This window comes from Rana temporaria, chromosome 8 (genome assembly GCF_905171775.1).
Source record: "Rana temporaria chromosome 8, aRanTem1.1, whole genome shotgun sequence".
NCBI classification, from domain to species: Eukaryota; Metazoa; Chordata; class Amphibia; order Anura; family Ranidae; genus Rana; species Rana temporaria.
In genome coordinates, this window is record NC_053496.1 from 89,439,237 (window position 1) to 89,500,184 (window position 60,948).

The 60,948-nt window shown below is 47.0% G+C and overlaps 1 protein-coding gene across 1 annotated transcript; it reads right to left on the reverse strand.

The window, feature by feature from the left end:
* Positions 1 to 31,349: 31,349 nt before the first annotated feature.
* On the reverse strand, positions 31,350 to 54,809 carry DDX21 (DExD-box helicase 21). Its single transcript, XM_040362192.1, has 17 exons — positions 54,665 to 54,809; positions 52,051 to 52,182; positions 51,768 to 51,968; positions 50,338 to 50,511; positions 50,159 to 50,234; positions 48,915 to 49,093; positions 47,677 to 47,794; positions 46,210 to 46,395; positions 44,097 to 44,242; positions 42,908 to 43,057; positions 40,424 to 40,585; positions 40,107 to 40,226; positions 39,914 to 39,987; positions 38,011 to 38,170; positions 35,673 to 35,807; positions 34,781 to 34,825; positions 31,350 to 31,719 (listed from the first exon to the last, which is right to left on the reverse strand). Exons 1-17 carry the CDS (start codon positions 54,716 to 54,718, stop codon positions 31,522 to 31,524), a joined length of 2,310 nt encoding a protein of 769 aa, XP_040218126.1. The 5' UTR covers positions 54,719 to 54,809; the 3' UTR covers positions 31,350 to 31,521.
* Positions 54,810 to 60,948: the final 6,139 nt, after the last annotated feature.

Below are 60,948 nucleotides of genomic sequence, written 5' to 3' on the forward strand. Positions count from 1 at the left end.
ATCCTTAAAGTCGCACGTCTCTGCAAAACCCAATAAGAAGGTGTATGAAAGCCTCAGCCCGAGCTCCAACCAGGCCACGCCTCAACGCATGTCACTCCACCAGGGCTGGACTGGGACAAAAATGTGGCCCTGGACTTCATCCAGACTGGCCCACTTTGACAGGTCTCTCCCAATGGCGGCCGGACAACTCCCGCCCATCCCCCCACCCCCCGGCCACCCAAGCCCCCTCTCCCCCTTTACTAGCCACTAGCCGTTCTACTTTATTAGAGTAGAACGGCTGGTACTGGTACTCTAATAGGCAGTACCAGTGGGAAAGTTAGACATTATTTCACCCGGGGCAAAGAATCAGTTCGGTGCTCCCCCTTATGGGACAAGATTAGGCAGAAGTGAGAAACTCCCAGGCCATAGCTGTTGAGCCAGCTGACTGTCCCTTCCCCCATGCTCCTCTGTCGTCCCCCCATGCTCCTGTGGTCCTCCCCCTTCTTCTCTGTTCCCCCCCAGGTGAGCACTGCGGGAAGGGAGAGACAGAGGAGCGGAGGGGGGTGGCAGTCCCCTATCACTGAAGCCGGCCCACTGAGCCATCGGCCCACCGGGAAACTCCCTGTAGTCCCAATGGCCAGTCCATCCCTGCACTCCACCCACAAAGCCTAGTCAAGACACCTATGACTAAGCTCTGCGGGCGGAGTGAAACACATTGGGGGTGTGGCTTGTTTGGACCCCAGGCTGAAGCTTTCATACACCTTCTTATGGGGTTTTGCCGCGATGTCCAACTACCAGGACTTTTCCCTGTTCCATTAGATGTCTAGAGCTGGCACAAGCTCTGTCCTTGTCTGCACCCCAAGCAGTTGCTGCATAAGAAGACCTGGTGGAGCCGTGAGCTGCACCTAAATTTAGTTTGTGTCCCGGTAAGATCCCTCTGCCATTGTTTTTGGCTTTCTTCCAGTCTGCCTTGAGGTTTTGGGTGTTCCCGGCTCTCAGTCTTCCTGTTGCACTCATCATAGTTCAAGATAAATTAAAATTTCAACAGAACTCCAGCAGAATTGCAGACCAGGAAACACAAGTACAGAGATGTCACTACCAAAGTCCTTTATAGGAACAGGAAACTGTTATGTAGCTTAACTCATCAGTTTTGTACTGTGACCTCTGTAATAAGAGCCAGTCATGGGCTTTAGAAATGGAACATATCATCTTACAAAAGGTAACTTTAGGTTTGCTATTACCCCTTCTACCTTATAGAGAATAACAGTAAGGATCCTATGGGTCTGATTCACTTCATCTTCACTGATTGGATCCTCAGGCAGAAGTAGCCAATTAGTGCTTTTTTTCATACATGAGCAACTCCCTACCATAGTGAAGAAGGAGAAGTGCCAGAGGAGCTGTCACCAGTTGGACCCAGAGACAGTGTTACCACTAGGCAAACTAGGCAGCCGCCTAGGGTGCCCGGCCACTTGTGTTCCTACTCTCTCTTCTCTGCAGCAAGCAACTAAGTCTCAGCATCAGCAGGCAGCTGCCAGTCCATTTGCACATAGTGTCAGAGGCGCAGAGGTCTGTGTCTGTGCGCTGACTCCAAAATGAATAGAAGCAAGCAAACATTCATTGATGGGCCCTGGTAGGCTGCATTTGATGGGCCCTGGTAGGCTGCATTGATGGGCCCTTCATTAAAAAGGTGGGGTATACATGGGCAGGGCAAAGGGGGTGGTGCCAAGGGGGGTGGCAAAATGAGGTTTCGCCTAGGGTGTCACAAATCCTTGCACCAGCCCTGGTTAGATCCTGTCCCTGAACGACACTTATATGGTATTTTTTTTATTATTTATGGAGAGCAGTAAGGACGACAGTGAAATGAAGCATTGTTATGGGTTAACATAGCTCATAACATATTTGCGTAATGCACATCCGTACTGATAACAAACACCACAGAAGCACCTCACATGCAACTTTTCTATTGCTTTCCACTTGCACATGTTGATTTTATATAGAAAAAAATGACAATCAAAAACCTCAACCAATGTCATTTCCTACACAAGAGGACAAAGCTCTAAATGTGGTTAGACTGCTATCTTTTCTCTGAAGGAAGTTGAATGAAGTTCAACAAAAAAGGTACCTTGAAAAGCCTCTTCAACTATTTAGGTATACGTGGTGCACCAGTTGGCACAACATGGGTAAAATTAATGCTGGATTAGGTGTTCCTGACCTGGGAACAGGCACGGACTGGCCATTGGGACTACCAGGAGTTTCCCGGTGGGCCGATGGCTCAGTGGGCCGGTCAGGTGCAGTCCTCGAGCCACTCCTCTTTGACGGTGAGTAATCGCAATTTCACTCCTGTCAAGAGAAGCAGCAGCCGTCACTTGCTGGAATGAGTATTAGCCTTTCTGCTCCCTCCCGCCCTATAGGGGGAGATAGACAGCCGGCAGACTTTCCTTCCTCTCTCCCCTTATCACTTGTCACTTATCACATGACTTGAGAGAGGAACAATGCTGCCTTTCTGGAGAGCTGTGAATGAGTACATGTGGGAGGGGGAGGAGAGGGGAGCACTCTGATTCAAGGAGGGGGGGTACACACTGATGGGGGACACCCTGGTGCAATGGGGGACACTTTGATGCAAGGGGGAAACTCTGATGAGGGACACTCTAATGCAATGTGCAAGGGGGCTCTCTGATGCAATGGGGGACACGCTGATGTAAGGGGGGACACTCTAATGCAAAGGGGGCTCTCTGGTACAAGGGGGACACTCTGATGCAAGGGGGGACACTCTGATGCAAGGGGGACTCTGATGGGGGACACTCTGATGCAAGAAAAACTATGATGGGGGACACTCTGATGGGGGATACTCTGATACAAGGGGGGCTCTGATGCAAGGGGGACTCTCTGATGCAAGGGGGGCTCTGATGGGGGGACAGGGATGTAAGGGGGACTCTGATGCAAGGGGGACACTTAAAATTAAAGAGGGCCGGTCTGGATGAAGTCTAGGGCCAAATTTCTGTCCCTTTCCAGCCCTGGACCTATACACATTTTTCCCTTTTCCAACTATATATACTCTGATTAAACCAAGAGTCCTTTGGTAAAATCAATTGGCCAGAAGTGAAGATCTAGTGATCCTCTCGCCCGTTTGCTGGCACACTGTTGACCAAGAGATTCCAAGCCTGCCCACCACGGCAAGGTAGACTCTTCTAGGGCAGGACCTACACTAACTACACTAAGCTACCCTACTGGATGCTAGTCATCCTTTTTCTAATGTTGGGTGTATGTTTGTAGTAGGCCTCATCCTATAATCTGTGTGTGCGATCTACTCTCTCCTAATTTGGTTGTCTGTCTGTGTGCATCTATCTAAAGCATGGAGCGGTCAGTTTATGTACATCTGGACGTTGTCTGTTAGTGTAGGTCAGTGCATGCCAGTCATTGTATGTTGACCAGTGTGTTAGTAAATAAATATTAGTCCTGTTTCTACCTGGGCATGTAGCCCAACTTATCTGCAAGGCACCCCATTTTCTCTGGACCCTCTTGGTGGTAGATGAGTGCATATAGGTGGGGCCAGGGGGTAGTACCATTACGCTGGGCGTGGGGGAGTGTGGACAGATGAAACTTGGGGGGAAGTTCCACTGGCCACACTCACCCTATACTCAAGGTGGTAGCGTCTCCTCTTGGTGGTAGATGAGTGCATATAGGTGAGGGCAGGTGGTATTACCAGTATGCTAGGCGTGGGGGAGTGAGGGCAGATGAAACTTGGGGGGAAGTTCCACTGGCCACACTCACCTCATACCCAGGGTGGTAGCGTCCCCTCTTGGTGGTAGATGAGTGCATATAGGTGGGGCCAGGGGGTAGTACCATTACGCTGGGAGTGGGGGAGTGTGGACAGATGAAACTTGGGGGGAAGTTCCACTGGCCAGACTCACCCTATACTCAGGGTGGTAGCGTCCCCTCTTGGTGGCAGATGTGTGCATATAGGTGGGGCCAGGGGGTAGTACCATTACGCTGGGCGTGGGGGAGTGTGGACAGATGAAACTTGGGGGGAAGTTCCACTGGCCACACTCACCCTATACACAAGGTGGTAGCGTCTCCTCTTGGAGGTAGATAAGTGCATATAGGTGAGGGCAGGTGGTATTACCAGTATGCTGGGCGTGGGGGAGTGAGGGCAGATGAAACTTGGGGGGAAGTTCCACTGGCCACACTCACCCCATACCCAGGGTGGTAGCGTCCCCTCTTGGTGGCAGATGAGTGCATATAGGTGGGGCCAGGGGGTAGTACCATTACGCTGGGCGTGGGGGAGTATGGACAGATGAAACTTGGGGGGAAGTTCCACTGGCCACACTCACCCCATACCCAGGGTGGTAGCGTCCCCTCTTGGTGGTAGATGAGTGCATATAGGTGGGGCCAGGGGGTAGTACCATTACGCTGGGAGTGGGGGAGTGTGGACAGATGAAACTTGGGGGGAAGTTCCACTGGCCACACTCACCCTATACTCAGGGTGGTAGCGTCCCCTCTTGGTGGCAGATGGGTGCATATAGGTGGGGCCAGGGGGTAGTACCATTATGCTGGGCGTGGGGGAGTGTGGACAGATGAAACTTGGGGGGAAGTTCCACTGGCCACACTCACCCTATACTCAAGGTGGTAGCGTCTCCTCTTGGTGGTAGATAAGCGCATATAGGTGAGGGCAGGTGGTATTACCAGTATGCTGGGCGTGGGGGAGTGAGGGCAGATGAAACTTGGGGGGAAGTTCCACTGGCCACACTCACCCCATACCCAGGGTGGTAGCGTCCCCTCTTGGTGGCAGATGAGTGCATATAGGTGGGGCCAGGGGGTAGTACCATTACGCTGGGCGTGGGGGAGTGTGGACAGATGAAACTTGGGGGGAAGTTCCACTGGCCACACTCACCCTATACTCAAGGTGGTAGCGTCTCCTCTTGGTGGTAGATGAGTGCATATAGGTTGGGCCAGGGGGTAGTAATATTACGCTGGGCGTGGGGGAGTGTGGACAGATGAAACTTGGGGGGAAGTTCCACTGGCCACACTCACCCTATACTCAAGGTGGTAGCGTCTCCTCTTGGTGGTAGATGAGTGCATATAGGTGAGGGCAGGTGGTATTACCAGTATGCTGGGCGTGGGGGAGTGAGGGCAGATGAAACTTGGGGGGAAGTTCCACTGGCCACACTCACCCCATACCCAGGGTGGTAGCGTCCCCTCTTGGTGGTAGATGAGTGCATATAGGTGGGGCCAGGGGGTAGTACCATTACGCTGGGCGTGGGGGAGTGTGGACAGATGAAACTTGGGGGGAAGTTCCACTGGCCACACTCACCCCATACCCAGGGTGGTAGCGTCCCCTCTTGGTGGTAGATGAGTGCATATAGGTGGGGCCAGGGGGTAGTACCATTACGCTGGGCGTGGGGGACTGTGGACAGATGAAACTTGGGGGGAAGTTCCACTGGCCACACTCACCCCATACCCAGGGTGGTAGCGTCCCCTCTTGGTGGCAGATGAGTGCATATAGGTGGGGCCAGGGGGTAGTACCATTACGCTGGGCGTGGGGGAGTGTGGACAAATGAAACTTGGGGGGAAGTTCCACTGGCCACACTCACCCTATACTCAAGGTGGTAGCGTCTCCTCTTGGTGGTAGATGAGTGCATATAGGTGAGGCCAGGGGGTAGTACCATTACGCTGGGCGTGGGGTAGTGTGGACAGATGAAACTTGGGGGGAAGTTCCACTGGCCACACTCACCCTATACTCAAGGTGGTAGCGTCTCCTCTTGGTGGTAGATGAGTGCATATAGGTTGGGCCAGGGGGTAGTAATATTACGCTGGGCGTGGGGGAGTGTGGACAGATGAAACTTGGGGGGAAGTTCCACTGGCCACACTCACCCCATACCCAGGGTGGTAGCGTCCCCTCTTGGTGGTAGATGAGTGCATATAGGTGGGGCCAGGGGGTAGTACCATTACGCTGGGCGTGGGGGACTGTGGACAGATGAAACTTGGGGGGAAGTTCCACTGGCCACACTCACCCCATACCCAGGGTGGTAGCGTCCCCTCTTGGTGGCAGATGAGTGCATATAGGTGGGGCCAGGGGGTAGTAATATTACGCTGGGCGTGGGGGAGTGTGGACAGATGAAACTTGGGGGGAAGTTCCACTGGCCACACTCACCCTATACTCAAGGTGGTAGCGTCTCCTCTTGGTGGTAGATGAGTGCATATAGGTGAGGGCAGGTGGTATTACCAGTATGCTGGGCGTGGGGGAGTGAGGGCAGATGAAACTTGGGGGGAAGTTCCACTGGCCACACTCACCCCATACCCAGGGTGGTAGCGTCCCCTCTTGGTGGTAGATGAGTGCATATAGGTGGGGCCAGGGGGTAGTACCGTTACGCTGGGCGTGGGGGACTGTGGACAGATGAAACTTGGGGGGAAGTTCCACTGGCCACACTCACCCCATACCCAGGGTGGTAGCGTCCCCTCTTGGTGGCAGATGAGTGCATATAGGTGGGGCCAGGGGGTAGTACCATTACGCTGGGCGTGGGGGAGTGTGGACAGATGAAACTTGGGGGGAAGTTCCACTGGCCACACTCACCCTATACTCAAGGTGGTAGTGTCTCCTCTTGGTGGTAGATGAGTGCATATAGGTGAGGCCAGGGGGTAGTACCATTACGCTGGGCGTGGGGTAGTGTGGACAGATGAAACTTGGGGGGAAGTTCCACTGGCCACACTCACCCTATACTCAAGGTGGTAGCGTCTCCTCTTGGTGGTAGATGAGTGCATATAGGTTGGGCCAGGGGGTAGTAATATTACGTTGGGCGTGGGGGAGTGTGGACAGATGAAACTTGGGGGGAAGTTCCACTGGCCACACTCACCCTATACTCAAGGTGGTAGCGTCTCCTCTTGGTGGTAGATGAGTGCATATAGGTTGGGCCAGGGGGTAGTAATATTACGCTGGGCGTGGGGGAGTGTGGACAGATGAAACTTGGGGGGAAGTTCCACTGGCCACACTCACCCTATACTCAAGGTGGTAGCGTCTCCTCTTGGTGGTAGATGAGTGCATATAGGTGAGGGCAGGTGGTATTACCAGTATGCTGGGCGTGGGGGAGTGAGGGCAGATGAAACTTGGGGGGAAGTTCCACTGGCCACACTCACCCCATACCCAGGGTGGTAGCGTCCCCTCTTGGTGGTAGATGAGTGCATATAGGTGGGGCCAGGGGGTAGTACCATTACGCTGGGCGTGGGGGAGTGTGGACAGATGAAACTTGGGGGGAAGTTCCACTGGCCACACTCACCCCATACCCAGGGTGGTAGCGTCCCCTCTTGGTGGTAGATGAGTGCATATAGGTGGGGCCAGGGGGTAGTACCATTACGCTGGGCGTGGGGGACTGTGGACAGATGAAACTTGGGGGGAAGTTCCACTGGCCACACTCACCCCATACCCAGGGTGGTAGCGTCCCCTCTTGGTGGCAGATGAGTGCATATAGGTGGGGCCAGGGGGTAGTACCATTACGCTGGGCGTGGGGGAGTGTGGACAGATGAAACTTGGGGGGAAGTTCCACTGGCCACACTCACCCTATACTCAAGGTGGTAGCGTCTCCTCTTGGTGGTAGATGAGTGCATATAGGTGAGGCCAGGGGGTAGTACCATTACGCTGGGCGTGGGGTAGTGTGGACAGATGAAACTTGGGGGGAAGTTCCACTGGCCACACTCACCCTATACTCAAGGTGGTAGCGTCTCCTCTTGGTGGTAGATGAGTGCATATAGTTTGGGCCAGGGGGTAGTAATATTACGCTGGGCGTGGGGGAGTGTGGACAGATGAAACTTGGGGGGAAGTTCCACTGGCCACACTCACCCTATACTCAAGGTGGTAGCGTCTCCTCTTGGTGGTAGATGAGTGCATATAGGTTGGGCCAGGGGGTAGTAATATTACGCTGGGCGTGGGGGAGTGTGGACAGATGAAACTTGGGGGGAAGTTCCACTGGCCACACTCACCCTATACTCAAGGTGGTAGCGTCTCCTCTTGGTGGTAGATGAGTGCATATAGGTGAGGGCAGGTGGTATTACCAGTATGCTGGGCGTGGGGGAGTGAGGGCAGATGAAACTTGGGGGGAAGTTCCACTGGCCACACTCACCCCATACCCAGGGTGGTAGCGTCCCCTCTTGGTGGTAGATGAGTGCATATAGGTGGGGCCAGGGGGTAGTACCGTTACGCTGGGCGTGGGGGACTGTGGACAGATGAAACTTGGGGGGAAGTTCCACTGGCCACACTCACCCCATACCCAGGGTGGTAGCGTCCCCTCTTGGTGGCAGATGAGTGCATATAGGTGGGGCCAGGGGGTAGTACCATTACGCTGGGCGTGGGGGAGTGTGGACAGATGAAACTTGGGGGGAAGTTCCACTGGCCACACTCACCCTATACTCAAGGTGGTAGTGTCTCCTCTTGGTGGTAGATGAGTGCATATAGGTGAGGCCAGGGGGTAGTACCATTACGCTGGGCGTGGGGTAGTGTGGACAGATGAAACTTGGGGGGAAGTTCCACTGGCCACACTCACCCTATACTCAAGGTGGTAGCGTCTCCTCTTGGTGGTAGATGAGTGCATATAGGTTGGGCCAGGGGGTAGTAATATTACGCTGGGCGTGGGGGAGTGTGGACAGATGAAACTTGGGGGGAAGTTCCACTGGCCACACTCACCCTATACTCAAGGGGGTAGCGTCTCCTCTTGGTGGTAGATGAGTGCATATAGGTTGGGCCAGGGGGTAGTAATATTACGCTGGGCGTGGGGGAGTGTGGACAGATGAAACTTGGGGGGAAGTTCCACTGGCCACACTCACCCTATACTCAAGGTGGTAGCGTCTCCTCTTGGTGGTAGATGAGTGCATATAGGTTGGGCCAGGGGGTAGTAATATTACGCTGGGCGTGGGGGAGTGTGGACAGATGAAACTTGGGGGGAAGTTCCACTGGCCACACTCACCCTATACTCAAGGTGGTAGCGTCTCCTCTTGGTGGTAGATGAGTACATATAGGTTGGGCCAGGGGGCAGTAATATTACGCTGGGCGTGGGGGAGTGTGGACAGATGAAACTTGGGGGGAAGTTCCACTGGCCACACTCACCCTATACTCAAGGTGGTAGCGTCTCCTCTTGGTGGTAGATGAGTGCATATAGGTGAGGGCAGGTGGTATTATTAGTATGCTGGGCGTGGGGGAGTGAGGGCAGATGAAACTTGGGGGGAAGTTCCACTGGCCACACTCACCCCATACCCAGGGTGGTAGCGTCCCCTCTTGGTGGTAGATGAGTGCATATAGGTGGGGCCAGGGGGTAGTACCATTACGCTGGGCGTGGGGGACTGTGGACAGATGAAACTTGGGGGGAAGTTCCACTGGCCACACTCACCCCATACCCAGGGTGGTAGTGTCCCCTCTTGGTGGTAGATGAGTGCATATAGGTGGGGCCAGGGGGTAGTACCATTACGCTGGGCGTGGGGGACTGTGGACAGATGAAACTTGGGGGGAAGTTCCACTGGCCACACTCACCCCATACCCAGGGTGGTAGCGTCTCCTCTTGGTGGTAGATGAGTGCATATAGGTGAGGCCAGGGGGGTAGTACCATTACGCTGGGCGTGGGGGAGTGTGGACAGATGAAACTTGGGGGGAAGTTCCACTGGCCACACTCACCCTATACTCAAGGTGGTAGCGTCTCCTCTTGGTGGTAGATGAGTGCATATAGGTTGGGCCAGGGGGTAGTAATATTACGCTGGGCGTGGGGGAGTGTGGACAGATGAAACTTGGGGGGAAGTTCCACTGGCCACACTCACCCTATACTCAAGGTGGTAGCGTCTCCTCTTGGTGGTAGATGAGTGCATATAGGTTGGGCCAGGGGGTAGTAATATTACGCTGGGCGTGGGGGAGTGTGGACAGATGAAACTTGGGGGGAAGTTCCACTGGCCACACTCACCCTATACTCAAGGTGGTAGCGTCTCCTCTTGGTGGTAGATGAGTGCATATAGGTGAGGTTAGGTGGTATTACCAGTATGCTGGGCGTGGGGGAGTGAGGGCAGATGAAACTTGGGGGGAAGTTCCACTGGCCACACTCACCCCATACCCAGGGTGGTAGCGTCCCCTCTTGGTGGTAGATGAGTGCATATAGGTGGGGCCAGGGGGTAGTACCATTACGCTGGGCGTGGGGGACTGTGGACAGATGAAACTTGGGGGGAAGTTCCACTGGCCACTCCCTTCTGGAGCCGGAACGGCCCACTCTTCTGGAACCTGGACGGCCCACCCTTCTGGAACCTGGACGGCCCACCCTTCTGGAACCTGGACGGCCCACTCTTCTGGAGCCTGGACGGCCCACTCTCCTGGAGCCGGAACGGCCCACCCTTCTGGAGCCGGAATGGCCCACTCTTCTGGAGCCGGAACGGCCCACTCTTCTGGAACCTGGACGGCCCACTCTTCTGGAGCCTGGACGGCCCACTCTTCTGGAGCCGGAACGGCCCACTCTTCTGGAACCTGAACGGCCCACCCTTCTGGAACCTGAACGGCCCACCCTTCTGGAGCCGGAACGGCCCACCCTTCTGGAGCCGGAACGGCTCACCCTTCTGGAGCCGGAAAAACCCACCCTTCTGGAGCCTGAACGGCCCACTCTTCTGGAGCCGGAACCGCCCACCCTTCTGGAACCTGAAAGGCCCACCCTTCTGGAGCCGGAACGGCCCACCCTTCAGGAACCTGGACGGCCCACTCTCCTGGAGCCGGAACGGCCCACCCTTCTGGAACCTGAACGTCCCACCCTTCTGGAGCCTGAACGGCCCACCCTTCTGGAGCCTGAACGGCCCACCCTTCTGGAGCCGGAACGGCTCACCCTTCTGGAACCTGAACGGCCCACCCTTCTGGAGCCTGTACGGCCCACCCTTCTGGAGCCGGAACGGCCCACTCTTCTGGAACCTGGACGGCCCACCCTTCTGGAACCTGGACGGCCCACCCTTCTGGAACCTGGACGGCCCACTCTTCTGGAGCCTGGACGGCCCACTCTCCTGGAGCCGGAACGGCCCACCCTTCTGGAGCCGGAACGGCCCACTCTTCTGGAGCCGGAACGGCCCACTCTTCTGGAACCTGGACGGCCCACTCTTCTGGAGCCTGGACGGCCCACTCTTCTGGAGGCGGAACGGTCCACTCTTCTGGAACCTGAACGGCCCACCCTTCTGGAACCTGAACGGCCCACCCTTCTGGAGCCGGAACGGCCCACCCTTCTGGAGCCGGAACGGCCCACCCTTCTGGAACCTGAACGGCCCACCCTTCTGGAACCTGAACGGCCCACCCTTCTGGAGCCGGAACGGCCCACCCTTCTGGAGCCGGAACGGCCCACCCTTCAGGAACCTGGACGGCCCACCCTTCTGGAACCTGGACGGCCCACTCTTCTGGAACCTGGACGGCCCACTCTTCTGGAGCCTGGACGGCCCACTCTCCTGGAGCCGGAACGGCCCACCCTTCTGGAGCCGGAACGGCCCACTCTTCTGGAGCCTGAACGGCCCACTCTTCTGGAACCTGAACGGCCCACTCTTCTGGAGCCTGAACGGCCCACCCTTCTGGAGCCGGAACGGCCCACCCTTCTGGAGCCGGAACGACCCACCCTTCTGGAGCCTGAACGGCCCACCCTTCTGGAGCCGGAACGGCCCACCCTTCTGGAGCCTGAACGGCCCACCCTTCTGGAGCCGGAACGGCCCACCCTTCTGGAGCCGGAACGGCCCACCCTTCTGGAACCTGAACGGCCCACCCTTCTGGAACCTGAACGGCCCACCCTTCTGGAGCCGGAACGGCCCACCCTTCGGAAGCCGGAACGGCCCACCCTTCTGGAACCTGAACGGCCCACCCTTCTGGAACCTGAACGGCCCACCCTTCTGGAGCCGGAACGGCCCACTCTTCTGAAACCTGGACGGCCCACTCTTCTGGAGCCTGGACGGCCCACCCTTCTGGAGCCTGGACGGCCCACTCTTCTGGAGCCTGAACGGCCCACCCTTCTGGAGCCGGAACGGCCCACCCTTCCGGAGCCGGAACGACCCACTCTTCTGGAGCCGGAACGGCCCACCCTTCTGGAGCCGGAACGGCCCACCCTTCTGGAACCTGGACGGCCCACTCTTCTGGGACCTGGACGGCCCACTCTTCTGGAGCCTGGACGGCCCACTCTCCTGGAGCCGGAACGGCCCACTCTTCTGGAGCCTGAACGGCCCACTCTTCTGGAACCTGGACGGCCCACTCTTCTGGAGCCTGGACGGCCCACTCTCCTGGAGCCGGAACGGCCCACTCTTCTGGAGCCTGAACGGCCCACTCTTCTGGAACCTGGACGGCCCACTCTTCTGGAGCCTGAACGGCCCACCCTTCTGGAGCCTGAACGGCCCACTCTTCTGGAACCTGGACGGCCCACTCTTCTGGAACCTGGACGGCCCACTCTTCTGGAGCCTGGACGGCCCACCCTTCTGGAGCCGGAACGGCCCACCCTTCCGGAGCCGGAACGACCCACTCTTCTGGAGCCGGAACGGCCCACCCTTCTGGAGCCGGAACGGCCCACCCTTCTGGAACCTGGACGGCCCACTCTTCTGGAACCTGGACGGCCCACTCTTCTGGAGCCTGGACGGCCCACTCTCCTGGAGCCGGAACGGCCCACCCTTCTGGAGCCTGAACGGCCCACTCTTCTGGAACCTGGACGGCCCACTCTTCTGGAGCCTGAACGGCCCACCCTTCTGGAGCCTGAACGGCCCACTCTTCTGGAACCTGGACGGCCCACTCTTCTGGAGCCTGAACGGCCCACCCTTCTGGAGCCGGAACGGCCCACCCTTCTGGAGCCGGAACGGCCCACCCTTCTGGAACCGGAACGGCCCACCCTTCTGAAACCTGAACGGCCCACCCTTCTGGAACCTGAACGGCCCACCCTTCTGGAACCTGAACGGCCCACCCTTCTGGAGCCGGAACGGCCCACTCTTCTGAAACCTGGACGGCCCACTCTTCTGGAGCCTGGACGGCCCACCCTTCTGGAGCCTGGACGGCCCACCCTTCTGGAGCCGGAACGGCCCACCCTTCTGGAGCCCGAACGGCCCACTCTTCTGGAGCCAGAACGGCCCACTCTTCTGGAGCCTGGACGGCCCACTCTTCTGGAACCTGGACGGCCCACTCTTCTGGAGCCTGAACGGCCCACCCATCTGGAGCCGTAACGGCCCACCCTTCTGGAGCCGTAACGACCCACCCTTCTGGAGCCTGAACGGCCCACCCTTCTGGAACCTGAACGGCCCACCCTTCTGGAGCCTGAACTGCCCACTCTTCTGGAGCCGGAACGGCCCACCCTTCTGGAGCCGGAACGGCCCACCCTTCTGGAACCTGGACGGCCCACTCTTCTGGAACCTGGACGGCCCACTCTTCTGGAGCCTGGACGGCCCACTCTCCTGGGGCCGGAACGGCCCACCCTTCTGGAGCCTGAACGGCCCACTCTTCTGGAACCTGGACGGCCCACTCTTCTGGAGCCTGAACGGCCCACCCTTCTGGAGCCGGAACGGCCCACCCTTCTGGAGCCGGAACGGCCCACCCTTCTGGAGCCTGAACGGCCCACCCTTCTGGAGCCTGAACGGCCCACCCTTCTGGAGCCGGAACGGCCCACTCTTCTGGAGCCGGAACGGCCCACCCTTCTGGAGCCGGAACGGCCCACCCTTCTGGAACCTGGACGGCCCACTCTTCTGGAACCTGGACGGCCCACTCTTCTGGAGCCTGGACGGCCCACCCTTCTGGAGCTGGAACGGCCCACCCTTCTGGAGCCTGAACGGCCCACCCTTCTGCAGCCTGAACGGCCCTTCCTTCTGGAGCCGGAACGGCCCACCCTTCTGGAGCCTGAACGGCCCACCCTTCTGGAGCCGGAACGGCCCACCCTTCTGGAACCTGAACGGCCCACCCTTCTGGAGCCTGAACGGCCCACTCTTCTGGAGCCGGAACGGCCCACCCTTCTGGAGCCGGAACGGCCCACCCTTCTGGAGCCGGAACGGCCCACCCTTCTGGAACCGGAACGGCCCACTCTTCTGGAACCTGAACGGCCCACCCTTCTGGAACCTGAACGGCCCACTCTTCTGGAACCTGAACGGGAGTGTCGCACCCTGCTGGAGCCGGAACGGGAGTGTCGCACTCTGCTGGAGCCTGAACGGGAGCGTCGCACTCTGCTGGAGCCTGAACGGCCCACTCTTCTGGAGCCAGAACGGCCCACCCTTCTGGAACCTGAAAGGCCCACCCTTCTGGAACCTGAAAGGCCCACTCTCCTGGAGCCTGAACGGCCCACTCTTCTGGAGCTAGAACGGCCCACTCTCCTGGAGCCAGAACGGCCCACTTTGCTGGAGCCTGAACGGCCCACCCTGCTGGAGCCTGAAAGGCCCACCCTGCTGGAGCCTGAACGGCCCACCCTGCTGGAGCCTGAACGGCCCACCCTTCTGGAGCCTGAACGGCCCACCCTTCTGGAGCCTGAACGGCCCACCCTGCTGGAGCCTGAACGGGAGTGTCGCACCCTGCTGGAGCCTGAACGGGAGTGTCGCACTCTGCTGGAGCCTGAATGGGAGTGTCGCACTCTGCTGGAGCCTGAACGGGAGTGTCGCACTCTGCTGGAGCCTGAAAGGGAGTGTCGCACTCTGCTGGAACCTGGGCGACGCACTCTTCTGGAGTCTGAACGTGGGCGACGCACTCTTCTGGAGTCTGAACGTGGGCGACGCACTCTTCTGGAGTCTGAACGTGGGCGACGCACTCTTCTGGAGCCTGAACGTGAGCGTCGCACTCTTCTGGAGCCTGAACGGGAGTGTCGCACTCTGCTGGAGCCTGAACGGGAGTGTCGCACTCTGCTGGAGCCTGAACGGGAGTGTCGCACTCTGCTGGAGCCTGAACGGGAGCGTCGCACTCTGCTGGAGCCTGAACGGCCCACTCTTCTGGAGCCAGAACGGCCCACCCTTCTGGAACCTGAAAGGCCCACCCTTCTGGAACCTGAAAGGCCCACTCTCCTGGAGCCTGAACGGCCCACTCTTCTGGAGCTAGAACGGCCCACTCTCCTGGAGCCAGAACGGCCCACTTTGCTGGAGCCTGAACGGCCCACCCTGCTGGAGCCTGAAAGGCCCACCCTGCTGGAGCCTGAACGGCCCACCCTGCTGGAGCCTGAACGGCCCACCCTTCTGGAGCCTGAACGGCCCACCCTTCTGGAGCCTGAACGGCCCACCCGGCTGGAGCCTGAACGGGAGTGTCGCACCCTGCTGGAGCCTGAACGGGAGTGTCGCACTCTGCTGGAACCTGGGCGACGCACTCTTCTGGAGTCTGAACGTGGGCGACACACTCTTCTGGAGTCTGAACGTGGGCGACACACTCTTCTGGAGTCTGAGCGTGGGCGACACACTCTTCGGGAGTCTGAGCGTGGGCGACACACTCTTCTGGAGTCTGAGCGTGGGCGACACACTCTTCTGGAGTCTGAGCGTGGGCGACACACTCTTCTGGAGTCTGAGCGTGGGCGACACACTCTTCTGCAGTTTGAACGTCCCTTTCAATACTGCTCACTGTGGCAGGCCTGCCGTGTGAGCTGGGTCTGCAGTAAATCTCGCCTTCATCTGCAATAAAGAAAGAGAAATTGGATTTAGCATCTATACCTACTATTTATATATTTTTCTTTATACAACATCAAATTAAGAAGAAAAAAAGTCAAAACTTCACTGCCAGGGACAAATAGTAAACCCGACATGATAGTGACACATGAAAAACTGTTGTTGGCCTTTGTATAAAAATGCTGGTTGCCTGGCTGACCCACTAAATTCCATGATTGGAAGCCAACAACAAGTATTTTTAGCAGTATAATAAAACAGCATCTACCAAACATACGTAATTGCTGTGGGCACATTGTGTGGGCGGGTAAGCAATTACACAGTGCTGGGGTGGGGTGTCAGATCATTCTATCAACTGAATATCTATCACACATATACTACCCAGTATTAATATCACAGCTTATGGACTTTCTTTGTTTTTGCATATTTATTGTTTGCACATTGCTATTCACTGGGTGTGTAATATATATGTGTATTGTTTATGTTATTATATGTGTATTGCTTATGTTATTGCATTACCTAGCGCCACTATTTACTTTTAACCTATGTTTGGTAGATGCTGTTCCCAGGTAAGTGTCTTTATATTAAAAGTTAGCAGCTATAGCATTTGTAGCTGCTGACTTAAAAAAAATTGAGGGGGAGACTGGAGCGCCTCTTCAAAGTGCACCTTGCAAAACCTTGGGATCAGTGGACATGCTTCCTACAAGTGTGTTTTTTTGTTTTTCTTTAGCCATGACAACTTCAGCTCCCTTATACGGGTTCAATTAAAGTGCTTGTAAAGGCAGAGGGATTTTATCTTGCTGCATTTCTAAAAAAAAAAAACTTCTATATGCAGCTCCCCCTAAAAACATACCTAAACCTGATCCCGATCCAGCAATGTGCACAAGAGCCAAGGCTCTCTTGCTCCTCACTGGCTCAGTAAAAAAAATACGCTTAAAAACACCAACGCTGTAAAAAAAACGCTATTGCAAAAACGTTGAAAAACGTAACTGCAAAGCTACTGGTGTTTTTATAACGTTATTATAACGTCCAGTATGCATGAGGCAGCTTGGTTTTTTTCATTCTCAGCATTGCACAGAGCAGTTAAAAAATAAAAGAACAAGCATTACCATCACTGTAATGTATGGCATTGGTTTAATTATGGGGCCCCTTACACAGCTTCAGGCACAGGCCCCCTGGAGCTGCCGCTTCACATTGAGAAGCGGGGGGGCTGCCGCGAATTGAGAAGCGGGGGGCGTGAATTGAAAAGGGGGGTAGCCATGCCATCCAGGGCCCTGGGGACCTTTGGGCCCTTTAATAAAAAGAAAAAATATATAAAAAAAAAATGTATAAAACAAAAGGGGGGGGTTGCCACCCGGGGCCCTGGGGACCTTTTGTGCGCTTTAATAAAAAGAAAAAAAATTATGTAAAACATTTTTTATAATAAAAAAAAAGGGGGACCTTTGGGCCATTTAATAAAAACCAAAAAAATAATATATATATATATATAAAAAAGGGGGGTTGCCATCCGGGCCCCTGGGGACCTCCGGGCCCCTTACAGGTGTACTGCCTGTACCCCCCTGATGGCGGCCCTGGATCTGCGTCTTGTAGAATGACTCCTATTGTAAATGGAAATACATTCTCTGCCTACAATGGCTTGCTACATGTGCAGCTTAAAAACAGTTTCTTTAGAAATGTTTTTTAAATGTTGGCAACTATGTATATGTCTTATGTGGGTAACAAGGGGTTAAACATGTATGTGGGGTTCTTTTCTTTTTATATTGTAAATCCTCTGCCATCTTGCTGGGTGGCACTGAGGTCATCAGTCCAGCCTGTAATAAGTGGCATGCAAGATTTGTTAAAAAAAAAGTCAGTTAGAAGGCGACAGTTGGAAATAAAAAGGGGGGGGGGGGGTGGGGGGACTTGGCTCAGGGTAAACAGATCTAAAAATAGCTACTTGCTTCTCTTGATTTAAAAAATCCTCATAATGGTGTTTACCAGCAATGTCTATGGCCATTCCTATACAAGTGTACATATGGGGGGGGGGTCATCAATGGGGGAAAAACGAATCCAATGAAAGTGTTTTGTATTTATCAATATCCAAAAAACTTACCAGCGCCGCGTGGCCGTGCCCTCCGCATTTTGGTGGGCTTCTTGCTTGTAGAATATACAAGCTGTTGTTGGTTGATAGCTCCTTCCATAGCGGGGCTTCCTGTGGTTGGTTTCTCAATGTTATTATTTTGAGAAACAATCTGTTTGCTTTCAAATAGTTTCATTATGAAGATATAATAAAACACGCTTTAAAGTCTGAGAAATCGCAATAAAACTGAATCGAATAAATCCGAATCCAATCAAACAGCAAGAGAACACTGGACAGAGAGAAGAACACGTCTTCACTGTACAGCAAACAACTCAGCTACTGATTCCTCACCTCCGCTCAGCCTTATATTGGTTCCGCATGCTATGACATCACAAAGAACTTTTTTTCACTCTTTCATTGGCAGTTATTTTTTTGCTGAGTCATCATGAGATTTAAAAACAACAAATCATGATGACTCAGCAAAAAAAATAACTGACGTTTTTTCTTAAAGGAGCCTCGTCCTTTTTTTGTGAGCTTTGTGAATTCAGCCTGTAGGCTCAGTATACAGATGTAATAGGGATATGCCTCCTGTAATAACATGATTTTCTTGAAGTGACGGTTATTGTCAACGAGATTTAACCCTTTCACTACCAAACTATATTCTTCATTGCTTTTAACCCTTTAACCACTTCCCTCCCGCCGGCCGTCATATGACATTCCTTGATTTTAGTGGGGGATATCTGAATGATGGGTGCAGCTACAGGCACCATTCAGATGTCATCTTTTTCCGCCGGCGATTCCCTTCACCATAAAAATGATCATATCGGCTTTTTAGCCGCTTGATCGTTCTTACGGGTGGCGAGAGGGGATGTCCCCCCTCCTCCCGCTGCCCTCTGATGCTTCTACCGACTCACCCCTGCCATCGATGAGTTGGAGAACGGATCCACCGGCTCCAGATGTTTACCATAGTAATTTCTGGCGCACCAGATGGTTGCCGGAGTCTCTATAATCGCACAGAGGCCGGGCAAAATGGTTTGACGTCACGCCTGGCCTCTGCATTCAAACAAATGGCGCAGTTTTTTAAATTATTTTTATTTTAGGCTTCCCAGCCTAGAGGTGAGATGTGGGGTCTTATTGACCTCATATCTCACTGTAAAGAGGACCTGTCATGCCAAATTCCTATTACAAGGGATGTTTAATTTCCCTGTGATAGGAAAAAAAGTGATACATGTTTTTTTTTTTAAAGTGTCAAACTAAAATAATAAAAGTAAAATTAACAATAAAAATATTTTTTTTTAGGCGCCACTGTCCCTGTGTGCTTGCAGAAGCAAACGCATATGTAAGTCCCGCCCACATATGAAAACGGTGTTCAAATCACACATGTGAGGTATGGCCGCGAACGTTAGAGCGAGAGCAATAATTCTAGCACTAGACCTCCTCTGTAATCTGTAACTCAAAACATGTAACCAGTAAAAAAAAAATTGAAGCATTGCCTATGGAGATTTTTGTGACATGGTAAGTAATGTTTGGGGGTAAAAAAATTATGGGAAATGTCAGAATTGGCCTGGGTGGCAAGTGGTTAACTATCAAACCAATGAACCCCCTCCCCCCTACACACACAAAGGTTTTTTTCCCATTTCTCACCCATATGTTCAATTATACATAAAGGAAAACGTTCTTATTGTTAGGCTGCTTTCACATTGCAGCGTCGAGCTGCGGTGACGGTATAGCCGCGCTATTCGTAGCGCGGCTATACCATCGTGTTTACCGCGATATTCAGGCGCTAGCGGTGAGGTTTTAACCCCCGCTAGCGGCCGAAAAAGGGTTAATACCGCCCACGTTACGGGCGGTATTACCGCGCTTTCCCATTGATTTCAATGGGAAGGCGCGGTATAGGAGCGGTGAACACACCGCTCCTATACCGCGGTGAACACACCGCTCCTATACCGCGGTAAAGATGCGGCTTGCAGGACTTTTGGAGCGCTCCTGCTAGCGCAGCGCTTCAGTGTGAAAGCCTTCGGGCTTTCACATTGAACACTACAGGGCATGATTTTTCATGCGGTATAGCAGCGCTATTTTTAGCGCTGTACCGCATGAAAAACGCCCCAATGTGAAAGGGGCCTTAGTGTTGGATGGAGTGGAGAGCGATTAGAACCCCTGTCGGGTTTTTATTGCTGTCTACTCCTCCTTTAGGGCGAGTTGCTTTCTGTTTTTCATGTTTACCATTTCCACCAAAAGTGAAAGAAAATTCCAGATTTTTGGTTGTCACCGGAAGAGGAAATAGAGGGAAAATCTTCCAATGGGGACACTAGTTCTGGTGACACCCAGGTATTATGTCACTTTTACTTTGAGGGATTTCTCTCACTTCCTTTTTGGCTATGGGAAAAGAAGTGAAGGGAAATCCCCCCCAATGGAGACACAGATGGCAAAGAAAACCTGACAGAGGTTATAGCCCTCCCTTACTCTATTGTAAATGAAAAAAGCTAGTGTGCGGAGGAGGGAATCAGTCTAAAAGAGGGTGCAGCATATTACACATGGGGCTATGGGGGACGGATGTCGTTTCTGCAGACCCGAGCAACTGCCACTGCCAGAGGGGGGGGGGGGGGGGGCGTGTGCTCATATAGTAATTTTGAGGTTAATTTTAGCCCCTTCACTGTTGGACATTTATTTTTTTTTCATTTTTGCACATTGCTGATTTCTGCTCTCCAAGCACGCCATAGTTTGTGAAAAGATGAAGTCACACCTCTGACATTCACCTGGATGGCAAACACCCATTTATTTATTTTTTTTTTGCCCAACAAGCATAGAGCAGCTGCCCTATGCGCAACAAGCGTGGAAAAGTAGCTCATGGCGTGTTCCAGTTTGTTTTATTTACCGTGCATTTTGCCACATTTGTTGTATTGGCATCTCACGTTTGGGGTGACATTTACAATAAATGGCACTACAAGTGCAAGGAACGTGAAGGTCTCTCCTTTCCCTCTCTCTCTATCCATCTTCTTTTATATTAAATCCTCTCTGTATACCCCTCTCCTTCTGTATCTATCTCTCTCTGTATCTGTCTCTCTCTGTATCTGTCTCTCTCTGTGTGTGTCTCTCTCTCTCTCTGTGTCTCTGTGTGTGTGTGTGTGTGTGTGTCTCTCTCTCTCTGTGTATCTCTCTCTCTCTGTGTCTCTCTCTCTCTCTATGTGTGTGTGTGTATCTCTCTCTCTCTGTGTCTCTCTCGATGTGTGTCTCTCTGTGTCTCTCTGTGTCTCTCTGTGTGTGTGTGTCTCTCTCTCTATGTATCTGTGTCTCTCTCTGTCTCTGTGTGTATCTCTCTCTCTCTGTGTTTGTGTGTCTCTCTCTCTCTCTGTCTGTCTCTGTCTCTCTCTCTCTCTGTGTGTCTATCTCTCTATGTCTCTGTGTCTCTCTCTCTATGTCTCTGTGTCTCTCTCGCTGTCTCTGTGTGTGTGTGTGTGTGTGTCTCTCTCTCTCTGTCTCTGTGTGTGTCTCTCTCTCTCTGTCTCTCTTTCTGTCTCTCTCTGTGTCTCTGTATCTCCTCCCACCTCTGTCTCCTCCCCCTCTCTGTCTTCTCCCCCCCTCTCTGTCTCCCTCCCCCTCTCTGTCTCCCCCCCTCTCTGTCTTCTCCCCCCTCTCTGTCTCCTCCTCCCCCTCTCTCTCTGCGTTGTAATGCCTGTTAATGAGCATCTCATCAGACGATCAATATAAACAGCTGAAAGTAAAACTGCTTACTATCACTATTGTGCTAACAGCATCACTAAATCTCTGTGACCTCTCCTTCTAAATTTTGAATCAGTTCCTTTTTGTTGCCCAAGAAAATATAACATCTAAAAACTACCCTTGGAAAGTGTACACTACTGGTTAGGGATGCACCAATACTGGGTATTTTAACAATCTTGTACTCGTTAACCACTTTAGCCCTGGAAGGATTTCCCCCCTAATGACCAGGCCATTTTTTGCGATACTGCACTGCGTTGCTCTAACTGACAATTGCGCGGTCGTGCGATGTGTTACCCAAACAAAATTTATGTCCTTTTTTTCCCCCACAAATAGAGATTTCTTTTTGTGGTATTTAATCACCTCTGCAGTTTTTATTTTTTGCACTATAAACAAAAAAAATTTAAATTTAGGAAAAAACACAAAATGTTGAACTTTTTGCTATAAAACAATATCCCCAAAACATTTCTTCATCAGTTTAGGCCGATGTATTTTTCTACATATTTTTGGTAAAAAAAAATAATTGCAATAAGCGTATATTGATTTCTGCGCAAAAGTTATAGCGTCTACAAAATAGGGGATAGTTTTATGGCATTTTTATTAATAATTTTTTTTTTTACTAGTAATGGCGGCGATCAGCGTTTTTTTTTTTTTTATTGTGACTGCGACATTATGGCGGACACATCGGACACTTTTGACACTATTTTGGGACTATTGTAATTTATACAGCTATCAGTGCTATAAAAATGCACTGATTACTGTGTAAATGACACTGGCAGGGAAGGGGTTAAGTGTGTCCTGGGGAGTGATTCTAACTGTGTGGGGGATGGGCTACCAGTGACACAACACTGATCACTGCTCCCGATCACAGGGAGCAGTAGATCACTGTCCTGTTACTAGGCAGAACAGTAAAACGGGGCTCTCTGGTACAAGGGGGGACACTGATGCAAGGGGGGACACTCTAATGTAAGGGGGGCGCTCTGATGCAAGGGGGAACACTCTGATGTAAGGGGCGACACTCTAATGCAAAAGTGGCTCTCTGATGCAAGGGGGGACACTCTGATGCAAGGGGGGACACTCTGATGCAAGGGGGGACTCTCTGATGCAACGGGGACACTCTGATGCAAGGGGGGCACTCTGATGCAAGGGGGAACACTCTGATGTAAGGGGGGACACTCAAATGCAAAGGGGGCTCTCTGATGCAAGGGGGGACACTCTGATGCAAGGGGGGACACTCTGATGCAAGGGGGGACTCTCTGATGCAACGGGGACTCTCTGATGCAAGGGGGGCACAATTATGCAAGGGGGAACACTCTGATGTAAGGGGGACACTCAAATGCAAAGGGGGCTCTCTGGTGCAAGGGGGGACACTCTGAATCAAGGGGGGGACACTCTGAATCAAGGGGGGACACTCTCATGTAAGGGGGACTCTCTGATGCAAGGGGGGACACTGAAGGGGAACACTAATGCAAGGGGGGACACTCTGATGCAAGAAAAACTCTGATGGGGGACACTCTGATGCAAGGGAGATTCTGATGGAGTATACTCTGATACAAGGGGGGCTCTGATGGGGGGACACTGATGTAAGGGGGACACTTAAAATTAAAGTGGGCCGGTCTGGATGAAGTCCAGGGCCAAATTTCTGTCCCAGTCCAGCCCTGCCTGGGAAACACATTTTGGTATACTAATGCTGGCCAGTAGTGTATTTAGGTTGTGTGCTACCCTAGGCATGACTAAACTTGTGCACCCCCTAATTTAAATATGACCCACCCCTTCCTGTCAAGGCCACACCCTGAAATTTTTGAGTGGGGACACTGGTTCTTAGGGCCTTGTGGCGCAATGGATTCCCTTAATTTGCATAGATTTCCTCTCACTTCCCGTTTGGCTATGGGGCATTAAGTGAAGGAAAATCTCTGCAATGGGACAGGGATGGTAAAAAATAAACTAACAGGGGCTATAACCCTCCCTTACTCTATCCAAAATGATAAAAAAAAAGTGTTGCCTATAGTTCTACTTTAACCTCTTGGGACCCGCGCTATAGTCAAAGGACGGCTACAGCGCGGATCCCAAAATCCAAGTAGACGTCAATTGACGTCCGCCCCTTTGCGCGTTCCCCGCGCGCGCTCCAGAGCGCGCAGCGGGGAACTGCTGTGCTGGCCGTGTCCCTTGGACACAGCCAATCACAGATCGCCGTGAATGGCCAATCAGAGTGGCCGTTTGCGAAGCGATCTGTGCGGCCAATGAGAGATGATCTCATATGTAAACATATGAGATCATCTCTCATTGCCGTTTTACACAGAGACAGCGGTGCTGTCTCTGGAGAGACCGATCTGTGTCCCTTGTACATAGAGACATAGATCGGTCACCCCCCCCCCCCCCCCCGAGTCACCCCCCTTCCCCCACAGTTAGAACACTAATTAGGGTACACATTTAACCCCTTCCTCACCCCCTAGTGTTAACCCCTTCAATGCCAGTCACATTTATACTGTAATTAGTGCATATTTATAGCACTGATCGCAGTATAAATGTGAATGGAGCCAAAAATGTGTCAAAAGTGTCCGATGTACCGTCACAGTACCAATAAAAATAACGTCGCAGTCCCAATAAAAATCGCAGATCGCCGCCATTTCTAGTAAAAAAAAATAAAAATAATAATACTTCTGTCCCCTATTTTGTAGGCGCTATAACTTTTGCGCAAACCAGTCGCTTATTGCGATTTTTTTTTTTTTTTTACCAAAAAATATGTAGAAGAATACGTATTGGCCTAAACTGAGAAAAAAAAATTGTTTTTGTTTTTTTAAATTGGGATATTTATTATAGCAACAAGTAAAAAATATTGTATTTTTTTCAAAATTGTCGCTCTTTTTTGTTTATAGCGCCAGAAATAAAAACCGCACAGGCGATCAAATACCACCAAAAGAAAGCTCTACTTGTGGGGAAAAAAGGACGTCAATTTTGTTTGGGAGCCACGTCGCACGACCGCGCAATTGTTAGTTAAAGCGACGCAGTGCCGAAAGCTGAAATTTCACCTGGGCAGGAGGGGGGTATATGTGCCCAGTAAGCAAGTGGTTAAGCACACATTTTTAATAATTTTATGGAGAGGACTAAGAAGATATAACCATGCCAATGGTGCAGCAGAATACATATAGCACAGTGAGGAAGGTTTGTGGTCCAGGATGATAGGACAGTCAAAATTAGAAGCAGCTTGCGTTACACTTACAGTGTAGTGCAAGCCGGCGGGGACTCTTTCCGTGCTGCCCTATGCCTATACGAAAAATCGGCCGAATCCATTTTCGAAAAAGGAACATTCGGCCGTGAGCGCAAACGATGGTGCCATCATGTAATGACCGATAAATCATTCAGAGGACATAAATAACTAAAAATTGGTTCATTTTTTTGTGCAGACAGGAAACACATTAAACGCTTGCCGAACAGCGCATGACTATATACGTCGACATAATGGCACAGGCAGGCAAATGTGCCTACCAGTACGTCAAGCCTTGTGCCTCGTGTGTGCGCCCGAGGGTACTGGGAACTCATTGTTCCCTGACAGCCCGCAATTGTGGTCAGCAACAGCAGAACAGGGGGATGCCTTTGTAAATAAGACATTCCCCTGTTCTGCCTAATGACACGTCAGTGATCTACTCTTCCCTGTGATCGGGAACAGTGATCAGTAACGTGTCACTGGTAGCTCCTCCCCCTAACAGTTAGAATCACTCCCTAGGACACACTTAACCCTTTCAGCGCCACCTAGTGGTTAACCCCTTCACTGCCAGTGTCATTTTCACAGTAATCATTGCATTTTTATAGCACTGATTGCTGTAAAAATGACAATAGTCCCAAAAATGTGTCAAAAGTGTCCGATGCGTCCGCAGTCACGATAAAAATCGCAGATCGCCGCCATTACTAGTAAACAAAAATTTATAATAAAAATGCCATTAAACTATCCCCTATTTTGTAGACGCTATAACCTTTGCGCAAACCAATCAATATACGGTTATTGCGATTTTTTTTTTACCAAAAATATATAGAAGAATACATATCGGCCTAAACTGAGAAAAAAATTTGCTTTTTTTTAAAAAAAAATGGGGATATTTATTATAGCAACTTTTGCCAACTTTTTTTCCAAAGTTGACACTATTATAGCGCAAAAAATAAAAACCGCAGGGTGATCAAATACCACCAAAAGAAAGGTCTATTTGTCGGGAAAAAAAAGGCGTCAATTTTGTTTGGGAGTCATGTCGCATGACCGCACAATTGTCAGTTAAAGCGACGCACTGCCGAATCGCAAAAAGTGCTCTGGTCTTTGGCCAGCCAAATGGTCTGGGGCTTAAGTGGTTAACATTTCAATTTATCATTCGTTCGGCAGAAAATTTCCAAACTTGTCCTTCGTTTTTTCGGCTCAAAAACGTCCCAATGGTTATCGATTTTGTGCCCATAAACTGTCCGAAAAACGAACGAACTGTGTAAATGACCGAATTTCGGCTGATTTTTCGTATAGTGTATGGCCAACATTAGTCTTCATGTTGAATAAGGATATTTTAAATGCTGCGAAATGTTGCTGACTTGGACAAGCCACTTTAACATTTTAGTATACTTTGTCTACGGTTAGTACAACGAGGGTAATAAAAATGCTAGGTCAGGTGCCAGACTTGGGAAAGCTACTTCAGCATTTTGGTATACAGTGGAACCTTGGATTACGAGCATAATCTGTTCCAGGAGAATGCTCGTAATCCAAAGTACTCACATATCAAAGCGAGTTTCCCCATTGAAGTCAATGGAAACTAAAATAATTTGTTCCGCATTGACTTCTATGGCATGCAATACCGCATGCGGCCAGAGGTGGGGGGGTCGACGGAGAGCCTCGGAAATGGCCGGAAAGGACCGAGGACTGTTCGGCTGACCTCGGCAAACCTCGGAAAGACTCCGTTCACAAGCCTTTCCGAGGTTTGCCAAGGACAGCCGAACTGTCCTCTGGCCTTTCCGGCCATTTCCGAACGGCGCCCCCCCCCCCATGTCAGGCCAAACGCGGTACTGCACACCGTTTTGGCCTGAATCCTGCTAGCTTTGCGAGACAACACTTGCAAACCTAGTTAGGATTTTAGGAAAAACAGTGCTCGTATTGCTAAACGCTTGTGAAACCGCGTTACTCGCAATCCGAGGTTCCACTGTACTTGACCTTCATGTTGGTACAACAAAGCTTTTAAATGCTGGGGAATGTTCCCGACTTGTACAAGCCCCTTTAAAATGTGGGTATACATGGTCTTCATGTTGGTACAACAAGGGTAATATAAAAACTGGGGTAAGTTCCTGACCCGGGAAAGACACTTCAACATTTTAGTTTACTTAGATCTCATGCACACTGTACGTTATAAAAAAAACACCAGTAGCGTTAGCTGTAGAATGAGTTTTGCAGTAGCGTTTTTTAGCAAAACTATACTACCACAAAAGTTTATGGCTCAAAAATGCTGACAAGCACAGAATAGCCGTGTTTCAGTGTTTTTTTAGCGTTTTAAGCTTTTATCAGAGTTAGAGCGTTTTTACAGCGTTCTTAAGCCTTGTACACGCGGTGCGATTGTTGGCCAACCGAGCGTCTGATTTTTGTCAAAAGGGTGTGTCAGGATCTTGTCTTGCATACTAACGGCCCACAATTGTCGTGCCACAAACACAAATGTAGTGACCAACTACGAGGAATTTCAGCTCTTGAGCGCCACCCTTTGGGCCCCTTCTGCTAATTTCGTGTTTGGCGAGCATTGATTCCGAACATGCGTGTTTGTACTTTCGACTTTTGTGTGACGCATTTGTGTACTGACCATATGAAAATCTGACGTCAAACCATTTTTGTCCGCTGAAAATTTACTAGCCTGTCATCCAGCATTTGTTGGCGGAAAATTGGACAACAATTGTCAAAAGAAGCGTACTAACGTTCAGATTTTAGGACAACAGACAATATTCTGCCAACAGTTGAACCGTGTGTACGAGACTTTAGTCTTCATGTTGGTACAACAAAGATTTTTTTAAATGCTGGGGAATGTTCTTGACTTGGACAAGCCCTTTTAACATTTTGATATACTTGGTATTCATGTTGGTACAACAAGGGTAATATAAATACTGGGGTAAGTTCCTGATCTAGAAAAGCCACTTTAACATTTTGGGATACTTGGTACAACAAGGGTAATATAAATACTGGGGTAACTTCCTGACCCCGGAAAAGGCACTTCAACATAAAAGTTTACTTGTCCTTTAGGCTGATACAACAACAACAATATAATAGCTGGGATTGGTTTCTGACATTCCACTGAAGAAAGCCACTTGGAGGAGTGGTGAAGCCTCTTCAATGTTACAAAGTGCAACTAAATGTGGCTAACTCAGGGGCGTATCATGAAATAAGTGGGCCCCAGGCACTGACAAAAAAAAAAAGTGACACGTGCAGCAGCAAAATGTGGTCGTGGCTTAAATTGCATGAAATATTGGTCGTGGCTTAAATGGGTGTGGTTTATAGAGTCTGAGATATCTTACATAGTGCAGAATTTGGTCATGTTAAATAGGGAATGTACAGTAGAGTGTACGGCGGTGGGTAGTATGTGCAGGAGAGGGGTGTGGAGTGTATGGAGGCAATGCTGTATCTTGGCCTAGGCCAACAAGGCCCAGGCCTAGGGCAGCACTTTGCAGGGGTGCAGCACGGACAGTGTCTCCGCCGGCTAGGCAAATTAGTTTAGCGCCCCCATAAACCGGCCGCACTGCTTCCAGTATGTGGGCAGTTGGCATTCTGCAACTGTGGGGGGGGGGGGGGGGTTGTATTGGTTTTGGCAATAAAGACCTGCAGAATGAAAAGATTAGACACGTTGAATCCAGAGTGGGTTTACCCTCACAGTGCACACAGAGACCTAAGGGAGGTAGTTTATATCAAATCTCAGAAGTGTGTAAGAAAATGAATGGCACACTAATGATTTGAGTCCAACTACCGTATTTATCGGCGTATAACACGCACCCTAACTTTAAGAGGGGAGTTTCAGGAAAAAAAACTTTCCACAGCCCCCCACGTATAACACACAGGCACAGTTTACCCTCTATTTTCAGGGTAAAAAAGTGAGTGTTATACGCTAATACAGTATTTAATTAGAAATTTGTGTATCTAAAAAAAAAAAAACAACGTTAAAACACATTTCTGGGGTTCTAGGAGTCACCTCAGTCTATGATGTACCCCCCCTGCTCCTCTCCCCCATCAATGTACCCCTTTTCTCATCTGCCCCATCACTGTTCCTTTTTGCTCCTCCGTCCCATCACTGTAACCACTCTGCTCCTCTCCCTCATCAATGTACCCCCTTTTCTCATCTGCCCCACCACTGTAGCTCCCTGCACATCTGCTGCACCACGGTAAACCTATTGCTCTTTTCTCTCACTACTGAATCGCCTTCTCATCTGTCCCAACACTGAACCCATCTGCCCCACCACTGTAACCCGTTCTCTTATCTGCCCTACCAATGTACCCTCCTGCACTTCTGTCTCACGTCTGTACACCCCCTGCTTATCTGCCCCATTAATACACCTTTCACATCTTCCCCACTGCTCTTCTGTCAAACTGCTGAACCCCCTTCTCATCTCTTCCACCACTTTACCTCCCTGCACCTCTGCCCCACCGCTGTACCCTCCTGCTCATTTTCCCCATTCTGCTGATCCACCTCTCACATCCAGCCCACGGGCTTGTGTGTGATGTCACATACAAGCATCTGCAATGGATGCGCAATGAGCTCAGGTCAGGGGCATTTTCTGAAAGCAGCGAGCCTGTGTGCAAGATCATAAGTTGGGCCCCTTCAACTGAGAAAAAGTGGTCGGTGCGATTTTAATTGCACTGAATACTGTGTGTTAAAAAGGGACACAGAGTGCAGGGGTTTGGTAGTAAGTGACCCAAAGGTTCAGGAATAAATTTCAACAAAGTTCCCAGAAACTTAACAGTAATTCCACAAACTGTCACCTGATTGTGGTTCTCAATCAGTGAAAACCCTTCTTTCTGAGATTGGTAGTGGCAACCAAGCGAGTCATCTTCCTCCAGATGGTGGGGCTAGCAGGACTATGATTAGCTTTATCAGTGGCCATGACAGTCCTCCTGGAAACAGGGAACCCCCCCCCCCTATAGCAGAACTGCACCCAATCTCTTCTACATCACAAAAGCCGGCGATCGTAGCTACAGCAGTTAGAGAACCAAATGTTTCCCATCTAAACACAACACACCACTGTTCGTCCAGGCAGGGGTGAGGTTACCACTAAGCTCCATGCTACAGGAGGTCTTCCATGTCCTGGAAAACATCCTGTAGGACAGAATGCATTGGGTGCAGCGTCATCACACCCACCAGAACAGCGTTTTTTTAATAAACATCCGAAATTACTACACTAGGAAGCTCTCTCTGCTCTTTAGGTTTTAGAGCCATTCATCCAGGATCTGTGCACTAGTTTACAAATCAATGTAAGACCTCCTATGTATTAAGGTCTGGGCTTCTGGCAAGCAGTCGCGTGTATTGGTGGTTGGAACACTGGAGTTGGTGGCAGAACTTAAGAAGCAAATTTTTTCACAGTGGAATTCTTTTACTATAAAAGGTAAGTATTTTTACTGCACATTTTATACATGTTAATATATTGGTAATTATTTGATTTAAGGAGACAGCGCAACACATGGTGTATTCCAAACAGAACCCCCATTTCTCTAAATGGTCAGAGTAATAGGGCTTTCCTGCTTACAATGCTGGACTATATAAGATCCTAGATTCACTGGTCACAGAGGGCATACCCCCGTAGAGGTCTTCAGGGACTAGGTTGCATAGCAATGAACCATGGTCACTTGACTTGTATGGCACTCTGCCGCTGACACATTGCACCAAGTTGAGCCTATGCAGGACCCACAGTCTGAAAAAACATTACAGGCCATCCCTACAGCTTGGGGTTCGGGTATGGCTCCCAAAGTTTTACAGTGTTGCACAGATCTGGATACATTGCTTCTATGTTAGCATTAATAAAACAGTGAGGGTTTGATTGAAGAAATCAAAAGATAAAAAAAAAAAGAAAAAACGAATTCAAGCAAAGGATGACTATGAGGGAGAAAAGGGTCCATTACCTTTAGACACTAGCACAAAACCGCGGACTCCCAGTGTGGGGTAGGATTGTGAAAAAGAAGCACCTGAGGGAGTGTCCTCTACCTTCCTAGTGCCGTGACCCCTTGATAAAATTTCCAAAGTTGTGGGGACCCCTAACAGTAAAATTATTTTTATAGCATGGGTTAGCACCCAAGGCAAGACAAGTAATTTGTGCCCCTAACCCACAGACATTTAGTACTCCCCGAGTACCTTCCACTCATACAATATTAAAACCCCTTATGGTACATTTTAGACTGTGCCACTTTGTTCTCCTTCCTTTCCTTTTGCTCCGTCTCTTATTTTAATTTCTTGTTTTTTTCCCCCATCCCTCTCTCTAGCAGTCTTTTGTTCTTTCTCCCTTTTTCTTCGTTCCTCCCCCTTCCATGTATCCTCCATTTTTATTCCTTCCATTACTCCTTGGTGGGGGGGAATGGGATGAGTGGTTCTGATCAGCCAACTTAAATGCTCTTGATCAAGGTTATCTGCTAAACTGAGAACTGTAGTGGGGACTTTTAATGGCAACTCTAATCACAGTTAGCGTTACTCACAGTCTCCGGCTTCACTGTCTCCAGCACTGTGGTGTCGCGCAGCAGTGACACCTATGCCGAAATCAGGAGATGGGGTCTTATTCAGCCCCTCCCACTTCACATCCATCACTAACCTCTAGTTTCAGCCCCCCAGCCATGCCGTGAACTGAATTGGCGGCTGAAGTGGGCAACCACAGGCTCCAAGAACAGCCCAGCTGGGCAACCGAGAAAAGGCTGGGAGATGTAAGCTTCAGGAACAGCCCAGGATTCGGTGACCCCTGGCAAATCATCATTGGTCCCAACCCCCAGATTGAGAACCACTGCTCTAAATACTTTGCCAGCAAGAATTAAGAAAAACTAAAGAAATTCCATTAATAAACTTTTATTAAGGGGCGATGTGATACAGCTTAGACAGCATAAAATGCAAGCAGCGTTGTTAACATTTGATAACAGAAATACAAAAAAAGTAGGGCAGTGCTGGTCCTCATGAATATTGAAGTTAAAAAATAATAAATTTAGTTCAAATTCACTGAGTGTCCTAACTCCTCCTTCCAAAACCTCCTCGTCTGCCTCTGCCTCCCCTATTTCCGCCTCTGTTTGATGAATTCCTGTTGCGTCTGTCAAATGGTCTGCCACCTCTACCACGTGGACCTTCTTGGTCTCTCCTTGATTCTTGAAGCGCTGGAAGCTCAGTTGCCACAGAAAGCTGCCAACGCCTTGAATCTTTCCAAGAATCCTAAAATGCAGAAATCAAGGTTTATTTAAATGTACAATTTTATGTATCCGTTTTATAAAGCTAAAAAATATAACAAATGTATCCCAGTCTTCAACAGTACACACACACACACACACACACACAGCACTGTTAAACTACATCTAAAAATTGTTTCTCCCCCCCCCCCCCAAAGAAATGGTCAGTTCAAAAAAAGCACAGACTGGAGATACCGATGAAAAGACTAACTGGCTTGTAATGGTGAAGTGACAAAATAATAAAAATTAATTCGAAGATCACCTAAAAGCAAAAAGATTGGTGTGACTAAAGTAGTTATGGTTTCAAAACCTTAAAGTGGAGGTTCACCCTATAAAAAAATTCTAACACTTCATCCAGCCCAGTTGTGCATATAAAATGACACTGACTTTTTTTTCTTAGATATCGTTTAGCCGTGGAATTCACCGCGGCTTCCGGGTAGGGAATCCTGCGGGAGTGGGCGTTCCTATCGACATGCCAATTGATTGACATGCTAAACGACGGCGCACACAGCGCGTCACGACTTCCCGAAGGAAGCTCGGGTCGGCTCAATTCGGCGCCGGTGCGCAGGCACCGAATAGAGCCGACCCGAGCTTCCTTCGGGAACTCGTGACGTGCTGTGTGCGCCGTCGTTTAGCATGTCAATGGGAACGCCCACTCCCGCGGGATTCCCTACCCGGAAGCCGCGGTGAATTCCACGGCTAAACGATATCTACGAAAAAAAATAAAAATAAAAAAAGTCAGTGTCATTTTATATGCACAACTGGGCTGGATGCAGTGTTAGAATTTATTTATAGGGTGAACCTCCAACTTTAAGTGGATCTGTCAGTTTTATGCAGCAAGATGGTACAAAGAGCATAAATGATCTGTTTTAGACCCCTTTCACATTGACAGCGCTCGTGGCTACACATTGGTTGGCGAATCTATCTGGTGAATGTCTTCTCCAAGGGGTACTGCAAACCTTTTCCATGGTGGCCCATCTTTCTAAAGGCTGGATATTCCAACTTTTCATCACTTATGAACTCACTATTGGGAAGTTTTTCTTTGGACTCACCTACGTGTTTTAAAATGTTTGTGTTTGATGAACACTGCGATTTATATTATTTATATATCAGGTGCTAGTTATTGGTTTATATACATTTATAGCACTGTCACTTTTGCACAACCATAGTATTTCCACACGTTACATATGCTAGTCATTGGTTTTGTTGTATTTTTTGTACTGTCCCTTTAATTTGTGTATACATTTACATTTATTTAGTGCCGCACGTTACCTATTTGTCTTACAACAGTGCCTTGGAAAATTATTCATATCCCTCGAAATTTTCCACATTGTCATGTTACAACAAAAAACAAAACATATTTGATTGGGATTTTATGTGATGGACCAACACAAAGTGGCACAAATTGTGAAGTGGAAGGAATTTTTTTTTTTTTTTTTTTACAAATAAAGATCTGAAAAGTGTGGTGTGCATTTTTATTTCAGCCCCCTTAAATCCAATACCTTTAACTAAAATCTAGTGGAACCAATTGCCTTCAGAAGTCACCTAATTAGTAGAGTCCACCTGTGTGAAGTGTATTCTCAGTATAAATACAGCGGTTCTGTGAAGCCCTCAGAGGTTTGTTAAAGAACCTTAGTGAACAAACAGCATCATGAAGGCCAAAGGAACACCAGACAGGTCAGTGATAAAGTTGTGGAGAAATTTAAAGCAGGGTTAGGTCATTAAAAAAAATAACCCAAGGTTTGAACATCTCACGAAGCACTGTTCAATCCATCACCGAAAAGGGATAGAGTATGGAAAAACTGTAAACCTACCAAGACATGGCTGTCCACCTAAACTGCCAGGCAAGGAGAGCATTAAATCAGAGAAGCAGCCAAGAGGCCCATGGTAACTCTGGAGGAGCTGCAGAGATCCACAGCTCAGGTGGGAGAATCTGTCCACAGGACAACTATTAGTCGTGAACTCCACAAATCTGGTCTTTATCGAAGAGGGACAAGAAGAAAGCCATTGTTGAAATAAAGCCATAAGAAGTCCCATTTGCAGTCTGCGAGAAGCCATGTGGGGGATACAGCAAACATGTGGAATAAGGTGCTCTGATCAGTGTTTGAACTTTTTGGCCATAAAGCAAAACACTGTGTGGCAGAAAACTAACACTCCACGTCCCCTAAACACACCATCCCCACCGTGAAACATGGTGGTGGCATCATGTGGGGATGCCATTTTTTTTCAGCAGGGACAGGGAAGCTGGTCATTGTTGATGGGAAGATGGATGGAGCCAAATACAGGCAATCTTAGAAGAAAGCCTATTAGAGTCTGCAAAAGGCTCGAGACTGGGACAGAGGTTCACCTTCCAACAGGACAAAGACCCTAAACATACAGCCAGAGCTACAATGAAATGGTTTAGATCAAAGCATATTCATGTGTTAGAATGGCCCATTCAAAGTTAAGATTCTTAATTGGATTTAGGTCTGGGGCAAGACTTGAAAATTGCTGTTCACAGACGCTCTCCATCCAATCTGACAGAGCTTGAGCTATTTTGCAAAGAAAAATGGGCAAAAATGTCACTCTAGATGTGCAAAGCTGCTAGAGATATACTCAAAAAGACTTGCAGCTGTAATTGCAGTGAAAGGTGGTCCTCAAAAGTATTGTAAAAAAAAAAAAAAAATCTTGAAAACCATTGATCATCTTTCTTACACTTCACAATTATGTGCCACTTTGTGTTGGTCCATCACATAAAATACCAATCAAATATATTTACGTTTTTGGTTGCAAAATTACAAGATTTAAAGGGGTAAGAATACTTTTTCAAGACACTATCTATACATTTTTTATTTATTTTTTAAATCACAGGATGGGCTGTGAAAAATTACAAATTCTTTGATGGTGAAATCACATGTATTTTAACAGTGGGTGTTGCTATTTGCCTTAAGTTTTGCCTAAAGGATTTGGGGGGTGCAGGTTTCTAAACGGTTCTTGGAGCTTTGCTGCGTAAAACGGCTGATAACGAATAAATGTTTTCAATACCAGAAATCTATAGAACTACTTACTTGAAAAGTCTTTAAAGTGTCATCCTTAACATCAAAACAAACACCCTGTTAGAAAGAGAACATTATTAATTTGGTTACAAAGAAACAAGCAACAATGATTCTGATGAGCCTCATGTCATAGCTAGTCCTTATAGGGAGCACCTATTGAAATAAACTGTTTGGGTATCCTTTGTCTGTTCTGGGAATTGGTGCTCTTATGGGTAACTTTTGTCTGTTCTGGGAATTGGTGCTCTTAATGATATCTGTGATATGGCCCTCTAAACAGATCCACTTCCGTTGGGTGTAATTGAAGAGGCCAGGCATACTAAGCCATTTCTTACCTATGCGTTCTACACGAGCTGGGAGATCCTGCTGCACTGGAAGTCTCCTACGCCTTTGACTGAGTCTTCTTAGAGGAAGTCTATTGGCTCAGTTTTAACTCTTATATAAAAGACAACCTATGCAAGTCAGAATGGTCACAAGAAATTTGATAAGGTTTGATCAGTCAGGATTGACTGATCAAACATAGGATGCACCAGATGACACTTGATCTTTTCCCACCCTCTCCTTTATCCCCCCTCCCATGTACTCTCCCGTTTCCCTTACCTCTTCATCTCCCTTGCTCTGTTCTTAAGTCCTTTGCGCCCACCCCTCTGCCAGTTATTCTCCCAAAATAAGTCTGTGCTACCTGGTATGATGTGTGCTTGTACCAAGTTTTGTATTACCTTGAGAACGTTTGCAGCCTTCTACCATATATTACACTTGGCACTGCTCCTTACTCTGTTTTCTGTACCATTCATCTTGGAACATGACTATTTGATGTGAACCGTACTTTACTAAACAAACCGTGTTCTTTTGAAAAAAATAAACTGTTTGGGTAAACAGTATTTTAAATAATGTTTTATAATCTTACCATGTTATCTTTTAGGAGGCACATCCGGTAGATTTGGGAATCAATTTCTTCTCCCATTTGTTCTTTAATTGCACGCCAAACATAGCTCAAGGTATGGATGGCAACTGAAGTATTCAATACAACTGTGATATAGCCCTGCAATGCACAATATATATTTTAATAATTTGCAAAAGAGAAAAAAAAAAAAAAAAAAAAAAAGAAGTCCATTAGAATTCCAAGCTACCACTAATCTTAAAACTGCTCACAACCTCCTAACACCTATATAAAAAACTAACCTGAAGGATGCATATACTTTCCTATTTTCAGGGCACTAAAGTCTGGTCACGTGATCAGGTAGCTGCGTCACATGACTGGACCAGAGCTTTCTAAAATTAGGCAAGCATATGCATCTTTCTTCTATAGGTTAGTTAGTATAAGTGTTAGGAGTAGGGTGTGAGCAGTTTTAAGATTAGTTAGCGATAGCCCTGAATTCTGTTTTAAATTTGGCACAAACATGAATATTGAGGTTCTTTTTTTCCAGCAGTATCAATAGGAATTAAATTTGAATTATTAAGCTTGTCTGCCAAAAATGTTCTGGCCACTAAACCAGTCTGTATCTCACCATATAATGTGGTCAACTGCTTTTAGTTTTAAATTACTAACATGTGTACTAAAATATACACAGCAAATAATCAATTCCAAAATGATGCCAATTCTTTTAATGAAATAATTTTCCACAAGTACAAAAGAACCACCATATATTTCCAAATGAAAGAAACAAGGCCATGTAGGGCTCAGATTAACCTAGCCGTTACCTACACCTGAGTTATAACAACATATTGAAACATAAAAATCTCAAACTAAACAAAGGAAAACAAAAACATCCCCACCTCCCTCCCAGCTAGTCGACTCCATTAACAGCATGAGAGTTTAAATACATTCAATAGTGCATAGCATTAAAGTAGAAGTAAACTCATATCTCTGACTTTTACCTATAGGTAGTGTAAACACCTCCTAAACGTGCACAATTTAGGAGAAAATTACATAGCATATCAATGAATGAACCCAAAACAGGTCTGGTAAAAAATGACCAAGGTCTAAAGGCACCGGCACATAATAGAAAAAAAGTGTGAGTGAACAGGTGCCAAAACGAAAATAGAGAAAAGGGGGGAAAAAAAAAGGGGGGGGGGGGGGGGGGTTTGAACAAACGAGACAAAAAAAAAAAAGGCTTCATGTACATGGGACGTTGTTCAACCTCTCCTGAACGATTTAACTTAACAGCTAGAAACCGGCATCTAAAAACTGACATTTAGCCGTGTTTACATGCCGCGTTTGAAAAAAAAAAAAAAAATTATTTAATTTTTTTGGTTAAATGAAAAAAACGGATGTAAAACAAAATGCTGCTTAACGTGAGTTACCTTATTTAGCCGCTTGAAAGGCCTCTAAACACATTTTTTGGGGTTCCAGAAAAAGCCTCCAAACAACTGCCTATAAATGACCCTGTGTACATGTACGGATAAGATAAACAGAGGAGAGTTCAGGAGCAGTTAAAAAAAAAATGCCTAACTGCTCCTAAACATCCGTTTACCAGCAGCAGAGTACATGAGGCCTTAAAAGCCACGGGAGGATCACAAAGGGGAGGGAAAGGGAGTGGGAGAGTAAAATACCCACATTCTAAGATCTAGGCTCCCCAATTAATTAGGAACCACCCAGATAATATGGGGGTATTGTGGGGAGGGCATAAGACCAACAAGGGAACCAAATTTTTCAAAAATATGGTGAGGGTCATGGAGAATACTTGACATTTTCTCAATCATAAGGTCGGTCATTATGCGGCTCAGCACAGCGATCAAAACAGGTTTCTTCCAGGCTCTGGCAATGGCTCTATTCGCAGCAATAAACAGGTGGGTCGCCAGTTTGTTGGTACGACAATAGACCCTGAATCGGACAATGCAGCAAAGCCAACTTGGAGTATTTATGCACAGGTATATGGAATAATGTTTTAAGGGGTTAGAAGACCCTGGACCAGGGTTGCTATAGGATAGGTTAGCACTGGCTATACGGGCTGGAACCCAATACAACCTCAAGAGAACCTTGTAGGCAGCCTCCAATGTAGTAGTGTTAAAAGGAGTACTTTACAATGTAAGACCAGGCCTTACTCAACTGCCCAGGGTCAATGGATGTCACCAAATCATGTTCCCAATGAGACTTATAGAAGTTGGTAGCCAAATAGAGTGCGGCGAGGGAGTAATAGACCGGAGAGATGGAGTTTATTGACTGCAAACAACCCGTTACCCTGACATTATTGCATGTTCGATATCTCGGATTCTCAAAATGTGTTTTAAAAAAGTGTTCTTACATTTTCCATATTAAGAAGCGACCGTTGTTTCAAGGATGAAGCTCCAGAAATATGTGCTAAAGCTGCTGCAAGCGCATTTAATGCTCCCTTCTTTTCAATAAGTTCTTCTGCGTATACTTTAAAATGTTCAAGGACATCAACTGGGATGGATTCCAGTGACCTGTAAAAAGATCAGATCAGCATCAGTAAATGGTCACACAATATGTGCCCCTTCCAAACTTGCAGCCATTTTAAATCACTAATGGTTAAAAGTTCACCTTTTGGAAGAAAACAATAAATGCACATATATTTGCAGCTAAAAAGTGTCCATCTGCCATGGTGGCAGACATGACTTGTTTATTAATTCATAGATCTCTGAATAAATTAGTTGGCTGTGTGGGCAGAGCCACGCACAGAATCACAAATTCGAAGTGATAGTTGCTGTGTCCTGGTACAGGACTGCACCAATATGTAGAACACACAACCCCAGAAAAGTTGGGTACTCTGATCAAGAAAAACAGCAACCTACGGAGCCCAATTCCCGGACAGACTCACACTCCAATCGGACTCGATCGAGCGACTCTTGACTCCACGTTCCATGGGGCGCCCGTTATCTACCCTTTATCTTTATCTGACGGTAGCGTATGACACTGGGTCGACCCGCACACTTGAAAAATGGAAGGCTGATATACCTGACCTGGATGACAAAAAGTGGGAGGAATGTGTCTCCGTGTTCATCCCGTCACTTATAGCAGCTAGAGACAGGTTCATCCAGATCAAATTTCTACACAGGGCCTACTACACCCCTCAAAGGCTAGCTCGTATCTTCCCCCAGCGGGACCCCCTCTGCCCGCGCTGTGGGATCCACAAGGGCTCGTTTTGGCACATGGTGTGGTCCTGCCCCAGGATCCAGCCCTACTGGAGCCGGGTGGCCGAGGTCCTGAGCGCGGTGTCTGGGCTGCAGATCCCGGTGGAGCCCCTACTTCTCCTCCTGAGCCATTTGGAGGAGGTGCAGGGGGACAGGTACTCCAAGCTATTTTTTACTTTCTCCCTCTTCTATGCCAGGAGGGAAATCCTCAAGTGGAAGGCGGCAGATCCGCCTACGGTGGACTCTTGGACCCTGTCTATCAATAAAGTGCTCCCGCTGTACAGGATCACGTATGAGAGTAGACAGTGCCCGGCGAAGTTTGACAAGGTGTGGTCCGCGTGGATTGATGCCAGGGGCTAGAGGTGGTTCCAGGTTCGGCTGCTGAACTATTCATGTATAATAAAAGCTGCTCCTTATTGCCTTCTCCCCCCTCACCCTTCCACCCCCCCAGCCCCCCCCTTTCTGCGCTCTCTGGTCTACTGCTCCCCCTTCCTGTATGATCCTCAGAGGGGGGCGGGCATTGTTGAGGACCCCGGTACGTTTCCTATGGTACGGGTGGGGGTTTGGACATCCTGTTTTTGCACCCTGACATTGTGTAGTGGCTAGGGACTTGGACTCGCTATGAGCCCTACAGGCTCCCCCTGATATTTGTATTGTACTGTGCTTTTGTATACATGTGACAATGTAACCCTGCTTTTTTTGTCTCAATAAAACATCACTGTTAAAAAAAAAGAAAAACAGCAACCAGCTGTAGTAGTCCTCGACTCAGACTACTTCCCTCCAGTTCCTTTTTGTTGACCATCACGAACCAAGCCACAGGAGAGGGAAGGCCGGAGCAAGCATTCCCAATACCTAGTTTCATAAGTTTTATGTGAGCGATTAGAACACATTTAATTGCATATGGAAACAGAACAAAAAACACTATTATCCTCCGCTAAACCTCTACACTTTTTCATTTTGAATATCCAATAGTCGCCAACTGTAAGCCATATATTTACATTTCATGCTTTCCATTAATTCACCTGCAATAACGTTTAAAAAATAAATAAAAATTACTTTATTGCATCAGCACTGGAGGACTCGGCAACATTAAGTATGGATGGGATACCGACCCGCTTGAACTTGATACCCTAAGAGAAAGCAAATAGAATTATCAACTTTTTGCAAGACACATAAAGGGCACTACAATAAGCTTGGGGAGAACACTCCATTCCAAATACACACAAGCTCAAATATCAGTGTCGCATACCGTACTCCTCTCCACATTCGGAAGGCAATATCTGTCTCTGGGTTCATAAAGAGAAATACAAATTCCTGTGCGCCCAGCTCTACCCGTACGTCCTGAACGATGGACATATGCATCCGCTTCCTATGGACAGGACATGACAATTATAGCCTTAATATCTACAAGTTACAAAAAAAAAAAAAACTTCTTTGCAAGCAGCATTCCAGGTAAACCAGTTAATGAATATACCACAGTGACAATGGTTTAGAAACATTCGATTTACAAACCAGTAGCTGAAGAGAACAAGCTGAATAAAGTAAAACATACAAAAAGAGTCTTACCCTTGGTGCAGAATATAACACAACTAGATCAACTTCTGGAATGTCTAGACCTCGAGCAGCAACATTTGTTGCAACAAGAATTTCAAATGCTCCACTTCTAAAGCCTTTCAAGATGACTTCACGCTCCTTTTGTTGAAGGTCACCATGTAGAGCTTTGGCAGACTGCAAAAAAACACAGTTTGAAATATGTTAAAACACTTTACTGAATGCTTTAAAGTGGAATTTAAAGTTAGAACTTATTTTTTTTGGTTTAAAAACATACATGTCATACTTACCTGCTTTGTGCAGTGGTTTTGCACAGAACAGCCCAGATCCTCAAAGGCTTGGGTCCCTCGCCGGTGCTCCTGCCGAGTGCCTCCACAGCAATCACTTGCTTTGGGGGCACCCAAGCTGAGCCGCTGATAAGTGTGTCCATTCAGACACAAAGCTGTGGCTCTGCCCCACCCCTTTCTCACAGACTTTGATGGTCTCAGACAGTCAGGAGGGAGAGTCCCCAGGCTTCGTAGTTCTCGTGCAACCTCGCTGGATCAAAAGGGAAATCCGGTATTAGGGGGTCTGCTGCACTGGCGTAGGAAGGGGGGGGGCAGGGGGTGCTGTGGCCCCGGGCGCGACATTTAGGGGGGCGACTTTCCGTGCCTCCGGCTAATTTTAGTTTCCCGTGTCACCGAGACACGGGATGTCCGGAGCGGCCAGCGGCCACCATGTGTAATGTCCAGCGCCCTGTGATTGGGCATATGGGGGTCATGTGAGGAGTGGGGCTGGAAGTCCCGCCTCCGCACATGACCGCCATACGTCCAATCGCAGAGCGCCGGGAAAGTCTGAAAATGGCGACGGCAGGTATGGAAAATGTGAGCCGCCGGCGCCGTCTTCCCCTCCGCTCTGGTGCTCTGCTGTACGGCGCTGCCACTGTGTGGAGGCAGTTGCCGCATGGAGCGGGCGGATGGTGCTGGCGGCCGGCGGGGAAGAGAGTCGGGACTCCGTCCGACGGTCCGAAGCACTTCTGCACATCCAGTGCTGGGGTCCTGAGGAGAGTCCTGGAGAAGAGCAACACAGGTAAGGAGGATTCAGAGGATGGATTTCTACTGTAGGAGTTAGGTGGGTCAGTGTGTCAGTGTGTCAGTGCAGGGGTCAGTGTGTCAGTGCAGGGGTCAGTGTGTCAGTGCAGGGGTCAGTGTGTCAGTGCAGGGGTCAGTGTGTCAGTGCAGGGGTCAGTGTAGGGGTCAGTGTAGGTGTCAGGTGTCAGTGTAGGGGTCAGTGTCAGTGTCAGTGTAGGGGTCGGGGGTCAGTGCCATTACCATTACCAGTTGAACTTTCACTTATACACGATCGGCGGCTCTATAGCCTGCCAATTGTGTATATGTGCTGGCTGCGTGCCCCCCTACCCCCCTCCAGTACTGCCGCCACCCCCACTCCTGACCCCTCACCTTTAATCCCGGGATCCGCTGCCCCATCTGCGGCCCGGGACCGTCTCGGGAGGGTGTCAGGAGGTAACATGGGAGGGAGACCAGCATCTTCCTCCTTGCTGATCTCCCTCCAGGCTGTGAATGCAGAAGTGATGTGTATTACATCTGCATTCACCTGTCAGTCATCAGGCTGCTATAGCCAGAGAGACGAAGCAGATCTGTGCTTCATCAGCTTCTTTTGGGGTCCCCAGGTGACATTAGGGGTCCTAGAGACCCCCAATGTCTCCATAAAGAGGACCTGTCAGTGTACCTGTGCTATTATATAGGGGGATTTTTATCTCCCTATATAATAGCAATGACATCAAGTGTAAAAAAACACAAAAAAAGTTTAAAAAAAAAGCTCAAATGTTTAAGTCCCCCATGTTTATGCACATATAAACATGGATGTTTATATAAGGGGGGGGGGGGGGGGGAATTTTTTTTTTTGCCCCGGGCGCCCATAACTCTGGTTACGCCACTAGTCTGCTGCACACAAAAGATTTATTTTAATGCATAGAATGCATTAAAATAAAAGACCTTCTGCTTTTTAGAATCACTTTAAAAAAGGTATAGCAGTTTGTACATTACACTAGTCCAGCTTGGAACAATGTAGGTGTGTATGTACCATACCTGTGGGGTCCCCATGGAAATCATTAACAGGTACTGAAATCCATGGGCTTCTGAGTCTGGTGCCAAAGCTAGTGGAGATCATTGTAGTATTGTAGCGGTTTCGCCAAGATCGATTTCCCAATGTAAAAATGTCATACCACCTGAAATTCATCTTTAGGTATGCTGGGTTTATTTAAAAAATTTAATAAAAACCCTATATTCTATAGCTTTTTTTTTTTAACCAAGATTTTTTTTTATCATTAATATATAACACACACACACACACACACACACACACACACACACACACACACACACACACTTAAAAAAAAAAAAAAAAAAAAACTTGAAACTTAAAATTTTAAAAGTTTGCATTGACACCACACACCCAGTTAAAAAAAATTCCTGTTCCAAATGTCAAAAGAATACATACCTGTTTCAATGAGCAGTTGGTAGATAATTCCTGAGCTTCTATTTTGGAGTCACAGAAAACAATTGTTTTCCCATGACTTCCACTATAAACTTGGATAATGTCACCAAGGACAGCTGCCTTCTGGAATCTGTTACACTCAATGGCCAAATGCTGCAAAAAAAAAAAAAAAAAAAAAAAAAAAAGAAGAGTATTATTTTAAATGAACAGTTAGTCCCAGCTATGTATTTCACTGAGAACACACAGTTTTAAGAATAAGATAACATGACTTGTATGGGGCATCCGCATTTTTATTTATTCTGGTGCTCTAGTTTATATATTTTTTACTCCTGTCAACCTCCACCCTTCTGGAATATCACATACTCCAGGACACTGATCCAGGGACACACATTGGCTGGACAGATGTGCTGGCGGAGCATCATTTAGAGCCGACTGCAAGAACCCAGAAGAGATGACCAACTGAGGAACTGGCCCGTGGCAATGGATCACAGTTGGACAATGCTGAATATGCTGGACAGTTGAGTATGTCATCTGAGAACCCAGAATTACATGTAAGAGGGGAATAAAAAGGGGACTCCGCCAATAGCAAGGGCCTGGAAAAAGCCTTCCATTTCATTTGCGAAGTGAAGAGCATCCTTATGACCCTAATGGTCAATGAAAGGATGACCCGGTATTCTCCATCACTCCCGTGCAGAGTTTCTCAGGGTGTGGGCCCCATGGTGGTCTTTACTCTCTTCAAACTCTGCACCTGACCAGTTTGGGTATTCCCGATTAATCTCTTCTGCCTAGTTCTTCTTTATTTTCCACCTTGGTCGCACCCCGCCACCCCCCCCCCCCCCACTTATTTTTTGTTCTCTTTGCATTTTGTTCACCCATTTTCAAGTTAGACCGAGTCCGCACCCCAAACCCTTTTCAGCCCATGGGTCTTAGGACTCAGGCATCCAATGTTGACCCCCTGGCCCACACCAGAGTGTTATTGTTTGACAGTTCATATTCCTTTAAACACCCCATGTTATTCATGCACTTATTGCTTATATCCCGGTTATATTTCCTGCTTTGCATCTCAAAAAACATTGCACCAGATAAAAGGGACTCCGCATTCAGTAATGCCAACAAGCCAAATGACCACATCTATGCATTACCAGAAACCATAACCATTCTCAGAATAGAGAGAAAACAATGTTCTACTAACCTCAACAGTGATGGCAGCTCTCTGACTACGGTGTCCAACAAGGTCGATCTTTGAGAACTCCTTTTGCATGTATTTTTTGGCAACGTTGTACATCCAATCTGGACATGTTGCAGAAAATAGAAGAGTCTGTGGATTCTTTTCAGTATCTTCAAGACAGAAGAGAAAAAAAGAAAATTGCAATCAGCTGTCACATTTCTAAATCTACTTTAATGTTGTGGCTGGGATAACAGATAAAGCTACAGTGAGGAAAATAATGTCATCAGCTGATGATTTTGTTTGCCCACTTACAAACAAAAGGAAGGGTTTATAATTTTTATCATAGATGTATAAAGAATATCAACCAAAAAAAAAAACCCAATATACAAATGTTATTAATGGAGTTGTAGATCAGTGAGTAAAATAAGTCATTGATCCCCAAGCAAAACATGACTTAGTACTTGGTGGAGAAACCCTTATTGGCAAGCAGAGGTAAGATGTTTCTTGTAGTTGGTTACCAGGTTTGCACACATCTTAGGAGGGATATTGGTCCACTGTTCTTTACAGATCTTTTCGAAATCCTTATGGTTTCTTGGCTGTCGCTTGACAACTCGAAGTTTCAACTCCCTCCATAAATGTTTTATAGGATTAGGGTCTGGAAACTAGCTAGGCCACTCCATGACCTTGAGCCACTCCTTTATTGCCTTGGCGGTATGTTTTGGGTGACTGTCATGCTGGAAGACCCATCTTCAGTGCTCTCGCTGAGGGACGAAGGTTCTCATCCAGGATTTTACATTACATGGCCCCATCCATTGACCTCTCAAAGCGGCAAAGTCAGTCTTTACCTTCAACAGAGAAACAGCCCCAAAGGATAACGTTTCCACCTCTGTACTTGACTGTAGGGATAGTGTTCTTAGGGTCATAGTCAGCATTTTTCTTCTTTCAAACACAGTGAGTTGAGTTAATGCCAAAGAGCTCAATTTTGATCTCATCTGACCACAGCAAATTCTTCTCTGAATCATTTAGATGTTCATTGGCCAATTTCACACAGGTGTATACATGTGGCTTCTTGAGGGGGACCTTTCAGGCGCTGCAGGATTTCAATCCATGGCAGCGTATTGTGTTACCAATGGTTTACTTGGCACCTGTGGCCCAAACTGCCTTGAGATAATTCACAAGCTCCAGTGTAGTTCTGGGCTGATCCCTCACTTTTCTCATGATCATCCTTACCCCATGAGGCCAAACCTTGCATGGAGCTCCAGACCGAGGGCGATTTGATGGTTATTTTGTATTTTTTCCATTTGCAAATAAATCGCTCCAACAGTTGTCTCCTTCTCACCAAGCTTCTTGCTAATGGTCTTGTAGCCCATTCCAGCCTTGTGCAGGTCTACAATCTTGTCCCTGATGTCCTTTGACAGCTCTTTTATCTTCTTTATGGATTCTGTGGACAGGTGTCTTTTATACACACAAGTTGTACAGGACTAATCTCTGTACCACATAAGCACATACTTTAGCCAGTCCGTGGGAGCCAGAATTATTGGTAGGGGGATCAAATACTTATTTTACTTACTGAACTGCAACTCAATTTATAACATTTGTATCATGTGTTTTTTCTGAATTTTTGGTTGATATTCTGTCTCTCTCATTTAGAATATACCTATGACAACAATTATAGACCATTCATTTATTTGAAAGTGAGCAAACTTACAAAATCTGCAGAGGATCAAATTATTTTTTTTGCTGCTGTATGACAATATTGACTTTCACAAGATTCATCCCAACTCTCCCACTTTCCTACTGGCAGCGACCAAAGAAAAGGCTCAACATTTCCAGGAAAAGTTCCAATTTCATTTGATTAATGTCTCTGGATGGATTGGTCTATATTTCAACGTGCATTTTCCATCACAGTACGAGTACTGAGCTGAGTGGTCCAGATATTCATTACAGAATATCATACAAGTAAAACTATGCTTTCAGAAAGGTGAAGTGGGATAAATAAGCCAAAAGGGTTTCAAATTGGATGTTTAACTTTGAAGAGTCCATTTAGGTTTGGTCACAGGTACATGGTTAATAAAATTGTAAAACAGCCAAGTAAGCTTACCAAAAAAGTCTTTACATCACTATGTTTGACACTTACCAGATGAGTAACGGACAGATAAAATTTCTTCCACCTGTTCAGCAAACCCCATCTCCAACATCATATCCACCTCATCTAGCACCACATGTTTCAGTGCAGTGAAGTTCAATTTATAATTCTGGATAAGGTCCCGTACACGACCAGGTGTCCCAACAAGTATGTCAATTCCAGTTCTTATAGCCAATACTGTATAAAGACAGGGAAGAAGTACATTAGTAATATACAAACCAGCACTTACTATAATGTCCAACATAGTGTTGTGATTGCAAGGGCAGAACAGGGGAATGCCTTTGTAAACAAAACATTCCCCTATTCTGCCTAGTGATACATTCACCGATGACCGTTCCCCATGATCGTTAATGGTCATCAGTGATGTGTCATGTGTAACCACACCCCCCTAACAGCAAGAATCACTTTCTAGGCAACACTTAACCCCTGCATCGCCACCTAGTGTTTAACCCCTTCACTGCCATTTTTTACAGTAACCAGTGCATTTTTATAGCACTGATCACTGTAAAAATGACAGTGGTCCCAAACACGTCGTGTCCGCCATAATGTGGCAGTCACGATAAAAAACACTGCCATAACTAGTAAAAAAATAAATAATAAAAAAAAAAAAGTCCCCTATTTTGTAGAAGCTATAAAAAAATAAATAAATAAACTTTTGCGCAAACCAAACGCTTATTGCAATTTTTTTACCAAAAATATGTAGAATATGCATCGGCATAAACTGTGGAAAAAAAAATGTTTTTATATATTTTTTGGGGATATTTATTATAGCATTTTTCTTCAAAATTTGTGCTTTTTTTTTGTTTATAGCGCAAAAAATAAAAATCGCAGAGGTGATCAAATACCACCAAAAGAAAGCTCCATTTGTGGAAAAAAAAAAAAAAAAAACAATTTTGTTTGGGAGCCATGCCGCACAATTGTCTGTTAAAGTGACGCAGTGTCGAATCGCAAAAAGTGGCCTGGTCTTTGACCACCAAAATGGTCCGGGGCTGAAGCGGTTAAAGTGGACCTATAATAAAAAGGTTAGCAAGCCGTATTAACTGCCAGTGGACCCTTTACAGTATATATAGACTTAATTAAACCCAGTAACCAGCTCAAGAAAATGCAGATAAGACCCAATCAGACCTAGTGATTTAAAACGCTTTTTTTATTTTGCACATTTTCTGTGTGACAAAAAGGGCAACCCATCAATTTCAATGAGCTGTCCTATGCTTGACAAGTAGCTTATGCAGCTTTTTGCCGGGTTTGTCACACGTGGCATAACACTTGTTTACTTCACACATCTGGGCTGCCTCTAACAATTAATGGTCTGCTCATGTTATCTCCATAAAACCATTTGCAAGGAATTCATTCAATAAGATGGTGGGAATGGATGGATATGATCAGCACAGCTACAGTCACTGGTGGCACTCTTACATTTCAGGAATAGGCGTGTTGAAATGTCAAATAAGTACTCACATTGCTGCTGATAGGGACTTCCACCATAGAAGCAACATGTCTTTAGCTTTTTAGATATGCAGCGAATTTCATTCATAATCTGAATTGCCAGCTCTCTAGTAGGAGTTAGGATCAGCACCTAAGGATGTGAAAAAACATTTTAGAGTACATACCAACACAGAAATACAGTGAGGGGAAAAAAGTATTCGATCCCCTGCCGATTTTGTATGTTTGCCCACTGACAAAGAATTTATCAGTCTATAACTTTAGTTATTTAGTTGGTAGGTTTATTTTAACAGCGAGAGATAGAATAAAAAAAATGTATATATATATTTGCATTTTAATGAGTGAAATAAGTATTTAATCCCCTATCAAATCATCAAGATTTCTGGCTCTTAGGTGTCTTCTCCACAGGCCACGAGCTGAGATTAGAAGAACTCTCTTAAAGGGAGTGCTCCTAACCTCAGCTTGTTACCTGTATAAAAGACAGCTGTCCACAGAAGCAATCAGATTCCAATATGGCCCAATATCCACCATGGCCAAGACCAAGGATGTCAGGGACAAGATTGTAGACCTACACAAAGCTGGAATGGGTTACAAGACCAATCGTCAAGCAGCTTGGTGAGAGGGTGACAACAGTTGGTGTAATTATTCGCAAATGAAAAAAAAAAAAAAAAAAAAGAAGAAAAAAAAAGAGAAACACAATATCTGTCAATCTCCCTCGTTCTGGGGCTCCATGCAAGATCTCACCTCGTGGAGTTTTAATGATCATGAGAATCAACCCAGAACTACACAGGAGAAGAATCTTGTCAATGATCTCAAGGCAGCTGGGACCATAGTCCCCAAGAAAACAAATTGGCAACACACTACGCCGTGAAGGACTGAAATCTTGCAGCGTCCGCAAGATCTCCCTGCTCAAGAAAGCACATGTACAGGCCTGTCTGAAACTTGCTAATGAACATCTGAATGATTCAGAGAACTGGGTGAAAGTGTTGTGGTCAGATGAGATCAAAATCAAGCTCCTTGGAGGAGGAAGGAGGAAGAAGAAAAAAAAAAGAAAAAAAAAAAAAGAAGAAGAGAGAAGGGAGGAGGGCAATATGCCCCATATATAAAATATATATTATAAAAAAAATAAGCAAACTGCCAAGTCCAAAACTTACTACACCATACAAACCCCAATAATTAGGATTTGTCCCTTTATAAACATCACACAGGTCAAATATTTCTCATTACTATGAAAATAATTGCAAATTTCATACCCTCGGTGGGCGTCCTTGTGCCAGCGGCGCTTTATCTAGGATTAGCTTCTCAATTAAAGGAATGGCAAAACAGAAGGTTTTTCCAGTGCCAGTACGAGCCTGGACAACAACATCTTTCCCACTGTAGGCAGTGTGGAAGGTTTTCGTTTGTATGGGGAACAGGTAAGACACTCCTTTGGCTATAAAAAAAAAAAAAAAAAAAAAAAAAAAACATTAAAATTAAGAAACTTACTAAAATCACCCCAAACATCAGCATTTTTCTTTTATTATAGGAAGATAGGGCCAACATTCTCACTTTATTATTAGAATCAGAGATAACAAAACATCAAGGCTGCAATAGTTGTTCCTCTGGCCATCTGGGAGGATTAAAGAGTTGGTAAAAGGCTCAATTTTTATTTATTTTTTTAATTTAAAATGACATACGTCATACTTACCAGCTCTGTGCAATGGTTTTACTCAGAGCAGACCGGAGAAGAGGATGCTGTTTTTTTTTTAAAGCCTCTGAACTTTGCTCTATTATTCAGAGGCATTAAAAAAAAAAAAAAAAAAAACAGACAGCAGTAGGTCTCTCAAGCAATAAGGAGTCAGAAACCTGGAATAGCAACCCCTATCGTGCAAATTTCTGGATCGCGGTCAGACTTAAGTATGGAGGGTGGGTGTTGAGTAGCTGCATACCAAAAGTAGTCCCCCCCCCCCCCTTCATGCATAAAGAGAGGGGGCCACACCCCTTCAGTCTTTACTGCATACTAAAAGTATTTTTTCCCCCCTGAAGAGAGAGAGGGGGAGACACACCCCTCAGTTTTTTTCCAGCCACTTTGAGCAAACAAAGACAGTTGCCCAAATACAGTGTGACATAAAATGCTGCAACAACCGTCATTTTATTCCCTAGGGTCTCTGCAAAAACAAAAATATAATATAATAATAATGTTTGGGAGTTCCAAGTAAATTTTGAGCAGCTGCCTTTCAGAGAAGGGGCTGCAATTTTCTCAAGGCATGCACAATGTTCTGACTGAGGTGGGGGAGGAACAGCGATGAGGGTACAATCTCAACAAAGCGCACAATGTAAAAATGCAAAAGGTGCGACTCCTGTCTAATTCTTGAGCCAGAATGCCTTGGATGAAAATATATTCTTGTTGGTCACAGAACTTAAGATGGTGGCTGGACATCAGGATAGACTATATGCACTGCCATGTCAGAAGAGTGAATGATGTTTAGAAATCAAAATCACAAATTAAACATTTTACCTTGTAGATTAGCAATAGTTTCTTGGGAAATTGGAAATTTAGAAAAATCACCCTCAATTTTCTCCATGTTAATTTCCTGGGGGGAAAAAAAAAAACACAAGCTTGCATTAATTTTTAGTTCTACTAAATGGTATTACATACACTATACTTTTCAATGTTTTGTGAAATATTTCACATACCTCCTCTTCCTCTGCTTTAGATTCCTCCACTTCCTCCGCTTTAGATTCCTCAATTATCCCATTTGTTTCAGGCTCAATCTTTCTTTTCTTAGCTGCAGGAATGTCACTGTCTTCACTGCCAACAATTTCCTTTACTTTCTTTGAACTTTTCTTTTTTTTCTTTTTCTTGTCACTCTAATACAGAAAAAAAAATGAATTATACTCTTCTCCGTGACAGACCTGCAAACAATCCCTAGCTAAGGCAACAGACATTGGGGGAGATTTACCAAAACCGGTGCAGCTGTGTATAGTAACCAATCGGCTTGCAGGCTTTAGGCCTCATGTACACTGGTTGATATAAAAACGCCAGTAGCATCAGCTGTAGAACGAGTTTTGCAGCAGCATTTTTTTAAGTTTTTATTTAGCAAAACTATACACCAGGGTTTGACAAATTTGCTTGGAATCACTGAGCTTGTGCGCAGAAGCATACGTGAGTAGCGCCGGCATATGAAAGCGGTGTTCAAACCACACATGCGAGGTATCGCTGCGATCGGTAGAGCAATAATTCTAGCCCTAGACCTCCAACTCAAAAAATCCAACCTGTAGAATTTTTTAAACATCGCCTATCGAGATTTTTAAGGGTAGAAGTTTGACGCCATGCCACGAGCGGGCGCAATGTTTAAGCGTGACATGTTGGGTATCATTTTACTCGGCGTAACATTATCTTTCACAATATATAAAAAAAAATGGGCAACATCTATTGTTGTCTTATTTTTTAATTAAAAAAAGTGATTTCTTTCCAAAAAAAATGCGCTTGTAAGACCGCTGCGCAAATACGGTGTGACAAAAAGTATTGCAATGACTGCCATTGTATTCCCTAGGATGTCTGCTAAAAAAAAAAATATATAATGTTTGGGGGTTCTGATTAATTTTCTAGCAAAAAAATTGTGATTTTTACATGAAGGAGAGAAATGCCAGAATAGGCACGGTGGGCAAGTGGTTAAAAGAGAAGATGAGGGCATTTTCCGACATTGCACTTATCCTTTAAGAAGCACAGCTAGATCATTTACTTGCCCCCACTTGTTAATGGACAGTGAAGGAGAAGCAGAAGAATGATAATCTCATCTATTTGCTCTCTCCACCTGTTATGCTCTTGGTCAGCACAAGTGCACTCCAGCATGTTCAACTGGTTCTCTTCCCTCTCCGTGTCTGAGCTCTGCTGTGCAGAGGAGGTATAAAACCTCAAACCAAGCCAAAATTTAGCTACTGAAAAATGTTTGCATGTTAACACATTAAAGGTTTAATAACGGCACTATTTTATGTTTTACTTATATATGCCTGGAGTTTAGAATTAAAGTGGGAATGTCCCTCCCAGAAAAGGACACAGAACATCTGATATGATATCAGAGAAGAAAACATGCTAATGGATGCATAGAAGAAGCATTTATTACTTGTTCTTCATTGATCTCAGGTTCAGCTGCATCTTGCTGCATTTCAGATTCTTCCAGATCCTTTTTTTGTTTTTTCTTTTTTACTTTCTTTGGTGTTGGAGCGTCCGAGTTGTCCAGCTCCTCACTACACTGCTCAGCTGCTTCAAAAGAACTCTCATTTTCCGCAAGCTTCTTCTTTTTCTTCTTCAGTTTCGGTGTCTTCTGTCATGTGGAGAAATGTACACAATTTAGGGAAGGCTTACAATATTTACAATAAGTCAGATACATAGGATTAAACAAGTACCTGATCATTGTTATTTAAATCTTCGTTCACCAGGCCGTTGAGTTCGGTGGCTTGCTCAAAATCAAGTTCTTCTGTGTCCCCATTTTGGATTTTCCTCTTGATCTTCTTGGGTGTGGGAGTTTTAGAGTGTTTCTGGAAATTAATAGAAGACTGGGTCAAGGAAACACCACTGTGATGAACGGTTATCTGAGAAGCACATTACAATAGGCAATGTGGTACATATAAAGAAATATAGCAATGTGGTAACACCTGCATCCTATTTGCACTGGTGTGAACCCAGCCTTAAGAATCATCAACCCTGTCCTCAGGGCCCACTAACAGGCCAGGTTTGAAGGTTTTCCTTTATCTTGCACAGGTACTTTACATCAGAGTCAATTTCTTGATATTTTGGACAGCTATTTTATCTAAGGGAAATTCCCAGAACATGGCCTGTTGGGGGTAGATGAGGACAGGGTTGAGAACCACTGCTTTACACCACATCCAAGATAACAGCGGCCAGCAGCAGTCTCAGGTCTTTTGTATGTCTACACATGAGAGGCTTTTATGGCTAAATAATAAGCATAAAACACGTTAATGTCAGATATAATCTTACAGTATGATTTTTGTTGACATGGTCTGGCGACAGGGTCTCTTTAAAGTGGTTGTAAACCCACTTTTTGGACGTCTACCTATAGGAAAGCCTAGAATAAGGCTTACCTATAAGTAGTGGAAATATCTCCTAAACATGCACCTTTAGGAGATACTTCACTTGTAGTCCGCCGAAAATTGCAACGGCGCATGCGCGGGGAAGAAACAAAACTAAGTGCCGTTTCTTCCATAGCCTGTGCCATGAATTGCAGCTCCCATGCGGGAGTGACGTCACACAGCTCCGGCGAATCACAGAGCTGGTTTTTCTCCCCCTCCTCTCCTCAGCACCGTCATAGCAACTGTGGTCACCCAGCCGTGACAGCTTATGGCTTCACGGCTGGGTGCGCACTGCGCGAGTCACACCGCGCTCTGCTATTGGCCAGCCGATCTTCTGGGACCTGTGTTGTGTCCCATAAGATCGCTGACAGGGAGGGGCCATCAGGGGCGAGAGGAGGAAGAGGGACACTAAAAATAAGGCCCCCCCCCAAAAAAATTACATGCTAAATGTGGCATGTATGGGGGCGAGGAGTGCTTAAAGCAGCTCAGTGCAAAACCCAACTGCACAGCAGAGGTAAGCATTACATTTTATTTTTTTTTAAAACCCCTGATTCTTTACAACCCCTTTAATGCTGCCTTTGGCACCCCGAGCAGGGATACAGACAAGTATTTGACACTTTACTGTGTGTTTATTTCAAGTCCGTCACTGAAAAGTACTAGTTAGTGCAACTAAAAAGATTTTTTTTTTACGTTTTGGATAAAGTGGAGAAGGATTAGGTGCCTGTCGGATTTTTATTGCTGTCCACCCGTTGGGGAGATTCACCCTATTAATCCTGTTTACCATTATTGAAAAAGAAAATCTCAAGTTCTGGGTTATCGCTAGAACAGGAATTGAGGGGGGGGGGGGATCTTAAAATAGGAACACTAATTCTAGTGACAACCAGGGATTCCCTCACATTGGAGGATTGTGACTCACTTCCTGTTTTGGCTATGGAACAGGAAGTCAAAGTAAATTTCCACAATCGGACACATTCTACTATGCATTTTTTTTTTTTTTTTAGTGAGGCTCCAGTTTTGCAGAGACACACTACAGTCCATTTAACATGGTTTCCTGTGGGTCACGTTCACACTTGTGCATTTTATGGAAAGGGACAGGGACCAGCAGGTTGTGTTTTTGGTTCTATAGACTTCAATGGATCAAAAACGTGTATTGAAAAAATGCACCTGGAACACGCATCAACTGCATCCTCCAGAGGTGGGAACCAGGCCTAAAATGGTCCCTCTGCAGTGTTACACCATAATGTGTTAGTATGCAATGCATACTAGCACATTGTGGCAGACCTGTCAAATGGAGCCCTCCAACAAAATGCTGTCCCCGCTGCAGGCACTGCCATCTTTACCTGGTCTTCCTTATGGATTTGCACCATCTGGGCCTCGACGTCACTGCGGTGTGCATGCGCAGTGACGTCATCAGTTTCTGCTGACGTTAAGATCTCCTAAACCGTACAAGTTTAGGAGATATTCCATGTATCTACAGGAAGCCTTAATAAAAAAGCTTACCTGTAGATACAGATGAGACGTCAGGCACAGCCAGTCATTATATATATATATATATATATATATATATATATACATATATACATATATACATATATACACATACATACATATACACACACACAGCTTAGTATACAGATACAGCAGTGATCATCTACTGAGCCAGCCTGACACCACCGATCACTCCCAGCAGGGGATCGGACTCCGCCATGTGTGTACATTATGTTCCTGTAGAACTACAAATCCCAGTATTGCCCCTCCATGTATTGCTAGTGATTATATGAGCCCCATATACAGCCCAGCTGTGACTGCGGACAGCGATCACACGTGTCTACACAGCGCTGTTTACATGCTGCTCCCCTCCCCCCACCAGGCCGTGCCCTGATATAAGTCACACATGGCGCCCCCCCACACCTCGCCCGTCACCTCCTACCTTATGTTTGCCGACTCCGCTCTCCATTTCTTCGTTTAGAATTATTCCGGGCATCGATGGACTGCTCTAAAAGTTCCGCACCCGAGAGACTGGGGATCAACAGCTGGCCACGCTACGAGAGGCAGCGTGAAAAGGGAAGAGGAAGTGACGTCAATCCACCTAGTTCCAACTCGGAGAGATGGTCCATGGCTGCGATAGGCCAAGAAGCACGGCTGTGCAATTCTACATGTGGCCTGTAGGTGTCGCTAGAGCACGTGTATGCTTGGTACACTATAGCATCTCTATGACCTTCTTCATACTGGCCCTGAAATCATAAAGACTGGTGCAGACACATGTTGCAAAGTGGAAAAACGTGCGCAAATGTATATACTTGTGTAGCACTGTCCTAGAATTTGGTGCCAGCTGCACCACTTTTGAAACGCATGTGAGACACTTTAGCAAAATCTGTCTGTGCCATGGTCTCTCTCTATGTGCCCAAAAAGGAGCTGGTCTAAGCCTGGGTTCACACTGGTGTGTGCGGAACACCACATGTGATTCACACAGGAAGCGCACCCCATTGCTGTGCACTACACATGCGATGTCTGTGTGATGCCATTTGAGCCATAGATTTTGTATGAAAAAGGTGCATGTTTTTTCACCTTTTTTTGCCGCCCTTGAATCGGATCACATGGGTGTTTACACCTATGTGGTCAGATTCTGACAATCGCACTGTTTTTGCGAACCATATTTTGGGTGTGTTAAAGGGGTTTTCCACCCATTTTTTAAGTTTATTAAAAGTCAGCAGCTACAAAAAGTGTAGCTGCTGGCTTTTAATAAACTGACACTTACCTGTTCCAGCGTCTTCATTGTCACCGTGGGCACCCGGCCGTGACAGCTTTCGGCTTCACGGCCAGGCACCCACTGCGCATGCGCGAGCGGCCATGCGCGCGCGGCCCGGCGCTGCACTGTTTGATTGGACAGGCGATCGCCTGGGACCTGTCACGTGTCCCAGGCGATCGCCTACAGGGAGGGGCTGCCAAAAGGCGATATGACGTATCGCCTTAGCAGCCCCTCGGCGGAAGGAGGAAGTGGGACAGGAAGTCCCCTTCTCCTGAAGCCCCCACCCCCCCCCCAAAAAAAATTACATGCCAAATGTGGCATGTAAGGGGGAGAGGAGTGGGTTAAGAGGAAGTTCCATTTTTGGGTGGAACTCCTCTTTGAAGAGGAGGTCCTGGAAAAAATAAATACAAATACTGCAGCTGCTGGCTTTTAATAAATGGACACTTACCTGTCCTGCTGTCCCTCGATGTCGGCAGTAGGGTTCCCGGCGTGAAGCCGAAAGGCTACACTGCCGCCACCATTGCAGGTAAGGGGAACCTGGCAGTGTAGTCTTTCGGCCTGACCAGTAGAGCTGTACAATTAATTGTTAAAAAAACAAAATTGCGATTCTACACCCCCTCCCGATTCAGTGCAGAGAGTTCTCTGCTCAGCTGACAGCTGTCAAAAGAAAAAGAAAAAAAAAACAGACTGCTAAGTTTCTTACAACATCTGTAACACTGTCCTTTTAGACCAAAGGGATGAACTTTGGTCTGTAAATGAGGTCAGTTAAAGCAGAGGTCCGCCCACCGCTGCAAAAATTAAAAGCCAGCAGCTACACATACTGCAGCTACTGGGCGTTATCTCCTGATATGTTACGCCGCTCTAACTTTGGGCGCAAGTTCTGTATTCAGAAAGAACTTGCGCCCTTAGTTACGGCGGCGTAACGTATGTGTTACGTTTTTGACTTATTTTTTGAACGGCGCATGCGCCGTCCCTAAAATATCCCAGTGTGCATTGCTCCAAATTACGCCGCAAGGACGTATTGGATTCAACGTGAATGTAAATGACGTAAAGCCGTATTCACGAACGACTTACGCAAACAGCGTGAAAATGTCAAAACTCGGCGCGGGAACGACGGCCATACTTAACATTAGCTACGCCTCATATAGCAGGGATAACTATACGCCGAAAAAAGCAGAACGTAAACAACGTAAAAAAATGCTACGGCGGGACGTACGTTTCTGAATCGACGTATCTACCTAATTAGCATATTCCTCGCGTAAACATACGGAAGCGCTACCTAGCGGCCAGCCTGAAATTGCAGCCTAAGATACGACGGTGTAAGACACTTACACCTGTCGGATCTTAGGGATATCTATGCGTACTGATTCTCTGAATCAGGCGCATAGATACGACGGCCGGACTCAGAGATACAACGGCGTATCAGGAGATACGCTGTCGTATCTCCTATCTGAATCCGGGCCACTGACTTTTAATAATAGGACACTTACCTGTCCTTCAGTCCAGCGATGTTGGCACCACAGCTGATGTTTCCATCAGCTGCCGGGTGCTGCCGCCGCCATTGCGGGTAAGGGAACCTGCCTGTGTAGCATTACGGCTTCACACCGTGTCCCTATTGTGCATGCGCGAGGCTTCGCTGCACTCTCCTATTGGCCCGACAGCGAGGGAAGGAGCCGAGCTGCTGGCGTAATTCGCTGCAGCCCCAAGAAGTGGAGACAGGATACCTGTCAAAGGCAGGTATCAGCCCCCCCCCCCCCCCGAAAGGTGCCACATGTGGAATCGGAGGGGGGAGGCAAATGAGTGGAAGTTCCACTTTTGTGTGGAACTCCACTTTAAAGACTAAACCTTTGTCTGACACTTGTTGCTTACCAGTTAAAATCTGTATTTTATGCTAGAAATTTACTTAGAACTCCCAAACATATGTATTTTTTTTTTTGCAGAGACCCTGGAGAATAAAATGGTGGTTGTTTCAATATTTTATGTCACACTGCAGCGGTCTTTCAAATGCCATTTAATTTGTAAAAAATACACTTTAATTAATTATTAAGAAACGGAACAGTAAAGTTAGCCCAATTTTTGTGTATAGTGTTACACAATGTTACGCCGCGAGAACCGTGATCTTTATTCCAAGCAAAACATTTTTTTATTTTTTTTGGCCAGAATTGTGCAGCTCTACTGACCAGCAGCTCACTCCGCCTCTTAGCTCACTACTGAGAGCCCAAACCTGAATTTGCATCTTTGTGTAGCGGGACCTCATATTCCTGCATGTTTTTATTTTTTTTGCATGTTTTTTAGGTGTTGAAGTGCGTCACACATAGGGAAGCCATTTTGCTTAAATGAGCTGCCCTATGCTCGACAAACACTCCAAAGTAGCTCCTGTACTTTTTTTGGAGGAGTGCGTATAACTTTTTTTTTACAGTGCTTTTTGGTGCATTTGCAGCACGTTTCTCGCACAACAAAAGGCCTGCTAATCGTGATTAGGGGTGCCATATTAACATTTAATGGCAACACAAGTCCAATACGCATTTGCAGCGCATTTCTGAAATGTGTGGCATTTTCTGTGTGGTTTGCAGTGCAATCGGAAACGCGGGCAAATGGATGAGATCTGAGCCAGCCGCTGTCACCTGCTCTCCTGCCCAGTGCTCCAGTGAGTGCTGGAGGAGCAGAGCAGAGAGCTATGACTGGCAGTCACCACTATGTGCTCAGAGTGGACTTGAGAACTGAATGATCAGCGATCTTTGATTTCTCGGTACTAAGGCTTAAAGCCAGCAGAAGACAGCTGTAACATCGGACTGATGCTGCAGCCATATAGGTGAGTGTAAACATTTTTTTTCACCTCCTGCCCTTCTCCTTTATTTATCTCCACTTTCATAAAATACAAACTGTTAATGCTTTATTTCTAATTTGGCCCAGGCGTTGCGCCACAATATAAAAGGGCACATTTTAGAACTACTTGAATTTGGCGCAAGAGTTGCTGTCAGAACCAAAAGTGTTGCAGATGCTTTGTGAATTTGATGCAACACATTAACAAGAGGAAATAACACCAGCAAAGTGGTGCAGCAGTTTTATTGAATTTTTCCCTGGGTGTATGGGGCTTTGGCCATTAGTTGTGGGCGAAGGGCACAGGTGACTGTCCAGTCCTTGTAATACATATAGGTAGATGGCGCATGATTAGAAGAGCACAATCAATAATCGAAAGATAACACATCATAAAGTCCATGTAATATGGCATTTTACATAAGCATGCACATATGGACACACATAAAGGTAAATGTCTTTTGTTGCCGCATTTACCTTTATGTGTGTCCATATGTGCATGCTTATGTAAAATGCTTATATAAAATGCGTAAAATGGTCCTTTTTAATTCCCAATTCTCCTAATTCCGTATCCTTCTTATTATTATATATCTCCCAGTTGCTATTTTCTACTGTGTGCATTTGCCTATTAGCGCCGTTGACCAATCACGGCACTTCCCCGTCTACTTATTACGTCTGCTTCTATTGGACGCTATGGATCTGATGAACCAGCGGAGGCTGAGAAACGCGTCATCCCATTGGCTGGCCTGAGTCCCCACGTCACTTCCGGTCGTACGGCGATACGTTGCGTTCCACGCTGGAACGCACGCCGCTCTGAAGCAGCATCCACGGCTCCTGGATCTCTTGTGGTCCCCCAAAGGCTCCCTAATACTTTGGACCTCCATCTTCATCTCCTACGGTGCCATGACATGAGACTAGCCGGTGTGAAGCCCCTGTAGCTGCTGATGATACGCTGTGACACTGGACCAGACGTTTTTCCCTACCATGCCTGTGTTATCACTGGTTTTGTGAGTAACCAATTTACTGTGTACAAAATTATTCTAATTAAATTTCTATTTACTGCACTTAGTTTGGCGCATTTTCCTTCTTGTTTGACTGTCCAGTCCTGCTCGCAGTTAGCAGTCTGTCAAACTGTATGAGAGTCTAACAGCTGCTGGGGCTGGATTGTGTGCTCAGAGGTACTTCCATTTAGTTAGGACTGCAGATAATACTAGGGTGCCGTGGAGTGGCTCTGCAGTTCATGCATGTATTTGCAAATGTGTGCAAACTAAACCCTTGTTGTTAATGAATACTGTTAGACAGGTGTAGCACCCTGATGTTTATGCAAAGTTGCTATTAAATGTATTTGCCAAGTGTTAGTTGCCTTGGCCAGATGATAGGAGGTCAATTTATTTCACCCCAATTCTGAAATTGCTGCACTTCTCTCTTCTGTCACTAGATGGCCCGGTTGTCTGGTGACATTAGCTAAGACAAGGGCATTGCAAGGACAGATTAGGAATGAATAGGGTGTCTCAGCCAATGGGCAGGGATTTTCTTGGGTCCCTTGGCCTGCTGGGAGAATCTATTTATTTGAGTGGAGTCAGGTGATTGGGGTTCTGTGCCACAGACAATGCCAGAGCAGGGACGAAGGGTTATCACGTACATGGTACTGGAGGCCAATGGAGAGAGAGGGCTTCCCTTGCGGCTATGTTCCAGACCCCACTGAGGGTGAAAACAGGAAAGGTCAGGCCCAAAGAAGCACAGGTCACCTGCTGGACTGTATGCAGGAGCTTCTTGAGTACAGCTGGTGTGCTGGCGTAGAATCAGCAGACAGGTGACACCCGTGAGGTGTTGCAGGATTCAGATAATACTGCGACTGGAGCATGGTCAGAAGAAAGCCTAGGTCATGAGCCGGGTTGGTATCAGAGCAGACGTGGTCAGGTGGATAGCCAGAGTCGAACACAGGACTCAAACAGGAGACAGGTCAAGGACAAGCCGGATCGATAACAGGAGACACAGAAACAGAAATATCACGAAGATAACACACTGGAGGAGCCGAAGATCAACCAGCAATTGCAGACACTAGCAGACTTCCTTATATAGGCCCATGTGACCTGCTGGTAGAGATACTGGGTCCTAAAGTCCTTCTCCTGCCAGAGATGCTGGGTCCTAAAGTCCTTCTCCTGCCAGAGATGCTGGGTCCTAAAGTCCTTCTCCTGCCAGAGATGCTGGGTCCTAAAGCCCTTCTCCTGCCAGAGATGCTGGGTCCTAAAGCCCGTCTCCTGCTGTTGGTTCCCTGACAAGGGTGCACAGGTCCTGGGCAGGGCGACCACAGCTTACATGTTTCACGCTCCCACGTTTTTTCAAAGCTTTAACATCAGGACCCGGAGCACACTTGATGACATTAACCCCTTGGTGCTTACAATTGCGGCGGTATCGTACACAAGTTTTGTAGCACTTCAACGATGAGTATGAGTTTTCCTTTCATTTCATTAGATACATTTTATCAATTTTATTATCTCATTCTCATTGACAGTTGTGATTTTTAACTATTTCTATGTACATCCAACAATAAATGAACTTGATTGAATACAGCAATTGCAATAGTTCTACTTTCACTGGTCCTTTTGAGAGCTGGATTTTTTTATTTATTTGTTGTCCACTTCTTC

Bases quoted from the DNA above. Each gene is read 5' to 3' on its own strand.
- DDX21 (XM_040362192.1), bottom strand. From the start codon at position 54,718: ATGCCCGGAATAATTCTAAACGAAGAAATGGAGAGCGGAGTCGGCAAA. The intron at 46,396-47,676 runs GTGAGTACTTAT...GTCTTTATACAG, and splicing joins AAGTCCCTATCAGCAGCAAT to TATTGGCTATAAGAACTGGA. The intron at 40,227-40,423 runs GTAAGACTCTTT...TCCTGTCCATAG, and splicing joins TGTTATATTCTGCACCAAGG to GAAGCGGATGCATATGTCCA.